Source organism: Heteronotia binoei, chromosome 1 (assembly GCF_032191835.1).
Source record: "Heteronotia binoei isolate CCM8104 ecotype False Entrance Well chromosome 1, APGP_CSIRO_Hbin_v1, whole genome shotgun sequence".
NCBI lineage: Eukaryota > Metazoa > Chordata > Lepidosauria > Squamata > Gekkonidae > Heteronotia > Heteronotia binoei.
This window is the reverse complement of record NC_083223.1, coordinates 197,634,974-197,707,062: the sequence shown is the minus strand read 5'-3', so window position 1 is coordinate 197,707,062 and position 72,089 is coordinate 197,634,974.

The following is a 72,089-nucleotide window of genomic DNA, read 5'->3' as shown; positions in this document are numbered from 1 at the left end:
GTTATATATGATTTTACATATTATGATTTAAAGGATTTTATATAAATTTGAACCAACTTTGGATTTTATAATTGGTAAAATGTATTTTAGTTATCCTGGATCTGTATAGCTGAGGATCTGTATAGCTGTATTTTAGGAGGGTTTTCACATGATGTGTTTTAGCTTTGATATTGGTCTATGACCGTAATAAAGTTTATTCTAAATTCTACATACATATTATAAATCAAACATTTATAAAATTAATCATCATTGTAATTAAAAATTGTCGCGTGGTGTTTCCCACATACCATTTGGGACGGGCAGGACAAACAGTAGACCACTCATTGTGTTCAACAATTACTGAAATGTTTTAGAGTGACCCTTACCCCATTAGGATGCACAAATTCTTTCCCTTGCAAGGATTGGGGACAGACTGAGCAGCCAGAGCATTTAAAAGGACCCACTGTGCTCAAAGATACATTATTTTGTGTTCTCAATCTCACTCTCACCAGATGGTTTTAGTGCGTCTAAAGTCCACTAGAGGTCTAGTTTTGCACCCGGGCACCTCCAACAAGTGCCAATGCCAATAAACGACCCCGCGAATCAACTCAGATAGTGGGGTATAATTGAAAGCACAAGCGATCCTGCTCTGTCTGTTCCCCTTGTTCCTCTTAGATCTCAAAAGGGTAGTCCTGTCTATATCCCTAGTCCTCCTCTTAGCACAGTCTATAACTTCCCTGGGGTATCCTCTCTTCAGCAGATCTTGTGTGACTCTATCACACTCCTTATTTTTAAAAAAATCCATTTCAGTTGTGTTGCATTTTAACCTAAGTAACTGGCCATAAGGGAGATTTTGTCTCAAATGTTTGGGATGAAAGGAATTATATTTGAAATAAGAGTTTTTTATCAGTGGGTTTTCAAAATGGTTTTACTGCCAGACAATCATGGCAGTCCCGGTAAACTGTGACATCCAAAAAATTGATGTCAATTTTGCCCTGTCTGGTGGTCTAAACAGACAGCAGAAAGGAAGGTGTAAAAGAAAACAGCAAGAGAATGCTCATGCAGACTACATGCTCTACAGACTAGAACTATTTCAGTTATTTTTTTTACTATTTGGAGGGTGCTCATTTGAGAGAATGGCTTGCCTGAAGATGTCAAGAAGGCTCCAACTCTCCTGGCTTTCCATAAACTACACAAAACTGAATTATTCAAGAGGGCTTTTCTATGCAGGAGACTGTTATCTGTTAAGTCAGAGGTGTCAAACTCATTTCTTAGGAGAGCCGGATCTGACATAAATGAGACCTTGTTGGGTGGGGCCATGTCGGGTTGGGTGGGGCCATGTCAGGCCAGGCAATGTGTATACCTATTTAAGATTAGGTAGCAGAGATATAAACTTTATAAAGGACATAGAAGAACACACATATATATCCCTTAAAACATGCTTAGAGTTAGCACTTGTTGGTCTTAAAGGGGCTTTATTTGTATTTCTCCCATGGGATCCAGAGAACTGGACAAAGGAAGCACTGGCTCTTTTCTTCCTTCCCTAGGGGACCAGGAGGGTGAGGAGCCTCAGCCAATAGAAGGAAGAGAGGCTTGGCTTAGTAGCTCTGCTGTGCAACTGAGAGAGCCTGGAAAAGCAAGCTTTGCCTTCCCCCCTTCCTCCCCAAGGGAGGAGCCTCAGCCGTTGGAGAAAGACAGGTTGCTTACCTGTAACTATAGATCTTCGAGTGGTCATCTGTGCACTCACACTCATGGGATAGAGCGCCTGCGCCGATCCCCGAATCGTTACCTTAAAAGCCCGGGATTTTTTCACGCTCGGCACCAGCGGGCATGAGCAGGCGTCCCAATATGCATGCTCGCCAGAGCCAGCGCGAGGATCCCACCAGTTCCTTCCTGACTGCTGGAAGCCCCTACTGGAGGGAGACTATCAGCAGTGGGGAAGGAGGGCGGGTAGTGTGAATGCACAGATGACCACTCGAAGATCTACAGTTACAGTTAAGCAACCTGTCTATCTTCTTCGTGGTCTCTGTGCTTCACACTCATGGGAGATTACCAAGCAAGACATACCTGGAGGCGGGAAGACGGTCAACCAGAAGAAACAGCTTGCAGCACCGCAGCTCCCAGACAAGTCCTCTGCTGAGCATGCACATCCAGAGCATAGTGCTTCATGAAAGCATGCGGAGAGGACCAGGTGACAGTCTTGCACATGTCCGTCAGGGAAACGCCTTTCAGGAACGCCACCAACTTCGCCATCGCTCTTGTAGAGTGTCCACAAATGGGCCCAGGCAACAGCTTCTTTGTCAGCAAGTAGAACAGTTAAATAGTCTCAGTGAGCCACTTTGAAAGCCGCTGAGACGAAATTCTGGAACCCTATTTAGGAGCAGCATAAGAAACAAAAAGATGCTGGTCCTTATGAAAACTCTTGGAGCGACTCAAATAAAACAATAAGGCACACTTAACGTCCAAAGCATGCCACCTACGTTCCTCGTCCGAGGAAGGTGTAGGATAAAAAGTGGGCAACCAAACTTCTAACTTAAGGTGAAACTGAGAAACCACCTTGGGAAGAAAAGAAATATCAGGAGCTAGTGACACTCCAGACTCCTGAAAAACTAGATATGGGTAGTCACAACTGTAGTGGTTAAGTGTGCAGACTCTTATCTGGGAGAACCAGGTTTGATTCCCCACTCCTCCACTTGCAGCTGCTGGAATGGCCTTGGGTCAGCCATAGCTCTGGCAGGAGTTGTCCTTGAAAGGGCAGCTGCTGTGAGAGCCCTCTCAGCCCCACCCACCTCACAGGGTGTCTGTTATGGGGGTGGAAGGTAAAGGAGATTGTGAGCCACTCTGAGACTCTTTGGAGTGGAGGGCGAGATATAAATCCAATATCATCATAGCTGTAAGCTCCCCTGCACAGCGTACCGATGTGATTGCTACCAAAAAAGCAGTCTTCCAAGATAGAATCTGTAAAGAACATGTGGCCATTGGCTCAGAGGGACGCCGAGTCAACCTGTCCAAAACTAAAGTCAAATCCCAAAGCTGTGGGGGTGACCTCGATGGAGGATGCAGCCTGAGCAGACCCTTCAAAAACCTCTTAGAATGAGGGTGTGCAAAAACTGAATGCCTCTCAACTGACTCATGGAACGCAGATATTGCTGCCAAATAAACTTTAACCAATGAAAAGGCAAGGCCAACATCCATCAGAGATAATAAAAATTCAAAAATCACCAATAGTCCCACCCGTTGGGGTGAGACTGTAGGATCAACTAAAAACTGAAGAAACTTCCGCCACTTCCTGTCATAGGAAGCATGGGTAGACAACTTCCTGCTGTTTAGGAAGACGTGTTGGACTCTGCTGGAGAACTCACAGGGTCAATAAACCACACTGTCAGCTTCAGGTGAGGCATGTTATGATGGACTGTCCTGAGCCGACAGAAGGTCCGGTTCCACTGGAAACTGGTAGAAGACCCCCCCTTCGCCAATTTAAGCAAGATCGGGAACCAGTTCTGCCGAGGCTGCCACGGTGTCACTAGGATGCAGCATGGCCTTTCTCTTGAAATTTTATTGACAACTCTTGTCAGCAGTGACAGAGGTGGGAACAGATACAGGAACCGACCTTCCCACTGGAACAACAGATCGTCTCCCAACGACTCTGGATCTGTGCCCTCTTTGGAACAAAACAGAGGACACTTCCGGTTTCTGGCTGTGGCAAACACATCCACCTGAGGGTACCCCCAGAGCTGAAACACAGGTTGAAGGAAGCGCCACTGTATCTCCCACTCGTGCGGGGATGCTGCACCCCTGCTCAACAAGTCCGCCTGCAGATTGAGCACCCCTGGGAGGTGCACAGCCTTCACATAGATGTCGTGCTCCAGGCACTCCGACCACTGTTCCAGTGCTAGCGCGCAGAGCCGTCGAGAAACTGTCCCGCCCTGCCTATTGATATAACACAGGGCAGTAGTATTGTCTGTTAACAGGGCAACAACCTTCCCCGCCACCATGGGGCGGAAAAACCGAAGGGCAAAATGAACTGCCAGCAGCTCCAGGTAATTTATATGACAGTGAGTCAATTGAGAAGGCCAAGGGCCCCCCACACACAGAGAGTCCATGTGAGCCCCCTATCCCCACAAAGACGCATCTGTGGTGATCGTCACTGTTGTCGCAGGTAGGTGGAAGGGAGTTCCCTGACAAATGTTGTCCCTGGATTTCTACCACTTCAGGGTCCTGAAAGTCAAAGGTGGGATTATGAACCTCTTGCGAGGTGAGTCCCGTAAAGGACAAAATTGCCTTAGAAAACACAATTGAAGGCCTCTCATCCTCAATTTTGCAAACAAAAGCACGCTTGTAATTGCCATCAGCCCCAGCATCTGCTGCAGCTGATGCACCGTGCCCCATTTCCGATTCTGTAAAAGATTGACAAGATTGATGATGTCCATCGCTCTCTGCTGAGGCAGAAAGGCGCGGTGAAGATTTGTGTTCAACAAAGCCCCTAGGAACTGAACTGTCCGTGATGGAGTAAGATGAGATTTCTCCATGTTGACCTGCAGACCTAAGGTATGAAGAAGACAAAGAGTGATGGTAATATGGCTGGACAGACTTTCTTTCAACTCTGCCACAAGGAGCCAATCGTCGATGTATGGAAAGACGACTATGCCTTGAAGTTGGAGGTGTGCGGCCACAACACTCATCATCTTGGTAAACACCCGAGGTGCAGTGGACAGACCGAACGAAAGGGCTTTGAACTGGAAGTGGTGGGAACCTACTGCAAACCAAAGGAAATGCCTGTACACAGGACGGATGCTGACGTGGAAGTAGGAAACCTTGAGATCCAACGTTGCCATCCAATCCCCTTGATTGATGAGGGAAAGAATTGTCTGCAGTGTGGACATTCTAAATTGTTGGTACACAATAAACTTGTTCAGATTCCGAAGATCCATGATTGGTCTCAATCCCCCATCCCGTTTGGGAACCAGGAAATCAGGAGTAGAAACCTCCCGTTCTGGCCTCTACTGGGACCCGTTCTATGACTTGTTTCTGTCGGAGGTTGCTCACCTCCACCAGAAGAGGTGGGAAAGGAGGTGTGGAGATTATCACAGATTGGTTCGGAACCTGAGCAAAGTCTATTTTGTAGCCTTCTGCAATGATGGAAAGAGCCCACCTGTCTGTAGAGATGGACTCCCATGCCGGAAGGAATGGACGAAGGCGGATAGTTGAAGAAATGGGGGCGGTGATGCGTGCTACCAGAAAGTCAAAGGCCCTGCTTTTGTGGGTGAGCACCCTTAGACTTGCCACTGTACTCACACAAACCACCCCTGGAAAATACAGCTCACAACTTGGAAGTGTTTGGTCAGCTATTACTTCCTCCACACTGCTGCATCAGATCTGTATGGGAAGCTAGGAAGCTTCTTGGCTAACCAAAAATCTCTTAAGTCAAAGTTCCCTTCTTTCATTTTGAATGGCATGATATATAGACCTCCTTCTTGACTAATTAGGCATTTCATACATTGTACTATCTATCTTTAAAGGCAGTCATTAGCACTTCTGTAGCAAAATGCCATAAGTGTTTTGTCTCAGCTTTCTGTGCACAAGGCTGTGGATTTTATGAAAACTGTAAGAGAGACATTTTCATGCCAATGAAATAGTATTGAATGTAGCATCTTCAAGTGTGGACTGGTTTGATAAAGCACTAGTATTACATTGTTGAAATTATAACAATTCAACCAGTGGTAAATTAAAATGAACAATAACCCTCTTCTCTCCTCTGTATTTCCATGAAGAATATTAGGGTCAGAGTATTAAGGATGTGTAGTTAGGTCATATCTCTACCACTCATGTACCACTATGCATATATCTGCCCTGTTCCAAATCAAGCCATGGATATCTCGCCTGGTATTTTCTACTCTGACTGGCAGCAACTCTCCAGGCCAAGAAAGGCATTTCCTAACACTTGTGGTCTTTTAAAAAAAGATGCTAGGGGGTGAACTTGATACTTTTAATTTGCCAAGGTATGTGATCTGCTACTCAGCTTCAGTCTCTCTCCTAGCCCATGAAATTGCCATTGGTCTATCAAGCACACTATTGTCTACAGGGACAGGCAGTGGCACTCTAAGAGGTCATTCCCATTACCTGCTGAAATGCTTTTAACTGGAGCAGTCAGGGATTGAACCTGGAACCTTTAATAATAATAATAACAACATTTAATTTATACCCCCGTCCTCCCCGCCGAAGCAGGCTCAGGGCAGCTCACAACATAATATAAAATACAAAGGTTACATAATAAAACAATAATCTAAACATTATACAGTTTCCTTAAAATTCCCTTAAAACCATCTAATTAAAACCAACAATTTCATATGATCGTACTCGGTGCTACATTTTCAAAATTTCCGATCTTACTCAGATACAGATTTTATCATAACGATGATACAGCTGGATCTGCATTAAGAAAAGGCCAGCTGAAAGAGGGTAGTCTTGCAGGCCCTGCGGAACTGGGCAAGACTCCACAAGGCCCGCACCTCCTCTGAACTACAGTTCAGAGAGTTGCTTGGAAAGAGTCAATATGTACTAAACCCGTCTGTAACACTGAATAAGTCTTCAATATACCTCTACTGATTCTGAAAGTGACATGACCATGTTATTTCTTGTAGTTTGTTACTCAACCCACATTCACCAAACTTCAAACATGATCTTGGATTCTCCAGGTGTTCTTCCATATCACATCTGAGGATCAGGAGACAGCATTGATACTTGAGTAACAAAGAACCAGACAGAGTTCACAGCTTTATTAGGTTATGTGGAATTCTATTGGCTCCTTGTGTCTCCCGACCTTTGCTGACATAGTTCCTGAAATATTATCTTCTAGCTATTCATTCAGTGGCGTGAAGAACAGCAGTGCACAAACCAGCAGCTCCTTCTTCTTACAATCTACTTTAGGGCCACAATAAGAATGACCCTTGGGTCTTGCACAGACCTGTAGCCAAAAATTTTGTACTAAGTGGGCCTAAGTATATACCAGAAAAGAGGAGGGGAGACACAAAGCATAATAACTGGATTTTAGTTTTAAAACATTTAATTGTATTAAATATCACATGAAATTTAACTCCCTAAAATTTAAAATTTTCTAAGCACTTTTCAGTAATTGAAGTGCTTTTGCACACTTTGATCAGAACATGGGAAGGAACAATCTGTTTCTGATTGAACAATTGGGCACAATCCTATCTACACTTTGCTTTACATTTCTGTAAATAAAAAGTCTAGAAATGTAAGACAAAGCACAGATAGGATTCTGCCCAATTGCTGAGTCAGAAACAGGTTCTGCCTTCCTTCCCATGTTCTGATTAAAGAAGAAGGATAAGCCATCTTAAGCCTTCTTATCACTATAGCTGTTACCTTGTGGCCCTTGATATTAGCTACCTGATATATGCTAATTATGGAGTTGTTTCCAAAAGTTATTTTCTGCTGATGGGAGACACTTAGTTTAGTTGGCTTATGCCAATTTCCCCTTTCTATTACATAATCCCACTTTGTTCCCAATTATGTTTGTGGGGGTTCCCTATCTCCTGCATTAAAAGCATCTCAGAGATCTTAAAGGCTGCAGAAGGGGGCAAAAAATTTCTGTCTTGTCAATGGAGCTAGCACTTTGGATCCAACCCTGGACTTCTTTTCAGAACTAAGTTTCTTGGATATTTCATCATTTGTTAAACTGGAGAATAATGGCCACTCACAACTGGCTGCTTTCCACACATACAGATAGGACATAGAATCAAGGGAGCTGATTGGTGTGCTGCCTGGATATATGTCACCGCTACTATTGCCTCTGCATTGGCAGCTTCTTTCTACTATGGTGGAACATTTGGGAAGTCTCCCATGGACCAAAAGAGTTCTCCAAACTTAGAAGATTACATCTTATACTTCCTATAAAGTACTTCTTTCACTGATGAAGAGATTTGGGAAGAATGGGAGGAGCAAGGGTACAAATAAGCTGGGACAGGCTGATATAGAGTACTGGTAAGAAAATGGCCAAATAAGTGACTCCCATTTTCTGCTTCAAGTCCCTGAGACAGAGAGAACGTACAAGTAGGAAATTTAAGTTGCTTTTACTCTTAAGGAGAGATAAAGTGGACAGGCAGAGTCATGCACAATCAGACATCTGGGACATTTTCTTTTTAAAAAATTATTTATATACTTGTTTCAGTGTATCTAGTGCTTGACAGGATAATAAGTATATCTCTCCAACCAAAGGTTTTTATGATCTAAAATTAGACAACAGGGAGAGAGAAGAGAGAAAGTAGACACACAAAAATACAACATATTTCCCACTCAACCTCCTATTGTGCCTAACAGCAAAGGAAATTACAGAGAGTTATCTTTTGCCTCCTTCTATATTAATGGAACAATCTCCAGTTTAAGCCTTTGAAAGCTTGTTCACACTCTTTGTCATTCTTGAAATAAATTCAGCGACAGTGCTGCAAAAACATTCAGCAGCAAATGGCCATAATATGTTCTTCAGGCATCAAGAAAATGCCCTGAGGTGGAAGTTAATGGGAATGAACATAATAAGGTTTTTGTAGAAGAGTGAAATACTGCCTGTATTTTATTTGAAAAGCTATATGGATTTTTCATTTTAGGGTAGATCTTAGTTGATTCAAAAGGTTATTTTTACACTATAATTTTTTCTTCACCTTAATGAAAATTCTAAGTTGTTTCCTTCGTTATTTATGATGGTCGCACTTCCAAACTGGGTATCTTGCTTGTTAATATCATGTTTCTGGGAGAGTCAGAACAGAAATAAAGATACAAAATCTGCAGGGGTTAGGGTTGACAGATCACACCCAAAAGGTGCTTGTGAATGGTTCCTCATCCTCTTGGAGAGGAATGACAAGTGGAGTGCTTCAAGAATCTGTCCTGGGACCTGTTTTGTTCAACATCTTTATAAATGATTTGAATAAAGGAATAGAGAGAATGCTGATTAAATTTGCAGATGATACTAAATCGGGAGGGGTCACAAATACAGTAGAAGACAAAGGCAGGATACAGGATGACAGGCTGGAAAACTGGGCTAAAACAAATAAAATGAATTTTAACAGGGATAAATGTAAAGTTCTGCATTTAAGTAGGAAAAATCCAATGCATAATTATAGGATAGGGGAGACTTGTGTTGGCAGTACACTGAATGAGTCAGAAGTGTAGTGCAGTGGCTAAAAAGGTAAATTCAGTTTTGATCTGTATCAGCAGAAGCATGGTATCCAGATCACATTAAGTGATATCACTTTCCTTTGCTCTGGTTAGACCTCACCTAGACTATTGTGTTCAGTTTTGGGCACAACAATTTAGGAAGGATATAGACAAGCTGGAACATGCCCAGAGGAGGGCAACAAAGATGGTGAGGGGTCTGGAAACCAAATCCTATGAGAAAAGGTTGAAGGAGCTGGGTATGTAAGCCTGGAAAGGAGAAAAATGAGAGATTATATGATCACCATCTTCAAGCACTTGAAGGGCTGTCATATAGAGGATGCTGCTGAGTTGTTTTCTGTTACCCTAGAAGGTTGAACCAAAATCAATGGGGTGAAATTAAATCAAAAGTGTTTTTGGCTAAACATTAGGAAGAACTTCCTGACAGTTTCTCAGTGGAACAGGCTTCCTTGGGAGGTGGTGGGCTCTCCTTCCAGAGGCTAGATGGCCATCTGACAGCAATGCAGAATTAGGCAGATCATGAGGAGGGCAGGAAAGGTTGCATCAGTGCTTGGTCCTTGTAGCCCTTTCTTACATGCCCAGGGAAATGCTGATTGACACTTTGGGGCAGTCAGCAATTTTTCTCCAGGCCAGTTTGACAAGGGATTCTGGAAGTTTTTGCCATCTTCTGGGTATGGAGCAGGGCTCACTGGGAATGTATGGGCGGGGGGGGGGGGAGGTATGTCCTGCATGGTGCAGGGGGTTGGACTAGATGACCCTGGAGGTCCCATCCAGCACTATGATTCTATGAAATTGTATCCATAGGGTTTATTATTGCTGCTGCTCTTAGCAGCTATCTCAGAATATTCTCCTCCTACACACAATACTTTCTCCCCTAATTAGATGGCTGTTTATCAGTAGAAATTAGATTGATGTTCCAGTTAAGTCATTATTTCCATTATAAATGCAACATTTCAACTGTGCTGTATATACATACATGCCTTTAAGTGTGCCCTCACAAATTAGTTTCTGTCCCACCTATCAAGGCCTTACTTAGTACTAGTTCTGTAGGCTGTAGTTCCAAGTGTGTGTGAAGCAATAAAGAAATCTATTGCTGAAGCTGCTGGAGACTCCTGTGTGCTATCTAGATAGATAAATGTAATCCTTCATACCAGATCCCAGAAGAGTAACATGCAAGACATAACAGGAAAATGGAATTAGATGCCCAAAATATGGGCCTGTTTGTCCTTTGGCAGTATGGTATGACTACTGATTTTGGTTTTGGTTTCTTTTGGTCATAGAATCATGGTGGTTTAGCAGAGGCTACAGGTACCAGGGAGTGGTGCTAGCTAGATGTGGGAATAGTAGAGTCTGAGTTAAGAGGGCAAGCATCTTAGCTCCATTTAATCACATCTGGGGAAAACGTATTTGCTGCAGATGGAAATATATGGTGGGAATTATGCTGTCTCTCTCTCTCTCATTTTATTTACTGAATCCGCTTTGCTTTGCTGCATTTATATTGAAAGGGAAGTAATATAGCAAATGGAGCATCCAAGCCACATCTTGACAACACAAAGTTACCAGATTCTCTAAGACAAATCAAGGCTAGGGCTCAAATACATGGAACAGAAGGAAGAGCTTCTCCTATGGAATTTTGTGGAAGGAGAAGGTGCTCTGCTCACCTTAATTCCACACAGTGAGACCTGACCACGCAATAGATATTTCTTGGCTAGGTCTTCTTTTGCCAGCCACACTAACATGATCATGTGGTCCCTGCAAAACTCCATACCACTAGCCAGCACCCCAAGTGCTGCTACGGTGCCATTCGCTTCATGTTCAGCATCTGCTAGAAAACAAGCACCCTCCACACATGCCTCCCCCACAGAAAAACAAGACCCTATCAAACACACAAGGCAAATGCACAGCGATTCTGCTGGCAAGTCCTAGTATCTCGCCCACCACCACCCACCAGTGACTACCACTGCCACAGAAAAACAAACCCCTGCAAATAAAGTGAAAGAAAAAGGAAGCAGAAAAGAGGGATCTCCAGGGAGCGGGAACAAATGAGGGAAATTCCAAAAAAAATTCTGCACCAAATTGTTAGGGAAATTCTGGATCTGAGCATTCTTTGGAGCTCTCCTACCTTTCAGGGATGGCCTGCAGCAGGTGGATCCACCCACTAACACTGCTACAGAAGGGGAATTCACTTAGAGGTCAAATTACATAGCACCTCTGTCAGAGATGGGAGATCAGATAGAGCTAGCAGAATCATGCACTGTTAGGACATTCCCACTCTCCCAGTTCACCCAGAGACTCACAGAGGCAAATTAAAAGTTAAGTGCAGTTTATTATGCAAGAAAAAGACAAGAGTACTGTTCTCAAGTCCCGTTCCACTTCCGAAAGGGAAGAGAACAATGTGACAGACTCACACACACACACAGAAGATATACCTGACTGCCTGCTAAAAAGCCCCATGGTCTTCAATGACAGACTGCCAGAAGCTCCTCCAGACAAGGAGGGTTGACCCCTCCCCTTTCCTGCTGTAAAGGCTCTAGAGTTACCAAGTCCCCCACGGCCTCTGGCGGGGGACTTTTTTTCGCAACGTGGGTTGCGATGACATCACCCAAAAGTGACACCACATGCCGGCTGCTCTAGGCGTCTCTGGGAAAACTCTATGGTTTTCCCAGGCGCTCCCAAATTGCTAGAATGTCTGGGGAAACGCTCCCAGACGCTCCCAAATTGCTAGAATGTCTGGGAAAACCATAGAGTTTTCCCAGAAACAACTAAAGCAGCCAGCACACGGCATCGCTGGCACGATGAAGTCACTTCTGGGTGACATCATTGCACTGGCGATGTCAGAGGAGGTTCCCCTGCTGGCCCAATGTGGGCCGGTGGGTTGTGAACATCCAGGGCAGGAGAACCCCCGCCCGGCCTGTGAGCTTGGCAGCCCGAAAAGGCTCCCCTTGTATACAGTGTTCAAATGAATGGTCCATTATAGCTGCATTACATCACCCTGAACATATGTAACCACATACAAAACTGCTTATGCTACATATTCTGTACATATTGTCGGTATTTTGCCAGCTAGAACAGGGCAGACCTAGACAGAATCTTGTCTGGACCTTAGTACTGTGTGTTCCCCTAGGGCAGACCTCCTGAGGGTCTTGATCTTCTGTAACAAAAAACTCACCTTTGAAGGCAATAAGTCAGCCTCCTAACTATCTCTTGCTGACACAATAAAATACTGTTGTTTCCAGAAAGATAGGCTATCTTTGTTCTTCTAGGAAAGGCAGAAAGGCTTGAATTATTCTATGATAGCTACACTCTGGGCAATAGTAAGGCCTAGCTAAAGATTTAGAAAATGATGCAAAGACTGCAGGGAAATGGCCCAACACTCCAGGGTTGGTTTTCCTATCTGCCATATAATACCTGCTGCTGTTGGGCCAGTCTAGAACTAGACTGGAACCTATGGATCGGTGTAGAAGACAGTCCCCACACAACCTCACACTTCTTCCATAACATGGGTTCAGAAGCTCCATGACCATCCCAAGTCAGAAACACTCTTCACTCCCTGGCTCCCCTGTAACCCCTACTCACTTAGTATTTAGGCCACCACCACTACCCCTCAGTCATTATTATGCCATGAACTGGAAGATGGGACCCCATTCCTCAGCTTGTACAGTGCTGTTTAAAGCTGTTCCTCCACCCCTTTGCCACCACTTAACTCTCTCTGGTTACTTCATTTTCTTATCTCAGGTACTAAGACAGAGGTGAAAGGGTCCTTTTGCTATAGAAGGGAAAACAATATTCTTGTCCCCAGATATATCCTAAAACGTTTATGTAATCCTAGCTTTTATGTAATGCCCTTGATCATCCAAGCAGCAGATAAAAGAGCCTGCAGCAAATGTGGTTCATCCATTTCCAATATAAAATGTCCACTGAACTTACAATGATAAAATCTCTCACCAGGTTCGAAGACATGTCCAGAGACTTAATGATGACTTCTTGGGGGTCTCAGAAAACAACTCCAACATTCTGTACTTGGAAACTGAATTTAGGGATGTAAATGAAATTCCAAGATTCATTTATTCACTTTGAGACAACATGTTTCAAATGGATTCTTTTAAGCATGGAATAGGTCCTCAGCCAATGAAAATGTTGACTTTCAACAAAATTTGAGAGAGAAAAAATATCCTTAATAGCATTTCAAACTTTTTATTCTATTATCTTTTTAAATACTCACTGGTGGGTATTTTTAGTAATGGTCCATTTTCTTCGCTATCCTGCTGAATGCTGTTGTTTATTCTGTCATGATGGACTTCTCATAATATAAACAACAACAGAGCCAAGTGGGCAGCCATGTTGGTCTGAAGCAGTAAAACAAAGTAATGAGATTTAAAGTATGGACAGATAAATATGTAATTAGAAATGAGATTATGCAGTCTCTTTTCCATTATACTTTAGCGGCAATTATCAGTGACATTTACTTACACAACCTCAGGATTGCATTCCCCATCTCTTTTGAATAACGTTTGTAGAGTGGTTATTTTACAATGCAAATTAATTGGTGGAAGAGAAATATCCTAGCCTGCTAATCACCCACAGACTGTAATTGCTGATTAAAACATAGTTTAAATTTGCTTAACTTAAAAGCCCTTTATGCTTGCCTTGGAAATCCCCAATACCAAAATCATATGTGAATTTCTATATTTGTCAAAAGAAATAGGTTGATATCTTTAAAAGAAAAAGGGGGAAGTGGCAAACAGCATTCAGACACGCAAGGTGAGACACACACCCCAAAGGGGCTGATGTCATTGTGCCGCATGCACAAAGCACATGTGGCTGAATATCCCAGAGAGGACCAAGGATCCCCTTGCCGGCTGTCAGGTAGGAACCTGGCAACCCTATAATCAGCTCATGTCCTAGCTTCACATTCAAACATGCTAAGTTCAACAGTTTAATATGCTGAATGAAAAATTCATGGTATCCTTACTAGTAAGGGAGAATGAATCATGATGACCTACAGCTGCTCTCATCCTGACTAGGTCTAGCTTGCTGTTGAATAGAGAAATCCGGTAGGCACAATCCACCCCTCTTTCTACAAATGGTTTTTAAAAATAGTCAAGTAACAGTGAACCAGACCCAGAAACAATGAGTCTCACTGGAGAAGAAAAGTCCTTCTTAGGTATCTTGGAGAGGCTGTAAAATATAGGTGGACATAAAATATAGGATGTTCATTAATTAAATACTCAGATGTTCCTTCATCTATAATACCCAACATCACTGTTTCATTCACCATAATCTTTATTAGACATGATATTTGTGATGTTGGATCATTCTGAATTGGTCTATAAGAGGACACATAATTTAATTGGCAAAACACTTCATATTCATAATCCTTAGTAGAATGTATTAAGTATAACAATTCCACTACCCTTTATTAGCTTCCTTTATGATTATCCTTCTGTCATTGGCCAAATCTCCAATTACCCTTTGTTCCTGTCTAGATTATATCTAATACATGCTGATGAATTTTACAAAGCAAGTACATCCCTAAGCACCAGTTTCTCAAACGTTTGTATGAAGGGATCTGATGTCTGGGATACAAAGGGAGACCCATTGTTTCTAGGTCCAGTTCACTTTTACAAGCACTTTCATTCTATCTTGACTATTTTTAAAACCATTTGTTAGTAAGGCCACATGTCTTATGTGAGGGACATCAAGGACGTCATTAGTAAAGTGGAAAAAAATTAAATCCCTGAAAATGCAGTATTAATGATGAATATTGTTGCCCTTTATATTGATTTTCCTCACAAGGAAGTCATCCTGGTGGTAGAATAAACACTGAAATCTTGCCTTAATAAGCAGCCTCTGACCAATTTTTTTTGTTAAAACATTGGGGCTTGGTTTTAGGAAAAAACTATTTCAGATTTAAGAGTGACATGGGGTATTGGAAGCCCCTTTAGTGTCTCATTCTTTAGATGATTTTAGATTCTGTTTTATATATGTTCAGACCCCATCCTTATAACAAGATGGATGTAGCTAAGGTACCTTTAAGATAAGAAGCATTTGGATTCACACCTTAAGAATGTTTGTATCTTTAGGACTTAACCAGAACATCTATCAGTTTATTTGTAATGTCAATAATGTTGTAAGATATCTCTATGGGGCAACCTGCTGTACAATAATGTACCATCATATATTTTCAATTATGAACCATCACTTTAAATTTACTAAATTTAAATTTACTGGTTACGGCTGTGGGCAATTTTTTGTAAGCTGAATGTATTTATACTACAGAACTGTTAATGCATGCATGAGAACTTTGTTACACTGGAGAAGGCAGCAGCCAACTTGGAAAAGAGCTAGAAGTGTTTGCCACAGTATATAATAGAATAAGCAGGCACTGTGTAAGTTTTTTTAAATTGAACCAGAAGTTCAAGCTGGTTTTCGAAGAGGTAGAGGAACTAGAGATCAAATTACCAACATTCGATGGATTATGGAGAAAGCACGGGAGTATCAGAAAAACGTCTATTTCTGCTTCATTGACTATGCTAAAGCATTTGATGGTGTGGATCACAAAAAACTGTGGCAAGTCCTTAAAGAGATGGGAGTATCAGACCACCTCACATGTCTCCTGAGAAACCTGTATAAGGGTCAAGAAGCAACTGTCAGAACGGGATATGGAACAACTGATTGGTTTAGAATAGGACAAGGAGTTCGACAAGGATGTATATTGTCACCCTGCTTATTTAATTTATATACAGAATACATCATGAGGAATGCTGGCCTGGATGAAGCACAAACCGGAATTAAGATTGCCGGGAAAAATATCAACAACCTCTGATATGCAGATGATACCACTCTAATGGCAGAAAGTGACGAGGACCTAAAGAACCTCTTGTTGAGGGTGAAAGAGGAGAGCACAAAAGCATCAAAAAGAAACTCAACATCAAAAAAACTAAGATCATGGCATCTGGCCCCATCACACCTTGGCAAATAGAAGGGGAAGACATGGAAGCAGTGATAGACTTCACATTTCTGGGATCCAAGATCACTGCAGATGGTGACTGTAGTCATGAAATTAAAAGACGTTTGCTCCTTGGGAGGACAGCTATGATGAACCTGGGCAGTATAATAAAAAGCAGAGACATCACCTCGCCAACAAAAGTCCGAATAGTCAAAGCAATGGTATTCCCAGCAGTAATGTATGGCTGTGAGAGCTGGACCATAAGGAAGGCTGAGCGCAGAAGAATAGATGCTTTTGAGATGTGGTGCTGGAGAAGAATCTTGAGAGTCACTTGGACTGCAAGAAGATCCAATCAGTCAGTCCTAAGGGAAATCAGCCCTGACTGTTCCCTGGAAGGTCAGATGCTGAAGCTGAAGCTCAAATACTTTGGCCACCAAATGAGAAGGGAGCACTCACTGGAGAAGATCCTGATGCTGGAAAAGATAAAAGGCAAAAGAAGAAGGGGACGGCAAAAGATGAGACGGCTGGACAGTGTTACTGATGTAACAAACACGAATTTGAGCAGACTTCAGAGGCTGGTGGAAGACAGGAGGGCCTGGCGTGACTTTGTCCATGGGGTCGTAAAGAGTCAGACTTGACTGTGCAACTGAACAACAACAACAACAATATTAATTTAAGGTTTGTACATACCGTAGTGGGTGATGACAGCTACATATAATGTTCCAGATCCATAGCATATGAGGATTTTCCTTGAGCCTCAGGGAGTTTTGCAATGGACATTCTATTTTCAGGCACAAGTAACTTGAGAATCAACAAGAATTTTTTTAGTGATCTTTGGATCCTGTTATATAAACATTCTTTTTTATTATTTTTAGTTGTCAATAAGTCCTCGAGGAGCTTTTTGCTCAGTGTATGTTAAGACAGTGTTCATAAATATTTGGGTCTGTAATTTTACTGCTTTACTTTTTACAGTATGTTTTCCTAGTTTGCTAACCAGTTAAAAGGTAGCATAAAAACTCAAGTAGAAGTTAAAATAGGAATCCCTATAAACTAAGAGTTTGTACAAATTAAATCCTACAATAGTTATCTATTCTGTTCACAAGACAGAACTGTTTATTCTTAAGAATCTAATGATCCACAAAAGAATATTGTGCTGTTGTCCCTGGTCATCCTGAACAATAAACATTCCTCCCACCCTTTCTAGTTGGACTGTTTGCTGTCCACCAAATGTTGCTCTCCAGAGGCTGATGGCCAATGAGGGAGGAGAGACAGACTGCCTGGAAGTGGCCACCTCCCATGAGGAAAGAAGTTGTTGTCAATCTAGGGGGGTGATTTCTTCTAACTAAACATAGTATATCTCTCCCATGAGAAGCCCCCCCTTTTCTGCAGCTTCTGCTCTCAGATGACCAGTAATTCATGGGTTCTGTGGGCATAACTGATGAACACTTCATGTCTGGGTAGTGGTGCAGTTTTCAGGTATGCTATGAATATGGATTACCATCTTCCTATGTTAGCTGACCTCGAGCCAGACACCCTGGAGTGTGAAGTCAAATGGGCCATAGAAAGCATTACTAACAACAAAGCAAGTGGAGATAAAAGGAAGGTTAAAACGGATAAAAGGAAGTACTTCTTCACCCAAAGGGTGATTAACATGTGGAATTCACTGCCACAGGAGGTGGTGGCGTCCACAAGCATAGCCACCTTCAAGAAGGGGTTAGATAAAAATATGGAGCAGAGGTCCATCAGTGGCTATTAGCCACAGTGTGTGTGTGTGTGTGTGTGTGTGTGTGTGTGTATATATATATATATATATATATATATATATATATATATATATATATATATATATATATATATATATTTGGCCGCTGTGTGACACAGAATGTTGGACTGGATGGGCCATTGGCCTGATCTAACATGGCTTCTCTTATGTTCTTATGTTCTTATGAGATGACGGTATCCCAGTTGAGCTATTCAAAGTCCTAAAAGATGATGCTGTTAAAGTGATGCACACATTATGTCAACAAATTTTGAAAACGCAGCAGTGGCCACACTGATCTTGGAAAAGATCAGTTTATATTCCAATTCCAAGTGAGGAGGACCTAAAGAACCTCTTGTTGAGGGTGAAAGAGGAGAGCACAAAAGCATCAAAAAAGAAACTCAACATCAAAAAAGCTAAGATCATGGCATCCGGCCCCATCACACCTTGGCAAATAGAAGGGGAAGACATGGAAGTAGTGACAGACTTCACATTTCTGGGATCGAAGATCACTGCAGATGGTGACTGTAGTCATGAAATTACAAGACATTTGCTTCTTGGGTGGACAGCTATGATGAACCTGGGCAGTATAATAAAAAATAGACATCACCCTGCCAACATAGTGCTGGTGTAAGCCATCCAGTGTACTGGAATCATCATAGCACCATGTCCATTATTTACACTGATGGCCTTCTCTGAAAAATAGAGAAGACAATAAAGGGAAATATTTCTGGCTGAATTTCTTTCTTTCTCTACTGTACTCCATAATTACTACATTATAATCTTCAACTAAAAGTGTTGACTGTTATTTTATTTCATTAGCATCATATTTTATTACTTTTAATTAAAAGTGTTGACTGTTATTTTATTTCATTAGCATCATATTTTATTACTTTTAATTCACAACAGATTAGCATGCTTAATTATGTTAACTTCTTATTTGTGAATCATATAGTCTTCAATTAAATGGCTGTATGAGAGATTTGCAATGTACTTAAGGAAAAAACCAGGTGGGGCAAATTCTGCTAGGGAAGGCATTTAAATCTAATGAAGGATAATTCAGTTAGTGCTTTGACTGCATCAAACTGATGGCTGGTTCTATCCTAGAATTTAGTTGATATGTAACGCAGGTCTTGAATCAGGGGCAAGGCGATCTATGGTAAGGTCCTTATCCCATTACAAAGGTACTAGGTCCTCTGTCTTATGAGGTGCAGTGCAGGCCACAGGCCTGAAAGCAAAAGCACCTCCACATGAATGACCTCAAGGAATGGCAGAAAAGGGAGATGTCAGAATGTCACCTAGCAAACAGCCCCCTAGATCTACCTGAGGGGGAGATGCCTTGGAGGACCCAAGCCCCAGCAGAGGAGATTCCCCAGATGAATACAAATATATCGCCAAGCCAGTGAGCCCAGATATGGGACCTTCTAACTGAGGTCCTGAGAGTTTTTTCTCACAAGGCCAGTAAGAATACTGTAGTGACTCATACCATTCCTGTGCCCCCAGGAGGCAGAGCCCATGCCATGTGGAGACCCCTACCTTGGAAAAAATGGGAAGCATTAACCCAGGAAACCCAGGAGATGCTTCACTCAGGAATCATCAAACCCTCAAATAGTGCCTGACATAGCTCAATAGTGCTAGTGCCCAAGCTGGGTGGAATTCTCAGGTTCTGTGTCAACTACATAGAGGTTAGTAAGATTGCCCAATTTGATGCATACTCCATTCTGCCAGCAGAGGTACTTATAGACCAGCTGGGAACAATTCACTGTCAGCCCCCAATTAGATGAAGGGGTATTAACAAGTCCCTTCAACAAGGAGAAGATGGCCTTTACTACACAACAAGGGTGTTCAAATACAGGGCTGCATGGAGAAGCCATCACCTTTCAGAGGCTGTCAATCAGGTGCTGGCCCAATGCCAGGGGTTTGTGCTTGCATACATTGATGGCATTATTGTATTTAGCCCCAACTGGGAGACCCATCTGTGCCATTTGAAAGAAGTGCTGAAAGCCTTAGCAAAGGCTGGATTGAAGGCTAACCCACAGAAAAGCAAAATGAAATTCAAGGAGTTAAAATATCTAGGCTATATGGGGGGGAGGAGGGGGGATGGTCAATTACGACAGATCCTCGAAGAGATGACAACTATGGAACGAAGTCTAGCTTCCATGAACAAGAAACAAATGAGATTGTTTCAAGGCTTCATTGCCTACTATAGCTGATTTTTCCCTCATTTTGCCACCCTGACAAACACCACGTCTGATAGTCTAAAGAGTGACCAACCTAACAAGATCCAATGGTCCCTCTTCTGCCAGGTGGCTTTCCAAACCTTATGGGGAGTGCTGATGACAACCCCAAGTATTCTGGAGCCCCAACTTCAACTGCTTCTTTATCATTCAGGCCAATGCCTCAGAATTTGATCCAGGGACCATCTTAGCTCAAGAAGTGAATGGCCAAGAGCACCCCATACTTTTCACCATTCAGAAGTTGCGGCTGGCAGAACACAAATATGCCATGGTAGAAAAGGAGGCTCTATACTTAAAGCGGGCCATAGGGGTACAAAAGTACTATCTCTGTAATAATAATAATTATAATAATTGTTGTTAATCACCCTAATTTGTTAATGATGCCAGGCTCTGAGTCATGTACAAGGGGGCATAATGCCATAAAACAAATATGTAAACATTAAAATTCAGTATACAATTTGATAAAAGCTAAAAGAACCAGAATAAAAGAGATCCAAGATGGCATCCTTTAAATTTTTTGCTCCAGTTCTGTAATACCTGGCCATTTCTTGGGAGGGGAAGAGCAGAATATATGGGGGTGGGAGAGGGGAACAGAATATATGGGATGGGAGAGGGAAGAAGGATGCCAGCCAGTGAAAAATCATTGCTGTCCTTCACCAAAAGCCTGGTGAAACATCTCTGCTTCACAGGCCCTGCAGAATCGCATAAGATCCTGCAGAGCCGTGATGGCATTTGGCAAAAAGTTCCAGCAGGTCAGGGCGAGGACCAAAAAGGAACCATTCCATGCCCCATGACAGTAGATGGCCTGCATGCAAGATCATAATGCCAGCATTTTACGGTGGTATTTATCTCTTCTTCCCTTTAGCTTCATCATCCAGCATCAACTGGGGATACTCCATGCCAATGTAGACTACATGAACCATCAGCTCCCAGTCAACCCCGGAGCCCTACACACTGCTGTTCGAAGGGGAGGAAAGATGGGGGAGAGCAGTGACATACTTAGTGAGCAGCAGTGAATGCCAGAAAGAACAAAAAGATAAATGTTTCTGAATTATTGTATGTGCAAAATAAAAGCTTAGAAAGCTAGTGAGAAATTAGATCAGAACTAGTAAATTGGTCAGCTTTTCTTGGAGAACCAGGCACAATTAAGCTGAGCCTTCTCCCCCATCTCTGGAACAGAGTCTTTTAATTATTGTAAAGAAGAAGAATGTGGATGGATGGCTGTAGGTTGTGTACTTCCATTTAAATGATATTTGAGTTCTTGTGTCTTTACATAAATGGCAAACAATGCATTTGAGAATCGGAGGAGGAGGAGGAGGAGAAGAAATTGGATTTATATCCCACCCTATACTCTGAATCTCAGTCTCAGAGCAGTCACAATCTTCTCTACCTTCCCCTAGACACACATCAGATGCCCTGTGAGGTAGGTGGGGCTGAGAGAGCTTTTACAGCAGCTGCCCTTTCAAGAACAACTCCTGTGAAAGCTATGGCTGACCCAAGGCCACTCCTGCAGGTGCAAGTGGAGGAATGGGGAATCAAACCCGGTTCTCCCAGATAAGAGTCCGCGCATTTAACCACTACACCAAACTGGCTCTCAATATTGATATAATCATAGTCAGTGTTTAAATGTACAGTATTGTTCATGTAAATAGTTTCATACACATAAAAGGAGCCAACTGTTGTGGCAAAGCAGAATGCAGGCCAATGCCTGGTAGCATCACAAAAAAGAACTGGGGAAGCCCATCAGTATTAGACTGATCAAATAAATGAAGAAACAAACAAATAAATACATAAAATTAAATGAGAACAAGGAAAATTGACCTAATATCCAAGGGAAAATACAAGGGGGAGGGAATCAAAAAGCAGGTACCTTTAATTCCCAACAAGTTTTAAACACAGAGCCAGTTTGATGTAGTGGTTAAGTGTGCGGACTCTTATCTGGGAGAACCGGGTTTGATTCCTCATTCCTCCACTTGCAGCTGCTGGAATTGCCTTGGGTCAGCCATAGCTATTGCAGGAGTTATCCTTGAAAGGGAAGCTGCCGTGAGAGCCCTCTCAGCCCCGCCCACCTCACAGGGTGTCTATTGTGTGTGTGTGGCGGGGAGAGATAGGAGATTGTAAGCTGCTCTGAGTCTCTAATTCAGAGAAAAGGGTGGGGTATAAATCTGTGGTCTTCTTCAAGATAAAATTGCTTCACATAAGTATGTTATCTATTGGCCCTCTTGATATCATACATTGTTCTATTTATGTTTCTCAAAACTGTAAAATTAATGCAGTATAAGGGATTGAAGAAATTTTTTTAAAAAAAACAAAGACTGTTCCGTGTCATAAACTGTACTCTACTAAACGGATGTCCTATTTATTGACATCCCATCTGTCCTCTGATGGACCTAAGATGCCTTGTGAAGCACTTCTTTCCTTCAGAAAGTCTGGAATTCAAAAGTCTGGACATTTTTAAAAAATTGTCTTCAGCACTAGTACCATTGCTGGGTTTTTTGCTTGGATTTCTGTCCACTCCTAACTTAGAAGAATTAGGTTCTGCTGAAGTCAGTAGGTCTTGCATCTAAGTAAATATATTCAGGACTGTGGTGTAGCATATTAAACACAGCAGGTGCAGTCAAAGAGTGCTGTGTTCTTCATAATCACTCCAGGTGAAGACTTTAGCAAGAAACCACTCAGAAATTAATTCATGACCCATGACCAGTTCCTTGCCAGATTGGGAATTGCATGCATAGATTAAGTTTGGAAGCTCATCTAAATGCACATCTGTATTCTATGGAGAGGTATCTTCCCATCTGTTCTTCCCATCTGTCATCTGGGCCACCTGTCATATGAAATAGGTGGTGGATATCTGTGGCAAAATCAGACTTTGTGTGTTCAACTTCTGACCTCCCTGAGCCAACACATTTCAACAAGGTCCTCAAGACCTATACAGCAGCTAAAAATTAATTAATGTTTCAAGAGAGTTTGGCCCATAGGATATGGTACATGAAGTGAATAGTGAATTAGATAAGGAAAATGTGTTGAACTAATCTTATTTATTATTCCATGCACAAGATCATCAAGAGAAGATTATTTTAGGATGAGAGCCATTGCCATAAGCTATATTTTACTGCAAAGATTGACTTTTTTCTGTTCATTTGAGAAACTCTAGTGAAATGATTTGTCAAGAATTACAAGTCAATTGTACCATCCAGTAATCTGGTCTGTTTAGATAGGGGGAATTCAAACCTTTGTGATTCAAATTCCCTTTAGTGCTCATAGTGCCATTTCAGGCCAATAGGCAACATGATTATAACCATGTCAGTGATCAGGAGACTAAGGTCATATTTGAAACAATTTTATATCTTTCACATCTGCAACAAAATACACTCTAGTAAGTGTCTATTTCCAAAACCCAAATATCCCATGAAAGGCAGACCTGAGGAATGAGTTCATTATCACATTTTCATACATGTATATGAAGAGTGGAAGCCCTGTGAAGCCAGATGTCCTAAGGCAGAGGTGTCAAACTCATTTATTACGTGGGCCGGATCTAACATAAATGCCACTTTGTTGGGCTGAGCCATGTGTGGCATAAAATGTAACACAAGGTACCAGAGATATCTCTATATCTAATTTCCAACGTGGCCCCTCTGTATGGATATCTGCAATCAGGGGCACATGGAGGGAAAAGAGATCTTTTAGCAAACGTGGGGGTCTCCCCAGGTTTGCAGAAAAATCTCAAAACTTTAAATAGAGAAGGGAGTCTGGGCTTTGACTCTCTAGGGGAAGCAGCAATCTGAGGAGCAGAGGTCCATCAGTGGCTATTGGCTATAGCATACTGTTGGAACTCTCTGTCTGGGGCAAGTGATCTCTGTATTCTTGGTGCTTGAAGAAGAGCTTGCCTTCAGACAGCCCTGACTCCTTGGTGCAGCCTCACACCTCTATTTTATCCTCCCACCAACAAGGTATGTTTAGTAGACTGTGAGGTAAGTTATACTAAGAAAGAGTGACTGGCTCAAAGTTGCCCAGCAAGCTTCCAGGACAGAGTGGGGATTTGGACCTGGGCCTAGCCTGATATTAATAATTACACCACACTATTTGACATGTCAATGATCAACACACACACAGTTAGTATATTTTTGGTTACACGGAAATGCTTTCTGTATAGACTCAGCAAGTTCTAAAGGTGGCTTCCAGAATCAGAACAATTAAAACAATGAAGAATAAAAACAATAGTCAAAGAAAACAATTGTCAGCACAGAACACTGCAAGTGCAACAGAGCAGTAGAACAGCAAGCATTTAATAGGGTTGCCAGCCTCCAGGTGGGACTTGAAGATCCCCCACTTTTACAACTCATCTCCAGCTGGTGAAGATCAGTTCCCCTGGAGAAAATGGCTGCTGAGGACCTTCCCCTCCCCATAGCCCTGTAGTATGCTAAGGCCCCTCCCCTCCCCAACCCCTGCCTTCTCCTTGATTCCCTCCCAAAGTCTCCAGGTATTTTCCAACACAGACCTGGCAATCCTATCAAGCAATCCTATATCACTTGTAAAAACAGGAACGAATACATGTTCCTGAAGAAATGTAAGCTTATACAAACCATAGGAGACATCCTGTCAGCATAGCTTCTGAGAGCTGGGAGCTCCCAAAGGTTCTCTGTTAAGTGATTTTGAGTATGCGCTCTAAATGTATTCATCAACATTGATCAGATAACACAGCTGTCCTCCTGAGGGACATTTTCCAATAAACACTTTTAAAATCACACCTTCTAAACATTCTGAAATATATATATATATTTTCCAGGATATCCAATACACCACTGGATACAAATCAATCATCAGGAGATGTCAGTATAAACAGCTGAACATTTTTTCTTGTTATTATCACTGGCTAGGATTGAGAATATCTATTTTTATTTATTTTATTTATTTAATTTGATTTATATCTAGTCTTTGTGATTGCATCCTTGCTGACATTTCCATGTGTAAAGCAATTTGAAAGCTGAATTGATTAGCTTAACCTCTGGCACTAGAGATAAAAATAATTCATTTTGACGTGGCGCATTGGGCTACATCTGGCAAAACCGATATTGTAATGACCTCAGAGCCAAACAACAGAAAGCTGTCATGCTATGTTCAAAACCAAGTTTCTTTGATTAGAGTTAACCTTTGAGTAACATGTAACTGTACACGTGCATTCCCTAATCCTCTGACACTCAGATAAGGTCTGGCAGGAAAATTCTTCATACATCTTTTTAAAACTGTTTGGTAAACTGTCCTACCAGACCCATAAAGGGGCATAAATCTTATGAACTGACAAGTCTCAAATAAACCTATAGTTCTATAGATATATCTGAACCAACCATGCAGCATGTCATTTCTTTGAATGGCAGTTCCAAAACCCTGTCCCAGATAAAGACCATGTTTCTAGGACTGTACACATTAGGGTTACCAGCTCCAAGTTGGGAAATTCCTGGAAATTGGGGCGGGGGGGTGGAGTGAGGAGGGCAGGCTTTGGGGAGGGGAGAGATTTCAACAGGGTATAATACCATAGAATCCACCTTCGGTATCTGGTTTTAATCAATAAATTTAATTTAATTTGCAATTTATATCCCATCCTATCCCTCAAGGCAGGCTCAGGGTGGCTTACAGCATTGAGAACATTGCAATAACAATAATTAAAGCAAATCAACAAAATTAAACTATCTCATAAATATAAAACATAGAGATTAAAACAAAGGATCATAGTTCAGACAATTGGCACAGTCCTAGATCCGTGCCAGTCTGGCTTCCGACCGGGTCACGGGACGGAGACGGTCTTGGTCGCCTTGGCAGATGACCTCCAACGGCAACTGGATCGAGGCAGAGTAGCGGTGCTAATGTTATTAGATCTGTCGGCTGCATTTGATATGGTCGACCATCGGCTACTGATCCACCGCCTCGCCGACATTGGGGTTAGGGGGTCCGCTTTACAATGGCTCTCCTCCTTCCTCATGGGTCGGGGACAAAGGGTGGCGATTGGGGGTGAATGATCCCAGAGGCGCACACTAGATTGCGGGGTGCCTCAGGGAGCAGTCCTCTCCCAGATGTTATTTAACATCTATGTGCGCCCCCTTGCCCAGATTGCCAGGAGGTTTGGGCTGGGTTGCCATCAATATGCAGATGACACCCAGCTCTATCTGCTAATGGACGGCCAGCCCGCCTCCACCCCGGGAAACCTGGATCGGGCGTTACGGGCTATCGCAACGTGGCTTAGACTGAGTGGGCTGAAGTTAAACCCGGCAAAGACAGAGGTTCTCTGTGTGGGTCGTGGTGCTTCAGGAGGGGAAATATCTCTCCCGACCTTCGACGGTGTGCAGCTAAAGGCGGCGCAGCGGGTGAAGAGTCTGGGTGTCTTGCTGGAGCCTTCATTATCAATGGAGGCCCAGATAACAGCCACTGCCAAGTCAGCATTCTTCCATCTGAGGCGGGCGAGGCAGTTGGCCCCTTTCCTGGAGCGTCGGGACCTAGCAACGGTGATCCATGCGACGGTCACCTCACGATTGGACTACTGTAACGCCCTCTACATGGGGCTGCCTCTGTGCCGGACCCGGAAGTTACAACTAGTGCAGAACGCGGCGGCCAGGCTGTTGCTTGGTCTCCCAAGATGGGAACATATACGGCCGGGGCTACGCGAGCTGCACTGGTTACCGATTGTATACCGGGTCCAGTACAAAGTGCTGGTTATTACCTTTAAAGCCCTATATGGCCGAGGACCGGCCTACCTGAAGGACCGTCTCTCCCCGTATGAGCCCCAGAGAGCACTGAGGTCAGTAGGAAAAAACAGACTGACTACCCCTGGGCCAAGAGAAATTAAACTACAGAACACTCGCACACGGGCCTTTTCGGCTGCAGCCCCATATCTTTGGAACCAACTCCCAGAGGAGGGGCGGGCCCTGCGGAACCTTGATCAGTTCCGCAGGGCCTGCAAGACCACCCTCTTTAAATTAGCTTTTATGAACAGCTGAATTATAATTCTACAACGAAGAAATATCCGCCATCAGCATTAACTAGAATATAGCGTCAATGATAATGTTATGGTTTGCTTTAATTAATGCTCTAACTGGTTTTTAAGGTTAAATTAATGCTCAATTTTAATGTTCTTAATGTAATTGTTTTATTAATGTACCATTGGTCATTGTGTTGTTTATTACTGTTCTATTTATTAAGGTACCATTGGTCATTGTGTTGTTAGCCGCCCTGAGCCTGCTTCGGCGGGGGAGGGCGGGATACAAATAAAATTTTACTTACTTACTTACTTTACTGAGACGACAATACAAACAGTTGGTACAGCTTCAGCTAATTGGCATGGCTTTGGCACAACTTAAGATAATTGACACCACTTAGAACTGTAATTCGAATACTTGGCACAACTTAGGCTCATAGATGGTAAAGTGCTGAAGGAAGAGAAGATTTCAGAGGACGTCCGTTAGATCGCTTTAAAGCCTGGTGGAAGAGCTCTGTCTTGCAGACCCTGCAAAGCTTAGATAAGTCCCGCAGGGCCCGGATCTCCAGCAGGATCTCATTTCACCAGATATGAAATAAAATTAATTTTATTTCCCGTCAAACAATAATTATTATTTTTTCTTTTTCCCCTCATTTCAGGCCCATTTTTATGGTCAGTTTTCTGTATTTAATTGTTCAGTTAATGGAGTGCTTAGTTTGATTTATACCACTAAGGAAGGCTTTGTGCCAAAATGTGTATGGCATTGGTTCTTGCATATGTAGACAATATATAGTTTTAAACCTGTATTTTTGTAAACTGGTATTTGTTGTGATACTGGGCTTAGGTGATGTTGTATATGCAGACCAAGAGTATGTATTAATAGGTTCCTGCCTGGCTCATTGGAGCTGTAGGACTGAGCTTGGGGACCACAGAGGGCGGGTCCACCCTTAGGCGGCACATCAACCAGCTGAGGTCCCAGGCAACCGTGGAAGACAACATCAATGAAGATAGCCCCGACGACCAACCTGCAGCTTCACCCCCACCATCCGAGTCGGCCAAACCCAAGGCCCCAGCTGCCGGCCCAGGGGCTGAGCTGGTGGCAGCTGAGAACTCAGCCTTGCTGGCTAAGACCCCAACACTACCGGTCCCTCTGCTCACCGTGCCTGAAGTTGCGACCACCCCTCAGCCCACTCTGGTGCTCAGGCAGTCCACACAGGAGCATCGCAAGCCTGCCTATCTCTGGGACTATGTCTGTTAGGGCTTGTGGACTTGGGGGGGGGGGCGGGAAGGATGTTGTGTATGCAGACCAAGAGTATGTATTAATAGGTTTCTGCCTGGCTCATTGGAGCCTGTAGGACTGAGCTTGGGGACTCTGGAACAATGGGCAGTAGGATCCAAATCCCTGCTGCCCTGCTCCAATCACAGGCCTCCTGCTGGTTTGAATGATCCAATGGCATCTTAGCGCGGGAACCTTAAAGTGTATATAGTTGACCCATTCCTTAATCTTGAGTTCAGCCACTGCCATGCTGTACTTAATAAAAGAGCTTTAATCATGTTTGTGTCCTATAAAAAGTATATATCTCTGCTACCTAATCTTAAATAGAAATACACATGGACTGGCCCAACAAGGTCTCATTTATGTCATATCCAGCCCTCATAACAAATGACTTTGACACCGCTGCTCTAGGGTAAACAATTAAGAAACTCAGATTTCTTGCCAAAACCCACCAGGGTAGCAAGCTCTCATAGGAGACTGTACTTGCAATCATTATCTTATAGCTGCAGTTTGTCTTTATCATTAGCAAAAGAGCCAGGAGTCATCTGCTATCCTACTTCAACTGATAATTTCCAGCAAAACACAGCAAGAGAGGAATATTGGGTGTTTCCCAAGATGCAATTCAGGTGAAATGGGACAATGTTGAACCTGGACAATACTCTTGAATAATGTCTGTGCATCCTAGAACATGTCCCCAGAACATTCTTCAATGCACAGGTATTCCATGGCAAGTGTATAGTGGGCTGGATCCAAACCCATGAATAGAAGCAGCCTGAGGATCATCTCTACCTTTTCCTCTGCACAGAAGCCCCTTTCTCCACTGTAAAGTTACTTCTGAGAGTCTAGGAATCCTTCAGAAAAATATGATATGGTTCATGACAGAAAGGAATTGTGTAAAAGTGTGCCCTCTTGAGCTTGTTCTGGAGAACTAATTTGACTCCAAGCCTACTCCATTTATATGAGTGTGTGGAGGGAGGGATTCTCTCTTCTTGCAGTACCCCCTGCCATATGGCATATTGTTATGGAGACATAAAAGATGTTGCCTCCTGGACTATTTTGAAGAACCTCTTGCCCCAAAGAGAAGGAGGAAAGCCAGGAATGGCTGTTTGCTTAGGAGAAGAGATGCTTTGGTTGAAATGGGCACCAGGGAATGCTGGAGGGTGGCGGGATAGCACCCATGGGCAGCACATTGGAGGATCAATGGATTAGAAGATTACTTAACCGAGAAACTACCAATCATACCCCCAAGTGGGTTCTTTTATCACCAAGATTTAAGAGCAGAGGGAGAGAGAGAGAGATTTACCTGTATATTAAAAACCACACAGGAGCTGCTTCAATCTAGATTGTTACAGAAAGCAAAACAGAATGCTGAGTTTAATACCATCAGAAATACACATGCACAATTATTTATGCTGTATAAAAACATTAAAAAAACTTATGCTTTTAATCTCTAATCTGTCTTGCCTTATTCCAGTAATCAGCCTCATGTTTACGTACAAGTGAATGATGCTAGCCAGTGGTAGCAGCTGCTGCAAAAGGTGTGTTCACAGGCACTATACAAAAATGTACAAAACAATAGCCAATGAGAACCCCCAATTTGGAGAAAGTTTCAGAGCCACTGGACTAGATGTTAATACTTCAAAAAATGATTTGGGTTCCATCTGAAATTACAAGTATATTAAGCTTCTGTGATATGAATGAAATACAACAAATAAAAATATTAAGAGTTAAAATTAATTTATGATAACATAAAAAACTATAGACCTGAGCCCAAAAGTGTTTATAGATGTGTGAGAGAATTCCTTCCTCTCCCCCCAAAAAAATTAGATTTAACTACATTTAAACACTGTTCAAACACTGGACTGTTGTTGTATTGTTGTGGTTGTTATTGTGTTGGTGGGAGATCTAATAGCTCTTTGTAAAGGCTAGTTTGCTATTGAGTAATTAAGCTTCATGTTATATGATGAACCAAGTAATCTTTTTAAATAATGTCAGCAAAATCAATCCCAGTCAGCACCACTACATAACCCAGTTTGTCTTCGCTTTTGTGCTAGATAAATGTACAGAGCTAAACTGAAATAGATTTCTTATTGATGTACTTACTAAAGATTTATTGTGACATGAAGTTTTATGAAGTAGATCCCACTCCATCAGATTTAAGAAATGTATCATATATTGGTAGACATGTAGTAGACATGTATATGTTTGTGTAAATATAACATTACAAAATTAAACACATGGCTACGGAGAGTAATACTGAGGGGCACAGGCTGTGCAAACTGAGTAAATGAGGAGGGCATTTTTGGTAGGCAGAGCTTGTCTGGAAAGAGGGAGGAAAGCTGCTCCTGATTCTTTTGCACAATCATGAAGTCTTATATGGATACAAGGGCCCTGCCTCTAATCACTGTACTTGCAATATTTAACAATCATTTGAGTAATTAATGAGTAGTTCTTCCCCCTGCCAAAAGAATTGCAGCAATACCTGATGAAGCAACAGCAATCATAGGGAGCATATTTGGCATAGTGGTTAAGAGTGGCAGACTGTAATCTGGAGAACAGGGTTCAGTTCCCCACTTCCCCAGTTGTAGCTAGCTGGGTGACCTTAGGCAAGTCACAGCACTCTCAGCCAAAAAAAAAAAGCATAGCTCACCACCTAGTGGTGCCAAAAAAGAGCTACAGCTTCAGCAACCAACAATCCTTCAGGGGATCTCCTGGCTATTCCACACGCAACGCCATACGATGTCAAATTTTTACCAGCAATCATTCTTTTTTGATGAACTCTATGGAAAATCAAATTTATAACAAATGTCATACTCTGTTCTTCTTCCTAATGAAAACCAAAAGCATTCTATTGTTCTCGTGTTTTCCATTTTATCCTCACAACAACTCTGTGAGGTTGGTCTAGCTGCTTATGTGTAGCTGCCTCAAGGTCACTAGCAACCTTCAAGAGCAGATTGGGGAGTTCAGTATTAGAGATACATTGCAGGTTGCTTAAAAGCTGTCTTATTACTTGACACCGCTCATGAAGTTAATCTGTTCCAGGATGTTTCAGTTCCCTTCATTTTGGCACTGCAGCTCCCATAATCACTCTGGGGTTGGTTACTAGTTTTCAAACATGTAGCATTAATTTCTGATGCATTATGCCTGCCACAAAAAGAAACCCTTCACTGTGCATGGAGACAAGAAAAAGGACTTGAATTTGTTAAGAAAAACATGGTGTATATTGCTTATGGGGGAAACTGCAATATACAAAGTTTTGGGAAGAGGATAGACAACCCACATTGCAAAGAGCATAGGGGTCGTGTGTGGAGATAACCAATCACAAGGTGGAACTGCACTTAACAAGAAAAACAGGGCAGCCCCTGAAAATGGCAGCCCTGTATCAGATCCTTTGGCTCAGCTATGTATGGTGAAATTTACCTTATTCCCTGGCATAATTTTGTTATGCATTTCTTCAGCCTAGCTGACACTGGAAGGAGGCAGGAAAAATGCTACATATAATTGCATCAGGACAGAAGGTAAATTCGACAGAAGGTAGGATGGGGAAACTGAGTAGGGAATAAGGAAAAGCCACTTTCAGTAGCAGTCCTGCATGTCCTGTAATATTTAATTCTGCCTTGAGGGCCAAATTACACTTTACAAGAACCAGTGTAGTGTAGTGGTGAAGTGCATGGACTCTTATCTGAGAGAACCGGGTTTGATTCCCTACTCTTCCACTTGCAGCTGCTAGAATGGCCTTGAGTTAGCCATACCTCTGGCAGAAGGTGTGCTTGAAAGGACAGCTGCTGTGAGAGCCCTCTCAGCTCCACCCACCTCACAGGGTGTCTGTTGTGGGGGGAGAAGATATAGGAGATTGTAAATCGCTCTGAGTCTCTGATTCAGAGAGAAGGGCAGGGTGTAAATCTGTAATTCTTCTTATTCTTCTTCATGTGGCAGATATGTGATTGGAACTTCCAAAATCTTATTTAAATCTAAAAAGCAGACATGGAGAAGACCATGTTTTCTCCCCAGTAGAAATGGCCCACCTGACACTGCTATTCAAATGCTACCATGTGGCAAGGATTATTCATTTTTCTTTCATTGCAGCTGCAAGCCATCTTCTACATGTAGGGTTGCCAATCCCCAGACGGGTCAGAATGCCTAGAGTATCACAATGAGAGACTGAAACTAAGCAAAAACTGTGAAATAATTAACGAAAAAACTCACTACACAACTTAATCTTATTACAAAATTTTAAAGACAAAAACTTATTAACTAAATTGCACTTACTTAAAGATACATAACACAAGAAATCATAATATCAAAAATACATCCTAATTACAATCAAGTGACAATAAACAATTCTATCAAAAATTCAATTATTTCATTTATTCAAGTCCTTCTAATGACATCAATTTCCAACTTCTTAAAAACTTATGACGATTCGCCCATTCCAACGGGCTGGATTAAAGTGCTGGTGCTCCAGATATAGTTCCACAGGGAAAGTTTATATATTTTCAAAATGCTCTTTCAATCATGCCAAGTTTCAGACTTCCAGTATTCACGCAAGATCTTTCCAAATGTGAAGTTGAAGTGGGTATACAGCAAGCCTCTGACAGGAACGTGCCTTTTTATTTGCAATAGGCAGAATCCTTTTCTTGATGAGATTATGATTTATTTTAGGTTCATTGATTATTTGTTCCTGATTTTAAAAGTACAGGAGATAGTACCTCTTTTTCTGGATTGGATAAATGGAGTGCACCCCAGTATTAAGTTTACAGGGGAGACAGATAAATCAGCTCTACCCTTTCTGGACATTACTGTCTACAGAACTGAAGAAAACAAACTAGCAGTGAAACTATATAAGAATCCGACGGACAGTTCTTTTTTACATTTTTGATCTTTTCACCCAGGACGTTTGAGAAGGAGTCTTCCTTATAGCCAATTTTTGAGGATGAAGCGAAATTCATCTAGTAGGCAGGATTATGTTAGAGCTTGTGATGTATTGGCTAGAGATTTTATGAGAAGAGGGTTCCCTAAATCAGTGCTATGGATAAAGCAGATGAAAAGCAGAGATCTAGTTTGTTTGAAGCAAAGTCGCAGAGAGAGAACAGAAACAAATAGTTTGTGCCCTTTCTATTAGTAAAATCTATAGCCAATTCTATTAGTAAAATCATAAACAAACATTGGCATATTTTGAATGAAACACCAGGTTGTGAGGTGAAACCAATGATTAGCTGCCGCAAAACCCATAGCATTAGGGATATGATAGTACACTCTGATATTAAGAATAAAGTTCCTATAACATCAGGTGGCGCTATTGGGAATTTCCCTTGTGGGAGGTGTAAAGTGTGCCCTCTAGCGATGAGAACGAAAGAGTTTATACATCCAACTAATGGTCAGAGGACTGTTCTTAAATATTTCAGTTTATGTTCAACATGTCAAGTCGTGTACATAATCATGTGTGGATGTGGAAAAATCTATATTGGAAACACCATGAGACAGATAAGGGTACGGATTTTGGAACACCAATCTAGACTTTGGGTGTTTTCGCACTCACGTTTTACTGGCGCCACGACCCTCCTCACGCCGGCGAATCTGCATGGATTTCGCACCAGAAGCGCCGGCGCACCCAGAAGCGCCGGCTACTTCCGTCGCTAAGCCAGCGCAAACGGTTTGCGCTGGCTTAGCGACGGAAGTAGCCGGCGCTTCTGGGTGCGCCGGCGCTTCTGGTGCGAAATCCATGCAGATTCGCCGGCGTGAGGAGGGTCGTGGCGCCAGTAAAACGTGAGTGCGAAAACGGCCAGAGTGTAAAAAATGTAGAGGCTCCTCTCACGAACCACTTCATTTCAGCACAGTATAGTGAGACTGATATGAAGTTTTGTGTTCTTTATGTACATCAGGGACAACACCAGAGTCAAAGTGAGATTCAAAAAACTTCATTAAGGGAAGAGGCATTCTGGATTTTTAAAATGAAATCAATGGAGCCAGAAGGTTTAAATTCCGTTATGGATCTTTCTTGTTATTTGTAGTACTTGACCAACAGTAGCGTGATGAATGTCTTTAAAAGAATGAATGTCTTTAAAAGTTACAATAGCTGTCTAGAACCCACCTATGTATTTTCCAGAAGGATTTGTTGCTCACAAAGGAAACATGCAAAATCTGGCTTCTTGGCTCCAAACCCCACTCCATAAGTTGCTGGATCTTCAGGGACACACTAAGATCTCTATCCCACTCCATCCCTTGTGGGTGCAACTCTACATAACAGGAGGAAATTTCTATGGGAGTCTTTTCTCCCTAGCTCTCAGCTGCATTTGCGGAGCCATGCATACCACTGCCAGGAGGCCATTATTTTAAACCTTCTGGCTCCATTGAATTTAAACCTTCTGGCTCCATTGAATTTAAACCTTCTGGCTCCATTGATTTCATTTTAAAAATCCAGAATGCCTCTTCCCTTAATGAAATTTTTTGAATCTCACTTTGACTCTGGTGTTGTCCCTGATGTACATAAAGAACACAAAACTTCATATCAGTCTCACTATACTGTGCTGAAATGAAGTGGTTCGTGAGAGGAGCCTCTACATTTTTTACACAAAGTCTAGATTGGTGTTCCAAAATCCGTACCCTTATCTGTCTCATGGTGTTTCCAATATAGATTTTTCCACATCCAGACATGATTATGTACACGACTTGACATGTTGAACATAAACTGAAATATTTAAGAACAGTCCTCTGACCATTAGTTGGATGTATAAACTCTTTCGTTCTCATCGCTAGAGGGAACACTTTACACCTCCCACAAGGGAAATTCCCAATAGCGCCACCTGATGAAATTCGATGAAATTGCTGAGCAGACAGGTTAAAACGGATAAAAGGAAGTACTTCTTCACCCAAAGGGTGATTAACATGTGGAATTCACTGCCACAGGAGGTGGTGGCGGCCACAAGTATAGTCACCTTCAAGAAGGGTTTAGATAAAAATATGGAGCCCTGGTCCATCAGTGGCTATTAGCCACAGTGTATGTGTGTATATAAAATTTTTTGCCACTGTGTGACACAGAGTGTTGGACTTGATGGGCCGTTGGCCTGATCCAACATGGCTTCTCTTATGTTCTTATTTGCACTGGATATAACTTTTCCTCCCCAGAGTCCTGACCCCCACCCAAAATTGTTTCTGCTCAGAGCCTCCTTGGAGAAGATAGCAAAGCAAATGGAAAAAGACAGGGGAAGCATGTTTTACACATGAAGGTGATTCTATGTTCAAGTCCCTGGTGCTACCAGTTAAAGTGTTGGGTCAGACTTTTTTTTAAAAAAAAAAATAGTGTTGGGTCAGACTTAACTGCCTGAAAGCTGCTGCCAGTAAGACAAGACAGGGCTAGGCAAGATCTCAGAACTATATTCTCAGAAGTTCACATATGGTGATGCACCACCCAGAGGAAGAAAGAGACTCCATCACACTTTATGTCAGGGGCATCAAACATGCAGCCCAGGGGCTGAATTAGGCCCCCGGAGAGTTCCTATCAGGCCCCCGAGCAACTGGCTGTCATCTGCTTCCTTCTTCTCTCTTGCTTCCTTCTGCATCGCAGCTTGCATTGCAAGGTTTGCTCAATCGCACAGGAGCTACAGAAAGAACAGTCTCTATTTTTTCTATTGGCTGAGGCTTCTCCCTTGGGGAGGAAGGAGGGGAGGGAGAGCTTGCTTTGCCAGGCTCTCTCAATCACACAGCAGAGCTACTGAGCCAAGCCTCTCTTCCTTCTATTGACTGAGTCCAAACATCTCTTCCTTCTATTGACCCCCTTCTGGTCCCCTGGGGAAGGAAGGAAAGAGCCAGAGCTTCCTTTGCCCAGTTCTCTGGATCCCACTGGTTTCACTCATTGTCTTTCATCTTTATTAATTTCACATCAAATCAAACATATATGCAGAAACACCTATCTAAAAATACTGACATTTCTAACAATACAAAAAAGCTATCTTTATTAATGTGATGTTCTCTCTTATTCACTAAGCAGGTAATAAAAAAGGCAGTCCCCTGTGCAAGCACTGAGTTGTTACCGACCCATGAGGTGACATCAAATCATGACGTTTTCTTGGTAGCCTTTTTTTTTTACAGGGTGGTTTGCCATTGCCTTCTCCAGTAATCTACACTTTACCCCTAACAAGCTGCATACTCATTTTACCAACCTCAGAAGGATGGAAGGCTGAGTCAACCTTGAGCCAGCTACCTGAACCCTGGCAAAATTCAAAACTGCACCAGTTGAATTATTATTCTTACACATAAAGTGTGTAAATAAGCATTTAGTGCAATATAAAACAATACATGCAGCAAAACATTAGAACGCACACCCTCTCATCGCTCCCCCAGTCCGTTTTCCTTGTCAAGGTCTTAGAGGTGTTGCCTTCTGCTGCTTTTTGCAGTCTGGACCTCGGGTGGAGTTGGGGCATCATTCTGTGTAACTTCTCTTAGAGAGAACAAAGACCATATTTCCTGGATTATTTACAGTTTCGTAGGAGTAACCCTTCATCATTCTTCTCTCAATGCTGCTTTTACTGGAGCCACAGTACACTGAATTCATTCATGGATCAATGCATGCGTTTACCTGAACCCAGCTTCCGCCAGGATTGAACTCAGGCCGTGAGCAGAGTTTGGGCTGCAGTACTGCAGTTTACCACTCTGCACCACGGGGCTCCTTAAGCAGGTTTCACCTTTGTGTAAATCCAGGATTTTTTTATTGGGGGTCACTTTTGCACCTTTTGAGCTGAATCATTCATTGCAAAGGTAGAGGGGAAAGTAATTTAAAAAGGCAAATAAGATCAAGGCAGCTGCAGTTGAAGCAAGAACAGTGGAATGCAATAGAATGATTATTCCAGTAAATAATCCTCACCCACCAGATGCAATAAGATCTCTCAGATGCAGAAAAGACAATTTTGTCTTCATCAGCTTTGTGTTCCAACTCACTGAATCTCAGTTTAGCTTACATTAGCTGCAAGGAGGTATAATTGCCTGAAGGGATTTATTAGTCCAGTGTAGATAAGCAAAACAACTTGCAGGAAGGGAAAGCAGAAAAGAGCTATATCCAGACCTTGAACCAAATTCATATTGTATGTCTGGAGAGTGCACATACTTGCTTTGTAAAGCATGTTGCTGGACCCACAGGGATTCTGGTAAAAAAAAAAAATACTATAATCAGCAGAGAGCATTTTTATTCTTGTATATTTATACAAAATAAAAGAAAAAAGAGGGCAGATCATTTTGCATTTCTTTGATTTCTAATACTGAAACCTCTGAACTGGAAACCACTAGAGCCAGTGAAGGAGGGCCATGGTCAGCTATCTGCTGAAACAGTCCAGCAAAGGGCCTCTCACTAACTAAAGATGCTTGGTCCATCTGCTCACATCAGGAATGAGAGACCTTCCAGAGCTCTTGCAGTTTCACAGTGTCTCCTGCTTTCTGCTGGGAGTGAGGCTTCGAAGAGAAGGAAATGGATCTTTTGCGGATTCCACTTCCTTCTTCAGAATTTGATGTGTGTGCCTGTGTGCATGCATGTACACATGCTTGTGTGCATATTATTAGGGAGCAGCATGCTGGGGAGCCCCACTGGACAGTTTCTTGCTTGGGGTTTTTTAGCATGATGTAGGCAAGATGACCACAAGAGGCAGGTTTTATTCTTTTGATCTTATACTTTTTCTGTGGTACATCCAGTCCTTTAGAATGACTTAACAGTGCGGCTGCAGATAGGATTGCCAACTGGGCTTTTTTTTTGTAGCAGGAACTCTTTTGCATATTAGGCCACACATCCCTGATGTAGCCAATCCTCCAAGAGCTTACAGTAGGTCCTATAATAAGAGCCCTTTAAGCTCTTGGAGTTTAAAAAAGCCCTGGTTACCACCCTCCAGGTGGTGACTGGAGATCTTCCAGAATTACAACTGATCTCCAAGCAACAGAGATCAGTTCGCCTGGAGAAAATGGCCACTTTGGAAGGTGGATTCTGTGGAATTATACTCCACTGAAGTCCCTCCCCTGGTCAAATCCCTCCCTCCTTAGACTCAACCCACAAAATCTCCAGGTATTTTCCAACATGGGAGTAGCAAACCTCACCCAGAGGGTGCCTTCACTTACTGCTTTTAGGAATGCATGTAAAATGGTTTAATTTCAGAGAGCACCAAGAAAAGGATAAACTTTGGGGCAGATTAGGCCGCATTTTTAACATGCATGATTTTTTTTAAAAAAAACTTGTTAACAGATAAGTGCTTTGGGCCCTAATTATGTAACCTGTTAATTCTCTGCTCTGCAGAAGGTATGCAATAGTGCTGGTAAAGGGGTTAAAATATTATTAAACCAGAAGGCTAAGTTTGATCTCTACTCCCAATACTCCTGGTAAATTAGGCACAGTTTACAAAAACTTGCTCCATGATGTTGCATCATTAGCTGCCTTGAGACTAAAGAGATAAACCAGGATGCAAAGTAAACATAGTCTTGCCAAGCCGTGGGGCCCCTCCACCAGCAATATGCAGAATAAACTAGGGTTGGGTGCTGGTCCGTGTCATCCTTTCTTACAAATTTGCTGGGACTCCCAAGTGCAACCTTTGAACCTTTTATTCAGAGCTTGTGGTCCATATACAAAGAGACTGCCCTCAGGCACCCCCGAGGGAGGGAATTCTTTTCACTGCTGTTTTCATGTTTCTCTCTACATGCAGACAGGGATTTCCTTCACTCCCATCCCTCACTTTCCGTCATTCATCACAGACGTTGCCTTGCTGCCTCCTTTAAGGCCCTCTCTATCATTCAGACCTGCCCCTGTGATGAATGACAGGTGTCCAGGGGATGGAAACATGGAGAGAGAGGGGTGGTACATCATTATTTAATTTATTTACTTACTTACTTACTTTATATCCTGACTTTCTCCCCAATGAAAACCCTATTCTCCTCTCCTCTGTTTTATCTTCACAACAACCCTATGAAATAGGACTGGCTGGGAGTATGTGACTGGCCCAAGGGCACCCAGAAAGCTTACATGGGAGAGTTTGGATTCGAACCTGGGTTTCCCAGATCCTAGTCCAACTCTTCATCCACTACAAGATGCTTTCTAGCATTTAAATAGCAATAAAGCTCACAGACGGAATTATTATACAAAAGTGAATATAATCAAGAAAACTTTGACAATGTACAAAATTATTCAAAAGCTTTCCCATGAAAAAGTATGAGCTTTTAAACTGTATAATAAATATTCACTAGTCAAATCAAAGTCACTCTATTCTTGACTCAAGAAAATCCTGCAAAAACCTGCAATCCCCGGAGTGAGAATAATACTGCATGAGATGCCATACTTTTGCACTTTGAAAATTTCAAATTTCAATTGGAGACCTGCCCCTTTCTTCAGTGCTGATATGAATATGTAGATGTGTCCTGCAGACCTCGGCAACGGGGCCACTAGCTGGGACAGCCATTTCAAGATTGTGTCCTGGAGGAGCCAGCATTGCCTTGTGCTTAAGTCAACAGTTCTAAGGATGATATCCTGTGCATGCCCCCATTCTGAATCCTGACAAAGCGATCTGTCAGAGATCTTGTCAAAGAGTTTTCTTGATTATCGCTTTTGTATAACAATTCCAGCCATGAACTTTATTGCTATTGACAGACTTCACCGCAGCTTCCTCTGATTGACCTTGTTTGCTCATTTCAAGGTGGGGACCCAGAAGTGATATCACATTACTCTAGGAGTCCCCAAGAACTCTATGGTAAAACCAGACTTTCCCCTTCTCTTACTAGTCACCAAAGTGTCAGCAGGCAACAGGCTGGGGGTGAGAGATCTCCCTCCTCCAGTGGTCAAATGGCAAACATATTGCACACTTGAAAAACACCTCCTCTCCACTGATCCACACGTGGCCTTCCATCTCCCCGTTACAGAAAATGCTTTGAGTCTCCTTTTAAAATTGGGAAATTAGCAAATATGGAGGCTAGGTAGAGCAAATGAGGATCTTTTCTTCAATAATACGGAGGTCGGATTTTCAAGCAAGAATACTCCAGGCAAATATATTTTGCAAGGTTTACTTAAAGTATGTAAGAAGAACACATTCACACACACAAATACACAATACAGGCAATCAAGAAGCTAGGAAGGATAGAGGTTATCAATAGAGGAATTGAGGGGTCGTTGAAGAGGGTGATATTCACCTGTTCCAGATGTGGTGAGGTCCAGCTACAGCTTGAAGATGCAGACATGCATTACCATGTGCCATGTCTGAGGGCCCCCCTAACAATCTGGTTACATGTTGCTCAGGCAGAGCGAGCGAGCTGAAGCCTTCTCTCCTGTTATAGTATTTTGGAAAGGAAAAAGTCCTCCCAAAAAGGAGCTGGCTTGTTGGTGGGCAGTGTCTAGTCTTTTCTGGGTACCTGATTGGGTGCCCACCTCAGGCCAATGAGCAGAACTGACTCTGGTCACCTGAATGGATCTCCAGGTAACAATAGATAGTGCTGGTTTAGTGATATCTGCCCTTAGATTACAATGGGTCAGAATGTCGTTGATAGTTTGGGCGGTTTAACAAAGATACCCCTGAGGAGGGGCAAGCATAGAGAACAAAGAATTTGCCCAGGTGTCAGATATTACCACAGCATTAGACAAAAGAAGCTGAGTTGCTGCAAGGAGCAAGGGAGGTGGCTGATTAATCAGTAGCACAGGATTAGGGCGTGAGTGATATTTACCAGCAGTCCCCATTGTTATTATGCATCCTGTTTGGGCAGAGGTGGAAGAGATATGTGGGGCCACACTGAGAGGGAACCTTTGGGTGGTAACCAGAACAAACTCTCTGCTGGGTCTACTCCATTTTGAATAGAGTATTTTCTTGGCCTGTTTCTGGTCAGACTCCATTTTGTTTCCAGAAGTAGGAGCCCCACTCTCTCTCTCTAGGTATTGGGGTGCTCCGTATTAACAGGCAGCGCCTCTCAGTTACACCCCAACAGCAGCTGCCACAGGCAAACAGCCCCACTCTATGGCACAGGTCCCTGGCCACACTTTTGCTACTGGTCAACTCAGGGCTGGCAGCTCAAGCACAGGTGTGACTGTTCCCACTTGCTCTCTGACCTGGCCTCCAGTCCCCTTGAGTGCTACAGCCCAACAATTTCCATTCTGTGAGCCCCAGGGGAACATAAATACTTCAGATAAATATATAAACAGCCCTTTCTCTGCTTTCTCCTACATTTTTCTTATTTCTGTCCCATCTTGCTTTCTCAGCAGGCAACAAGAAACTAGCCATTGAGTTTCAATGTTTTCATGATCTACTGTTCAGAGTGCAGGTAGAAATAGTTTTCAGAACTTAACAAAAATGTGCAGCCTGGCCTTAGCTGTACAGCAGCTGCCATTGCTGAATAATTAATTGTATCCAATTGCTTGCTTGCGCAGCCTACATCTGTGATTGTTAAGGAGAATTATCTTCAACAAACCTATGGCTGCCATATCAGTTTCTCTCTGCAAGCAGATCAGGAAGCAACTTCACTGCTTAGGCAAATGTATTATTCATTCTTTCTTTGAAAACAATATTTAATAAGCAACACATTATTACCACTGAATTATTCATTTTATTGCACATTCAGCACATCCATTTCTGGTTTGGAATTGATTGCCAGAGCAGAAGTAAGAGCAAAGATGTGAAATTGTTTATCTGCATTACTCAGAAATGAGAAGGCAGTTTGTTTGAAAGGGTTGCAAAATAAAATGAAAACATTCCTTCGCATTGTATTAACCTTATATTCATGCATTACCTAGCAGGCCAAGATGGGGGATGCAGTTGCACAATAACATCTGCATTCATTCTTCTGCACTGTGTAGTAGCAACAAGAGCCACATGACTTGCCTCATGCCTGGATATACATCACAATGTAGCGATGCCTCTGGATATGTCCTGGATTTGTCAACTCTGGCTTGAGAATTTCTGGAGATTTGGGGATAGAGCCTGGGAAGGACAGAAGGGAGAGAGCTGACCAGGTTTTTATGCAACTCACTTTCTTAACTACATTAGTTTGCCCGCCTCCTACAGATAATATAATCTGTCCATGTTTTCTCCACATTTTTTCAAACCACCTTTGAAGAAACTTTGAAAAAATAGGGGAGCAGAAAGCAGCAAACAATACTGCCTTAAAAGGAGGGGAAACCCACTGCAATTAAGAAGCTGAGCTACATCAAAAGCCCAGCATCAAAAAGCACTGTTTTCTGGGGGCTGAACCTGGGACTTTCTATATGCAAAGCAGATGATATACCATTATGCCAAAGCCCCTTCCTCTTTTGAGTTAGCAAAGCATGTAGGGTGGATGAGTTAAGCTCTCTCTCAGGAAGGCCTTGATCTGAATTTAAGCCCTATGAAATTCAAATTGCTTTTTCAAAATTACTAAGAAGTTCCAAGCACAGATCTTCCAGCATCTTGGCTGTTTTGAACCTCAATCACACATCTGAGTTTGCTTTGGAGTAATTTATAAAAGACCAAGAAAAGAGTATTGCTGGTTGGCCCGCCATTATGTGACTGTTTAGTATTCCAGGTGCTTTTGAGTAGGAATGGGTATGAACCAGCTCATGAACTAAAGTTTGTGATGAATTCTGGTCACTTCATGGTTCACAAAGTGAAGTTGGTAGCAGCTCAATCAGCACGAACTTTCCACAAACTTCCAAGCTGTTTGTGGAAGTTTAAGCTGGTTTGTGAATTAATACATTTTCAAATAAACTGTCTCTGCTCAACCAAAATGTTTCTCTCTGCTCAAACAAAATGTTTCTCTCTGCTCAAACAAAATGTTTTCCAAACTTCAAAGCAAGGAGGGCAGATTCTCCAGCCTAGAAAACACATTTACCAGTCTCAAACCAGTCTTGTCAGTCTCAAGAGGGTCTCCCCTCTTCCATGCTGGGAGTTCCTTTGTGTTCCCTTCCCAATTTCTTGCACAGAGCTTGTACCCTTGCTGTCTCTGTAGTTTGAGATCAGTACTTTTAAGCTTACAGTGCCAGTGGCACTAGGTTCTGCTGGGCATTCAGTTTCTGCTGCACAGATTCTCTGGCTTGACCTTAGTTCTGTTGGGTTTGCAGCATCACAGTGACACCGGTTCTGCTGGACTTTCAAAAATGCGCCCCTTCGGGTTCTACTTCAGAGATTCTGAGAGACTTTGATTCTGTTCTGTTGAACTTCTATTGCCCTTGGATTTTTACTGTTTTTCCACTCCATTGGAAACAATGGACAATGGGAGCACCTTCTTGGCGAAGGCTTTAACTTGGACCCCATAAATCCAATCCTCACCAAACTTGGACAGCAGGTAGAGGATATCTCCTATTAATTTGGTGTCTCTAGCATATCGGGGGGCATCCTACCACATCACAAACTGAAGCAGTTTGTTGAGCCCCAATGACTGGGTACAGACAGGCAGCTCCATGCATGTGGGAGGCATCTCAAATTGCACTGCCCCAAAACAGAGTGAACAAATCCCATTCACACACTCCCACATGAGGCATCCATATATCGCACAAGGGGTGCTTTGATGCGTTCACACGGTTGTTGAGTGCCATCCCATTAGCGCTGTTTGGGTTTATTTTTTCCCTTAAATTTTTAGTTGCCATGCACTTATGTGCTCCATGGAAGTGATAAAAAAAATAATACTGGTGAGTTCCTAGAGTGGATTGGCAGATTCACACAACCAATTAATCTTTCTTGCTAGCACTTCCCTTTCTCCTAGTAGTTATTTGATCCATTTCAGAGACATCAAAGGACAGGCTGAGTATGAGAGTGGAATGGAGGCAGCTATGCCTGTCTGTCTGACCTTGACTTTTTAATCCCCCTATGTTGGCTGAAACTGGCTGACTGAATCCAACCTATAAGTTTGTGAAAGTTCATGGTTCATGAATTGGGCATGCCACAAACCACAAACTACAGTTGCATGGACTACATATAATGAACTACATTTTCCCAGTTTGTACCCATCCCTTCTTTTGAACACAGCTGATTGAAATCCTGTTCATTCTTGCTGCTGAATGTGGCTGCCTTTTTTTGCTTGGGGCGGGGATTGGACAAAGTTCTTGGAATCAATAACAAAACTTCCTAAAATATAGGTTAATAATATGGCCATATTTCATATGAATTAACCTGACCATTTGACGTATTTCCCTCTCCTAAGAGACTTATATAAATTTGGCCACAGCAGCCATTTTTGCTAAGTACCGTAATTGCCTTCCAAGCATATTCCTGATTACATTCTAAATTCTTAGAAACCTATCAGGCATCTCTTCTGACTCACACTTGCCTTTCAGATCTATTGGAACCATCCGTTACCTTTCCACTAATGATGACTTATTCTAAACTTGGCAGTAACCAGAAAGATCTGCAGGGGATCTGCTATGCTCTTTAATTTAATTTTTTCTCCATCTTGTAAAGGAGTTGAAACTTAAGAGGCTGGTTATTGGATTTAGAATGAAACAGTTGTGTGTCCCTTGGTAATATTAGAAAAACATAATTATTCTGTGTAATATCATAATATGCCTCAATGACTGTAGTATGTGAAAAAGCAGACTGTGCAGGACAGGGTGGCTTGGTGATAGTCCCAGGAGAGTAACTGGAGATGAAATCCCAGAAATGGTAGGACATGTCCGCACATATGTCTGCTAACAATATTTTTAAAAGAGACAAGTAGTAGCCTGTGTGGTGGTTTGTTAGAAGTAAAAAATATGGACAAGGTTGATGGTGCAAAATTAAGGGGAAATATGTGTTATTAAAAATATAGGTAGTCCCCTATGCAAGCACCAGTCATTTCTGACTCTGGGGTGACAGGACATCATGACATTTTCTTGGCAGACTTTTTTACAGGGTGGTTTGCCATTGCCTTCCCCAGTCATCTACACTCTACCCACAGCAAGCTGGATATTCATTCTACCAACTTCAGAAGGATGGAAGGCTAAGTCAACCTTGAGCAGGCTACCTGAACCCAGCTTCTGCCAGGATCAAACTCAGGTTGTGAGCAGAGCTTGGACTGCAATACTGCAGCTTACCACTCTGTGCCACAGGGCTCTCATATGTGTTAATACTTAGTCAAAAGTCCCCAAATTCCCTACACATTACATCAACAGGTTTCTTCAGGAAAATCTGTTAGTCTTGCAGTGATTCTTCAAAAAGTGTACAGGATTAGTAGCTACCAGATACTCATTTAAACAATCACTGCAAAACTATAGGGAATTTGGGGGATTTTCACTGAGTATTTTGCACTGTGGTGGAATGGTCCTGCTCTGACCGGCAGGCCCTTTTCCACCCTGCCAGTTTATTTATTTCGGTGGATTTCTATTCCACCCTTTCTCATAGGGCTCCGGGCGGATTCCAACATATCACACAATTAAAACCAACAACACATTCATAGATAAATAAAACAATTAAACAGTTAAGACATTTTAAAAGTTAAAATTTAAGACAGTTGAGCCAATAGCTCAATTTAAGTGCAAATCAAGGCAGTGTGGAAAAGGTAGACACCTAACCTAGGTGTCCAAAAATGCCAGATACGTCGGCCCAATCTCCTCCAGTCCAGATGGTAGTCCCTGTTCAGATGGTAGTCAGTATCAGTGTGGGGAGGCCAGTTAGATGGTGTGACTAATTAAGGACGCCTGCCTGCCTCAGCCAAAGGCCTGATGGAACAGCTCCATCTTACAGGCCCTTTGGAATGGTAACAAATCCGGGAGGGCCCAAATCTCCAGGGGGAACCGATTGGGGCCAGGGCTGGAAAAGCCCTGGCTCTGGTCGAAGCAAAGCGGATGTCCTTTGGGCCAGGGGTGGTCAGAAGATGTTGGGAGGCCAAACGCAACGACCTCCGGGGCTCATATGGGGAGAGGCGGTCCCTCAGGTATGCTGGTCCCAGGCCGCGCAAGGCTTTAAACATCAGTACTAACACCTTGAAGCAGATCCATAGTCAATTGGTAGCCAGTGCAGACTGCGCAGCATCGGCCAACTGCTCGCTTGTACAGGCGATTTAGTCAGCAATCATGCTGCCGCATACTGCACCAGCTGAAGTTTCCAGGTCAGCCTCAAGAGCAAGCCTGCATAGAGCAAGTTACAGTAATCCACCCTGGAAGTGACCATTGCATGGATCACTGTAGCGAAGTCCCGAGGAACCAGGTTTAGTGGTTAAGTGTGCGGACTCTTATCTGGGAGAACCAGATTTGATTCCCCACTCCTCCACTTGCAGTCGCTGGAATGGCCCTGGGTCAGCCATAGCTCTTGAAGTTGTCCTTGAAAGGGCAATTTCTGTGAGAGCTCTCTCAGCCCCACCCACCTCACAGGGTGTCTGTTGCAAGGGAGGAAGGTAAAGGAGATTGTGAGCCACTCTGAAATTTGGCCTCACCTCTGTGTCTCTCACTATCCAGCTCCTTGCTACCATGGCTTTTATGGTAGAAAAAGTCTAGCATGAACTCATTTGCATATTAGGCCACACCCCCTGATGTCACCATTATTTCACACAGGGCTTTTTTTGTAGAAAAGGCCGAGCAGGAACTTATTTGCATATTATGCCACACCCCCTGACACAAAGCCAGCTGGAACTGCATTCCTCTGTGTTCCTGCTCAAAAAAACCCCTGCTTGTCACGATGAGAACAGCTTACTGCCTTGTGCACCACTGAGGGAATAGCCATTTACTAACTGACTGCCCTCCCCCTCCTCCTAGTTCTCCTTTTAAAATAGTGTGTCTAAGATAGTGTACGTCTATGTGGCACAGAGACCACTACCAGCATCAAATGTTATAAAGCATTTATTAAAAAGAAAATGTTCACAAGTATATTCTTAGCACAACACCAGTCTGAGCAAGGGATTCAAAATAAAAGGGTAAAACACAATTCCTCTGTCCCTCCCCCTATACATGTCCTGTCAGATGTTATATATAAGGCAGACTCCTTAACTTAGAAAGTTACATTACTTCAAGCCTCCTTCAGGTGTGCAGGCCAGCACATGGCAATGGCCACCTCTTCCATACCTCAGTTAAGAGTTCTGTTTCAATGGAATCAGCACAAAAGAGACCTTCCTCTTTGTTTCTTGGAGTTTTATTATGTTTCTCCACCCACTGACCTGGTCAGACTGGGTCAAAGAAGCTTTTCCTAAAGTCTCCAGGAGTTTTTTCCTGAAGTCCTTCAATACTTAATACCTCCAAATCTCTGTTCTTGCTTGGGTGGAGGACTGGACAATATCATTGTCTCTAGTTAGCTCTATTAATATGCCCCAAAAGGTGGCTGAGGTGAGGCTGGAAAGCAATTGAATTTATTTCTTCTCTCCTGCCTGTTTTCTGCCCAGAGAGAAAACTTTTTTAAATGCAAAGTGAAGGTTTTGTACAGTTAAAACCTTTGAAGAAACAAGGTATTTCTTCACATGTGCCATTGGCCTTGGCCTTATTTTTTATTTCTTAGTGTCTGGTGTAGCCCATTTATTTCCTCCCAATTTGTTTACACAATTTAGTTATGTTTTTTAGTTATTTATTTTTACTTTTATCCCACCCTCCCTGCAAGCAGGCTTAGAGCAAGTTACACAATTGAGCACCAGTGACTGGAGAGGTGGATCCAGAGGGCATGAAAAGGTGGTAGGGTTGCCAGACCCCCAGTCCAGGTGGGGGTCCCTCCAATTTTGAACAGCAACGCTCTAGCATTTTGGGTAAAAACTCTATGGTTACCATTATGGTTACCACCTAAAAGACTGGTGAAGGTGGAAAGTCCAGTCAAGTCACAGACAATTTATGGAAACCCCATAAGGTTTTCAGTGTAAGAGACATTCAAAGGCAGTTGTCATTGCCTGCCTCTGCATAGCAATCCAATACTTCCTTGGTGGTCTCTCATCCAAGTACTAACCAGGGCTGACCCAGGCTTAGCTTCTAAGATCTGATCACATTAGGCTATCCGCTAGCTGAGCCATTCAGGTCAAGATACCTTCAAGACTAACAGCATTTATTTCAGTGAGAGTTTTCATTAGTCATAGCTCATCTCTTTGTGAGCTGTGACTTACCAAAGTGTTGGCAACAGGCCTTGGATTCAGCAGGAGTTCACAGGAGCACAGCTCATGAAACTTTTTGGAGTTCCCCCTCCTCCTCCCCACCTACCTTGTCCATTGAATAGTAGGTGCAGCTGCATAACAATCCCTGCATTAGGAGAGCAGGCAGCCAGCCAGCCACCAGAAGCTTTGCCACACCCCCAGCAGCCCTCATTAACACCTGTAGAAGCCCATGCCACCCTTTCTCCACTTCTTATATGATTTTGGGTGGCAGGTGGCTTGCTGGCCATTTGACTGGGGGGCGGGGGCAGCCCAGGAGAGCCCCAGGCGAGGCCTGCTTGGGCTGGTTGGATCTCTAGCCAGCCCAAGCAGGCCTCGCTCGCCCGGAGCTCTCCTTTCTTGCATTGGGTTGCTTTTGGCTGGGGGGGGGGCAGCATATGCTAATGAGTTATGCTTATGAGCTCAGCCACCTATTTTTCTACAAAACAACTCCTGGTTGGCAGAGTGCCTTTGCAATAGTCAGGACTTTGGAACTGATTCATGGTAAAGAAGGCTCTGTTGAGGAACTGACAAACTGGATAGAAAAAACAAAGAGATAAACCTACTTGCCTTCTAGTTGAGAAAGAGTTATAGACTGTTCTAGAAGTAAAGCCTTAGAATAACTTTCTGTAGGCCAACAAGGGGTGTTTTCGCACTTACGTTTTACTGGCGCGACGACCCTCCTCACGCCGGCGGATCTGCAGTGATTTCGCACTAGAAGCGCCGGCGCAGCCCAAAGAGCCGGCTACTTCCATCGCTAAGCCAGCGCAAACGTTTTCCTGCTTCTTGGCGGTTTCCGTTTGCGCTGGCTTAGCGACGGAAGTAGCCGGCGCAATGGGCTGCGCCGGCGCTTCTAGTGCGAAATCACTGCAGATCCGCCGGCGTGAGGAGGGTCGTCGCGCCAGTAAAAGGTAAGTGCGAAAACACCCAAGGAGAAGCTACTTTTAGAAAGAAAGTAGTCCCCCAACTATGGAACTAGAGTTTGCTACCCCCTGCAGGATCTTCTTTCTTCTTTGTACAGAGGAACAAAGGAGTAGACAAGCGCACCTTTAAGACCAACTAAGTTTTATTCAGAATGTAAGCTTTCGTATGCTCTAAGGAGACTTCATCAGACAAAAGCAAAATGATGAAGTCTGCTTAGAGCATACAAAAGCTTACATTCTGAATAAAACTTAGTTGGTCTTAAAGGTGAAACTTTTCTACTGCTTTGTTCTATTGCTTCAGACCAACACAGCTGCCCACTTGGATCTTTGTGCAGAAGGGCATTGCTGTATTTCAGCACTTCTTCTCAAAGACTAATGTACAAATGCACGTTTCATCTTCTTGCACAGACTTCCAAATTTTTCTTGGAGTGAGTCTGAAAACACTTCTTCTGTAACCCTTTTCTTGCATGTTTCTTTCTGTGTGATGCTTCTTAAATGTTTCACATCTTCTTGATTCAAGTTTTGAACCTATTTCATCATAGTCCTTGTGTCTTCATAGCATAGGATCAGATCGTATTCCACATAAGTGAGATTATCCACACAAGTGAGAATATAAATCCTTCTCTTATCTGTTTCCTGAGTAAAGACAGTGTTCTGCCTTGCCTTGTCTGAATCCTTTCTTGATGAGTATTTGATTTACTTTTTCATTCCACATTCTTGACAACAGATGTTCTTTGAAATTGACGCACAAGTTGCTTGTCCTTGGATCAGCCCCGTAGCCAGGATTTTGAAGTGGGGGGGGCTTCTCATTTTGGGCGGAGGCACTCAGCACCATAGTCACACTTATGCTGGCTGGTGCCTCACATGGCCTTCCCTTCCCTCCCTGCTGCTCTTGAAGCCGCAGCCCTCCCTTACCCACCACTCACATAGAGCTTTGCTGGTGGCAGAAGCAGTCCTGGCCTCCCACAGGAGTTAAAGGTCCTGTGATCACCTTCTAACTAGCAAGCAGGGTCTGCCCTCCTCCACAGTCCTGCCCCCTGCTGCCCACAGGGCAAGGGAGGAGAAATGGAGGCAGGGAAGGCAGCACAAGAGCAAGAAGGGTGGCAGGAGCATGAGAAAGGTGATGGGAGAGCAAGATGGGCAGTGGGAGAGCAAGAAGGGTGGCAGGAGTGCAAGAAAGGCAGCGGGGGTGTGAGAAAGGCAGCAGAAGCATGACAAAAGTGGTGGGAGAGCAAGAAGGGCAGCAGGAGGCTGGTTAGGGGCCCTGAATCAGGAGGACCTGCCCAGAAGTTGGGGGCTGTGCCCCCATAGGCCCCCACATAGCTATGGACCTGCCTTGGATTGTTCAGATCCTGGTGGCTGTTCCATGTAGTCCTCCATGTAGAGCCAGTTTGGTGTAGGGTTGCCAATCCTCAGTTGGAGGCCCTCCCTCTGCTTCAAGTTATCAGAAAGCAGGGGGGATTGAATGTCTGCTGAGTTCTCCATTATACCCTATGGAGACTGTCTGGTACCCTAGGCAAGGCTAACTTCTGGTGCCCCCCCCCCACTGATAATGTTACCAAGTCACATGGGGGGCACCCAATTTGGCACTCCCAGAAGGCCAGTGCCCTAGGCAATTGCCTAGTTTGCTTAGTGTCAGGGCCGGCCCTGGAGACTGGTCCTCTTTCCTCATTATACCTTCATAGGGTGTAATGGAGAATTGATCCATGGGTATCTGGGGCTCAGTGGGGCTGTTTTTTCATGAAGAGGCACCAGATTTTCAGCATAGCATCTGGTGTCTCTCCTCAAAAAACAAAAAAACCCCAAGTTTTAAAAAGATTGGACCAGGGGGTCCAAGTCTATGAGTCCCAAAAGAAGGTGCCCCTATCCTCCATTATTTCCAATGAAGGAAATTTAAAAGGAGTGTGGCTCTTTACATGTGATGGCCAGAACTCCCTTCAGAGTTCAGTCATGCTTGTCACAATCTTGCTTTTGGCTCTGTCCCCAAAGTCCCCAGATACTTCCTGAGTCAGACATGGCAACCCTAGTTTGGTGTAGTGGTTAATTAAGTGTGCAGACTCTAATCTAGGAGAACCAGGTTTGATTTCCCCATTCTTCCACGTGCAGCTGCTGGGTGATTTTGGATCAACCACAGTTCTTACAGAGCTGTTCTCTCAAGAGCAGTTCTCTCAGAGCTCTTTCAGTCCCACGTACCACACAGGATGTATGTTGTGGGGAGAGGAAGGGAAGGAGATTGAGTGAAGGCTGGGGTAGAAATCCAATCTCCTCCTCTTCTTTTTCTTCTTCTGTTTTTCCATGCAGGAACGCAGTCATGTCTAGCTGCTCCAAAAAAAGTTCTTCCTACTGCTATGCTCAAGAAGAGTGTTCTTACTGAAGTAGGTCTCTCAACTGGTGAAGTTTCATTGTATTCCTCTCCATACTGAGAGTATCCTTAGATCTGTCCTTGTGTCTTTGTATTTCTCTTTTAGTATCAAGCTTGGTTTTGAAGATTCGCTTGCATCCTACTGCCTTCTTCCTGGTGGTACTTCTGTAAGTGTCCATCTCTGGTTTTCACACAGAAATTCAGTTTCTTCTTCAGCAGTTTTTCTCCATTTTTTGCATCTTTTGCAGGCATCTCTGCTGTGTCTTCCTACATTGCACTGATGTGTAACATTTCTTACAAAGTAAAAAGTCTTCATAGTTACAACAAAAAAAAACTGTTTAATGCACACAGATTGTAGTTTAATTGTAGTTCATTAGGGCAAGAAAATCAGAAGTCTACAAATGTGGGTTTCAAATTTGTTAGTGCCTTTGAATAACATCAAGAAAATATATCTGAATTTAATTCCCCATTTTGTGTTTCTGAAAATGAAACCCTTTAAAAACAGGACTGTGTGTGACAGTTCCAATAGCATGCTAAAGTTAGGATCTAGAGCACAAGTATTGCTTCACTAGTGATCTAATTCTAGCTTTTTATCTTCCTTCATCTCCTCTTGGAGGTTTACAGTCTATTTCAGGAGTAGCCAAATTTGCTTAATATAAGAGCCACATAGAATAAACATCAGATGTTTGAGAACCGCAAAGCATGAATATTAGATGTTTGAGAGCTGCAAGAGAAGGAAGGAAAATAGATGAGGAGAGAGAGAGGTGGAAAGAAAGCAACTTTAAAATTCATTCTTCAAGTTGCCAGCTGGCATGGCTTGGAGAAATGATTTAAAGAGAGAAATGCCTCTCTAAGCTGGCCAACGGAGCGGTGGGGGCTTTGAGAACTACACAATATGAGTGAAAGAGCCACATGTGGCTCCCAAGTCATAGTTTGGCCACATCTGGTCTATTTCTCTCAGTCAGGAAATAGGTTAAATGGGAACTAATTCTTAATATATGACCATTAGAAGCTCATCTTAAACTGGAGCCCACTAAATGAGCAGTATTGTTTAGCTCCTCCAACTAGCCAGAAAGAATAAATTGTGAACTGTCAGTGATGGTTGCTTTTACATCTGAAAGTGATGCTTGCCAGGATTCTTAGAGATTATCCATGTGAGGTTGTTTTGTACTGCTCTTCCAAAATCATCTATGATAGCTATACTTCTGCATCACACAATAGTATATCTGCTCTATCTACATACCAATTCCACTATAACCCATCTATAGACAGTAAAATTCTATTTGTTTAGGGGACTAGTGCTGACCTGCTTCCTTCCAGCCCCTGCAATTAATCTTTTTATGACATTAATTATATCCTTTCCCCCAAGAGGCACACACATGCTGCATGCTGCTAACTGCCTCCTTTCCATCCTCCATGCAAGGTGAACTAATGAAAAAGAGGGTGCTTTTGAAGATGTTGAATAATGCACTTTTCATCCACTTTCAATGCACTTTATGACTTTGTAAGTGGATTTTGCCATTTCACGCAGTAAAATCCAGTAAAGAAGTACCTTGGAAGTGGATTGAAAGTGCATTATTCAGGCATGTGTGAAAGTGAAATAGTCACTTCCTTTTCTTATTTCCCTTCTACCTGTGTTCCCAGAGAAGCATGCACACCTATCTCCCAGTTCATGCCAGCTACTTCGGTCAGAGAAGGCCTTGCCACTAAATTCTGCTGATCACATAAACTGGTGGTGCTTTTCTCCCTCTCTTTTCAGTTTGGCAAAAGAAAATGTGCAGAGTAACAGCTAGTCCTACAAAAGGAATGGTTAATGGGCAAGCTGGTCACAGAGTTTGTCCTTGTTTAAGTGACCTCCAGAAAAATAGAGTGCAAACACTAGAAAAGAAAATTTCTATGCTCTAATGAAAGACAGGAGATTAAAGTACAAGACTTCATTTAAGATCTTGATAGATTTCATTTGTCAAGCCTATTGGCACACTCCAGAATAATTTTTCATTCTGTACTGTCAGACTTTCTATACTAAAGAAACCGTATCAGTCTTATCGCTCTCTGTTTAATTGAACAGAATGCAAGGATAGCCCAATACATTCTGGGGAAAACTCAAGATTGTGTCTCTGGAATTGTTTAATCAACCTCTGCAGAATTCACTTTACTATAACAAGGACCCTAGTTGATACGTTTACTCTTTGATATTCACCCAATAAACATATTCCATCCCAGAGGGAAAACATTACCAATCCACTGGCTGTTTCATTATAAGACTTCTCTCTCTCTCTCTCTCTCTCTCTCACACACACACACAAACTTTTTAATTCAATTATACTTGAATGAATTGTGATGCAGCAAAATTGCTTCTGTAATTCAAACTGGATTTGGAATGAGTCCCAAATGAGATTGCTTTCAGATTTCAAACATGGCTTCCTACAAAAATGGCAACCTTACAATGTGATCCTTTGATAAATAATTTTAATGCCTATCCCCATGTGGCAAAATGGGAACTTTGGTCCAGCCATACAAACAGCTGTTTGTGCACCTCTGATGGAAGGGAAGAAGACAATGGATAAAGAAACTATGGCATCTCATTGTGCCATAAACAGAAGACAATGGAGGCCATCTCAGTAATTTCCAGCAACCCACAGCTTTTTTTCTCCTTTGCTCTTATAATCCTAGGGTCTATGGTGGTTTTAATGATAAATGGAACACAACTCTGCATCAAACATGGAATACAATCTATTGAGCCATCCCAGTTCCATCCCATACTATTCTCCTAGTACTGGTTTAAATTGCACATAAGAAACCAAAGCGGAGAACAAGGATGAGTAACTGGAGAAATCCTAGCTTTCGAGTTTGTTTGATGTGATGTGGTGAGGTAAGGTATGGATTTTAGTCATTCTTGTGTGGTGAACATGATTTACAAATAATTTCTACATTTTGTCATATAATACTGTGTTCTAGACTACCAAAGAAAGATAAGGATGTAGTAAACCTCAAATATTATTCACTACATGAGAACATAGTGATGGAAATTTCACTGATAACAGGGATTCTAACTAGGAAATTCATTTTCTGTCCCTGGGACCTAAGTTTCTGGTGCTCTGAACACTAAGGCCTTTACAAGTGCAGAAAGGAATACAGTTGCAACATTAAGGTAAGGGTAGCCCTCTGTGCAAGCACCAGTCGTCTCCGACTCTGGGGTGACATCGGATCACAATGTTTTCATGGCAGACTTTTTACAGGGTGGTTTGTCATTGCCTTCCCCAGTCATCTACACTCCCCCCCCCCTCAACCCAGCAAGCTGGGTACTCATTTTCACTAACCTCAGGAGGATGGAAGACTGAGTCAACCTTGAACCAGCTACCTGAACCCAGCTTCCTCCGGTTGTAGGCAGAGAGCCTGGTCTGCAGTACTGCAACTTTACCACTCTGCATCACGGGGCAACATTAGACCTGTATGAATCCTCTAGATAGACCATGTACAAATGATGTCTTTAGATGTTTTATGTAGTAATTAATTTTATATTAGTATTTTTATCTGTTTTACCCTGCTTCTGAATGCTGTGTGTGTCGTAATAAAGAAGGACTGACTGACTGGCTAGGCCAGGGGTGTCAAACTCATTTGTCTCAGGGCCAGATCTGACATAAATGAGACCTTGTCAGGCCCAGCCATGTGTGCCATAAAATGTAATGCCGGGTAGCAGAGATATAAACTTTAAAAAGGACATCAACAAACATAATTAAAGCTTTTTTTAAAAAAAACCCTTACAATAAAATATGCTTAAAAGATTTACATTCTTGCAATATTTTGTTTAACAATTTCTGCTAACTGATACCTCTTGCTTTGAATTATTGCATCAAAATCTGAAGACTTATCAACTCTCCATATTCCACAACTGTGTAGAGCATTTACTCTTGCCAGATGTAATACTATCCCATCAAAGGTTACCTATGGTAGATATTAAAAAATCCCACTCTCATTAAGACTTTGTACATACAACTTAAAACAAGTTGATTCATTGTCCCATATTCTTCTTTACTGTTCCCAATGTGATACTATACACCTTAGGTTTCTAGACCCAGTTCTGCTCAATATGACAAGTTGCTCAGATGCTGCAAAGATATGCTATCTTCTGTCATCTGAAATAACTGAAAAGGTTTCTTTATTCTTGAGTCTGGTAATCAAGGAACGATTGTCCAATGTATAGCTGTATATGATTGGTTTATTTTATTATTTCTGTATCTCTTTTTTGCCTTATTTATTATCTGATATATACACACATATATGTGTGTGTGTTTTGTTTTGTTTTATTGAGTATGTTGTTCAGGTGTGTATTTGTAAGTTGCAAGTCTACTTTTGATTTATTGGCATTCATTACAGAAATCTCATGGTAAATACTTTGAGCTTAAGACCCAGGTGAAAACATGAAATGGCTGGGCATTGCAAGCTTTTGTACATAAGTTGCTTCATGTGCTGGTCAGCCAATGGAGAAACAGAGACTCTGCTATGTAGCTCCTGTGCGATTGAGCAAGCCTGGCAAAGCAAGTTGTGATGCAAAAGGAAGCAAGAGAGAAAGAAGGAAGCAGATGAAAGTGAGTTGCTTGAGGGCCTGATAGGAATCCTCTGGGGGCCTGATCCAGCCCTCAGGCTGCATGTCTGACACCCCTGGACTAGGTAATGCCTGGTGTAAACACAAAGATAATTCCAGAAGAGTAGTTGGTTTAGTCTATTGTCGCAAAATAAAACTGAACTTCAGTGGCACATGAAAGGTAACAATATTTATGCCAGCATGAATTTTTATTAATCAGAGTTCACTTCTTCAGATGCTATGGGAAGGAATTATTTCCCACATTTTTATAAGAAAAATAGTCACAGACAGAGGTGGCAGAGGAGACAGAGAGAAGCTTGATGTGAATCCTTTCATAAACCTTTCTGGTGTGATTCCCTGTGTAAGGGACTGGAACAAATTTTGCTGTTACACCTAATGGATGTTTCAGGCTGCTTCTTCCCTGATTAATTCTTGTTTATCCTACTTCATTACACTCTATTTATTTGTAACCCCATGAGAAGCTGGAACATCTGACTTCTCTCATCATCCATTAGGTGCAACAACTAAATCTGTTCTAGTCCTTTATACAACAAAACACAATGGCAGGATTTACATCAAGACTTTTTCTGCCCCAACCCCTCTTCTTTCCTGTCCCCCTGTGATATTTACTTATAAAAATCTCCAAAGTGACTGCCTTCCCATATAATCTCAAGAAGTCAGCTCTCACTCACAAAAATTCATGCTAGAATAAACATTCTTAGTTTTTAACTTTCCACTGAATATTTTATTTATCTAAATATTAAAGGCCAAACTAGATGTTCAGGCTTCCATGGGTCCAACCAATGAATGTTGTCTCCATTTTAGAACCGAACTTGGGCCATTTAAAAATGTTGTGAGAGCATGATCCCTGCAGCACTGTAGGACCAATTCCTCTTGCCCCCCCCCCTTCACATGCCTTCTCAGGTGCTGAAACAGCTGTGGGGGGATTTGGTACTTGAAAAAGTGCAGGATGAAAACAAGAGTGCCTGGTGATGCCATTCTGTGGGCCCAGTCCCAGTTCTAAAATGGCTGTAAATGTCCACAAGTCAAACCATAATGTCTAGTTGAGTTCTAAGAGACAGCTTGCGCTCCAGAATTCAACTCCTAGTCCAGACCACTGACTAAATTCAGGTATACCTAATCTAGGGCTGCCAAGGTCTGGGTTCCCAACCCACCAACCCACATTGGGCCAGCAGGAGGAACCTCCCCCTATGTCATTGGCATGATGACATCACCCGGAAATGATATCATCACTCCGGCAATGTCGTGCAGCAGCCACTCTGGGCATTTTTGGGAAACTTCTATGGTTTCCCCGGACGCTCTAGCCATTTGGGAGGGAAAACTCTATGGTACAATACATAGAGTTTTCTCCCTCCCAAATGCCTAGAGCATCTGGGAAAATCTTAGTGTTTTCCTGGAAACGCCTAGAGTGGCCACACACAACATCGTGGGCATGATGACATCACTTCCACGTGACATCATTGCGTCACGTGCTCGCTTCACGCACACGTGAAAGTCCCCCACTGCAGAACGCAGGGGACTTGGCAACCCTAATCTAATCTCAGCCTTTGCCTGAAAACAACAAAAAACAATGGGTACAATTAAGCAGTGCCCACTGTACTAGTTCAGAAATTAATGTGAGGGTCACTTATTTATTATAGCGTATGAAGGCACATATTTGCTTAGTGATTAAATATGAAAGCTTTATAGGCTCATAAAAGCAGCAACACTAATCACATAAAATGCTTAACTTCTTTTACCACCGTAGAGCAGTTACAGCCAGAGGAACTAAGGAGTAGTGAAGGTCACATCTGCAGTCAAACAGCAGAACAGTGATTAGTTTCGATTCTCTTACCACTTAGCCCATTCCTACAACTTAGGCAACTATCCACAGATCTTCCACCACAAACAAACATGGTCACTGTGTATCATAATGAACTGTTAACAGAATCTTAAATTTATGTTGTACATGCATCAAATAATGGCAGTGAGATGTGCAGACACTTAAGCAGAGAAAGTGGGATGTATCTATCCCTATCCTACCATTTCACTGACTAGAAGTTGAAGAGGGACAGGCCATGACTCAATGCTAGAGCATTTATTTTGTATGCAGAAAGTCCTAAGTTCAGTCCTCAGCATCTCCAGTTAAAAGGATCAGGTAGCAGGTGATGTGAAAGACCTCTACCTGAAATCCTGGAGAGTCACCAACAGTACTGACCTTGATAGAATCAGTCTGAATCAGTAGAAGGCAGCTTCATGTGTTTATGTGAAATTTTCCTAAGGAGCTTTCCTCAAAATTGTGACTCTTCCTTCAATGGAAAGAAGAAGAAGAAGAAGAAGAAGAAGAAGAAGAAGAAGAAGAAGAAGAAGAAGAAGAAGAAGAAGAAGAAGAAGAAGAAGAAGAAGAAGAAGAAGAAGAAGAAGAAGAAGAAGAAGAAGAAGAAGAAGAAATTGGATTTATATTCCACCCTCCACTTTGAATCTCAGAGTGGCTCACAATCTCCTTTACCTTCCTCCCCCACAACAGACACTTTGTGAGGTAGGTGGGGCTGAGAGAGCTCTTACAGCAGCTACCCTTTCAAGGACAATTCCTACGGAGCTGTGGCTGACCCAAGGCAGCTGCAAGTGGAGGAGTGGGGAATCAAACCTGGTTCTCCCAGATAAGAGTCCACACACTACACCAACCTGGCTCTTGGAAGTATGGAGAAGCAGGTTTATCCAATGGCCTTTGGCATGTGTTTTAGTCTGCCTACCTTCCTGCTTATCTTGGAAGATTTTCAAAATTCATTTTCGAAGTGGCAATTTTTTGGCAATTTTTCATTTGTGTCTTTTTTACAGGTAAGTAATAGCTCTGGTGCACTATTTGCATTGATGATATCAGGCCTCAGATTCAGCGGAAGCTCACAGGAGCTCAGCTCAGGGCCGTAGCCAGGATTTGGAAGGTCAGGGGGCATTTACATTTTCGGGGGGGGGGGGCACTGATGCCCCACATGATCTTCCCTCTAGTTGCTCCCCCTGCCCTCCCTCCCTGCTGCTGCCCTCCCCCACAAACACTAAATGGCTTTCAGGCCGGGGGCAAAAGCAGCAGGGCCTGATCTACATATTTTTGAGGGGGGTGGAGTAAAAACTGGCACTTCTTTTTCCCTTTCACAGCAGGAGAGGCTCTGTGCAGGAAGCAGATACATTAAGGAATGAGCAGAAACACGGCCAAGCATCCTCAGTTGCTCACAACCTACACACACACACACCACACCCTGCCCCAAGTACAAACAATTTTGCACAGTGCACAGGAAGGTAACATACCAGGGCAATTGCCTCCCTCCACCAAAGCGCACAATAGTCAGATAAACATTTCCCCTCCTCATCTTCTCTCCCCCCCCCCCACTTGCAAAAGAAGTTGATGCACAGGAAGTTGATGCATCAAGGGCAGAGTAGATGCAAGAATAATCATCCCAATGCACAGGAAGTTGAATACACCAAAGCAACAGCCACACAACCATCCTTTGCCTAACATATGGGATTTTGCACAGGAAGCTGACATAGTGGAGGAGAGAAAGGTGTATGTTAAATAGTGTGTTCAATGCACGGAGAGGCGAGTTGCAGTGATCAAAGCTCTTTTATACGCAACAGGGTGTGAGAAAGAAAAATATCACCATCCCAAAGTGAAGAGCTTTGCACAGTAAGTTCTAGTTTCGTCTCCTGGTTAGGGACTCCTTTACTCACTCTGGGGTTTTCCTTTCCTCTCCTGTCCCTCGTGCAGGACTTGTGCCTTGCAAAGGCATGATGGGAGAGAGAGAGAGGCAACAGGAAGCAAGCGGGTGAGGGAACCAAAATAACTATACATACCAGCCTCACAATAAGAAGAGCTTCTCTTACGTGGCAGGAGGACTTTAGAGCAAAAGGACTGTTTGCCATTCCATCCTACAGTCTGATGAAGTGTGCTTCTAGCACATGAAAGCTTACCTTCTGAAAAAAATCTTAAGACTTGTTGGTCTTTAAGGTGCTACTGGACTGTTTTGTTCTACTGTTTCAGACCAACACGGCTGCCCACCTGGATCTATCTTAGTGGAATTATAAACACCACTACAATTAATTGAACTTACTATGTTGCAAAGGTGCTTGGTAGAAATTAAACCATGGGGCAAGATCTGAAGCGTCATATCAAACCAATGCGAAGTAGGAAGGAAGGAAAGGAGAGAAAGGAAGGAAAGGAAACATACAGAGAGAAAGAGAAGAGGGGGGGAGGGGGAGAGAGAAGTGAAGTGAAGGAAGGGAGAGCCAGGAAGCAAATTAGAGAAAGAGAAGGGAGGGGAGAGAAGTGAAATGAATGAAAGGAGAGACGGAAGGAAAGGAAACAGAAAGAGGAGAGGTGGAGAGTGGACCCTCCTTACCGGTCGGTCGGGGCGTCAGGAGGAGGAAGTGAAGAAGAAAGGAAGGGAATAGCTGCCTCTCTCTCTCTCCCATCATGCCTTTGCAAGGCACAAGTCCTGCACGAGGGACAGGAGAGGAAAGGAAAGCCCCAGAGTGAGTAAAGGAGTCCCTAACCAGGAGATGAAACCAGAACAGAACAGGACAGTTCTAAAGAGCAACAGAAGAGGGAGAAAGGAAGGGGTTTGATGCAGCTCTGGAGGAGAAGGGACGGGGGTGGGAGATGAACTAGGGACGAGGTGGGAAAAGAGGAGAGGCAGAGAGAGGGGTCGTGGAGGTGCTTCAGCAGCCTCGTCCAGGAGAGAAGGCAGAGCGGCTGCCAAGGCAGTTGGTGGGTGGGAAATTTAACTCCTTGTATGGTGGAGTCGCTCCAGCCACAAGAGGAGAGGGAGGGAAAGGGTCCGGCAAGACTTTGCAGGCTGGGTGGCTGGGCTGCCGATGCACCTCTCCCTGCAACAGGAGAAGTTTGTTAGGTGTGTGGTGGGGGGGAGGCTTACTTGAAGTAAAAAAAATAAATCCTGATGCGCTACACGTCAGGTACCTCGCTGCGCCCCCCCCCCCCTTTGTGCACACAACTAAACTAGCCTGCCCGGCTTGTGGTAGAAGCAGCCCCCAGCTCCCCCTGGGAGTTAAAAGGCCCGCAAAACAGCTGATTAGCAGGTCCTTTAACTCTGGCAAGAGGCCCGAACTGCTTCTGCCCCTGACCTGCAAAAAACCTCTCCACCGAATCACTCTCAACCGAATCACTTGTGGGGCTCACGGCAGACCCGGGAACCATGACAGAAGCCTCGGGGACTGGTTGGGGGCCCTGAGTCAGGGGGCCTCACTCAGAAGTCAGGGGGCTGTGCCTCCACAGCCCCTCTCATAGCTATGGGCCTGGCGCAGCTCCTGAACCTTTCTGACAGTTCTACCTCCTGCTTCCCACCTTGTCAATTGAATAGTAGGTGCAGCTGCATAACAATCTCTAGATGAGCTCCACCACCTTTTTTTTGCAAAATGATTCCTGGATGACATTATGGCATGACTAGGAATCTACAGTGCTTTGGGATTTCTTTCTGCCCTAGCACTCCTCAGGGAGTGAAGAGATAGAAATGTCACAAGTAGAGTGTGTAGAGCTGTCTGACTAAAGTCTAGAAATGCAAAATGGAAGAATGAGAGATTGCTAACATATAATCAAATACCCCAATCCCACAAAGAAACTCAAACTGAGAAATATCATAAACCATTCCTGCCTACTAGAGATATCGGATCATATAGCCATCCATAAGGCAGTCCCTATATGTCAGTAAAACTCAAAATGGAGCTCTAGAAAGGCATTTTCCCCAGGATGACAATAGCAAAGCAGTTTGAATACTACACCTAAACACTTCCTAACATAACAAAAGGGATACAACACAAAGAGAGTTTAAGTGAATTAGTCCCTTCTGCACCCAAAAATGCAGGTGATGGCTGCAGTCAGATGGGAGGTTTGGTGCAGTCCAGATGCACATCTAAATGCACCAGGTTAAAGTGTTGTGGGAAGGACCAACCAGACAGCACACCCTGCAGTGGTTTCCTCATGCACTCATCCAGTGGTGAGGCATCCATGTTTACTTCAGTGCCTCAACCACAGACTGCTCTGCCCTGTCAGCTTCTTAGAAAAACTGGTGGGTGCATGTGCATGTGTACTTAGGCACTTATGCGTGCATCAGCAATAACTAAAAAAACTAAACAGTTACTAAAATAACTAAACAGTTCTGTGGGTTCAGACTTCCCATGTGGTTTCAGTTTGCGACAGGAGAGTTCAGATACCCAGAAATGTGGAATGGAAGCCCTACCATCCATAAATACTGGACTTTCCCTGGCGCCTAATTACTCCACTTCCAAAGCGCAGCAAGGCAGGGTGCCAACAACCAGGCCACAGAAGACAGATGTTGTTGTCTGATCAAGCCCTTTAAATCCACACAGGTAGTGCTAGTATGTTACATCAAACTATTCATCTGACTGCATCCAATGTCTCAATGATTAGCCATGATGAAATACCCTTAATGCACAAGCTGAAAATCACCCCAACTTTGTGGCCGGTTTGTGGTTTGCAAAGCAATGTTTGCAAACTGAAGAACCACCACAAACTTGCACAAATTTTGGTGCACTTTGTGGTAGTTCATGCTTCCTGCTTTTCACAAAAAACAGCTGTTTGGCTGGGAACCATTTAAACCACTTTCTGCTTCCCATGAAAAGCTATGGGGAGCAGAAAGCAGGGGGCCGTTTAAACTAAACAGCTGAGCAGCAGCCTTGTGGCTCACCTGTTTGGTTTAGATGGCTGGAAGATATTTAAACCCCTGCTTTCTGCTCCCTGGGAAAACCTCAGGGAGCAGAAATGGCTCACAAACCAATACAAACTGGGTTGGTTCATGAGCCAACCTCCCAGTTGTATGCATTCATGGTTCAGTCAAGAACCAAAATACAAAAATGTGATTTGCGCCCCTCCCTAGTCCCTAACATGCAAGGGAAATCCCAAATGTTAGGGCTCACACACAGATAGGCCATTTGGGCAACAGAAAGGCAGAAAGCCACACATCGAAAGTTTAAAGTGACTTGAAAGGCCTATATGAAATTTTCTAGGGTTTCATAAATGAAATATAGGACTCTAAAAATCACGTTTGTAATCTGTACATACCCTTCAGATTTCCTCAGCTGATGAAAGGGAAAAAAACCCCTTCGTTTATGCCCTAGGACTTATTCTCTGGAGGTTGGCAACTTTCCTTTTGACTATGCAGATTTAAAGGAAAGAAGAAATTGACTATTCCCCCACCCACTCACCCAAGACCAGCTCCTTCCTTTAGATCTGGGCACAAAGAGCCCATAGGCATGCTTTTTAAAAATGAGAAAAGGACTTGTTTAAATGTAGTGCTGTAATGTGTTACCCCTTAATGTCTATGCAAAATATCTACAACTCACACATTCAGCTAAAGGCTTTTAAATAATAAGGAAAAATAGCACAAAATGTGTCCCATATGTGCAGATTTATCCTATGTGTTCTTATGTATCATACTGGAAAGCTAACTATTGCTAATGCAGATAGATCCAGGTGGGCAGCCGTGTTGGTCTGAAGCAGTAGAACAAAGTAGAGTCAAGTAGCACCTTTAAGACCAAACAAGTTTTATTCAGAATGTAAGCTTTCATGTGCAGAAAAACTTATAAACCAATTTTTAACTGACATTTACAATATATTTTCCTGTCCAGACCAATTGCACCTAATCTTTTTCATTCACCTTTTTACATAAAGTGTCTAGATCAGGAGTGTTGAACATGCGGCCCGGGGGCTGAATCAGGCCCCCGGAGGGGTCCTATCAGGCCCTCGAACAAGTCTGCTTCCTTCTGCATCACAGCTTGCTTTGCAAGGCTTGCTCAATTTCACAGGAGCTACAGAGCAAAGCCTCTATTTTCTCCATTGACTGAGGCTCTTCCCTTGGGGAAGAAGGCGGAGAAGGAGAGCTTGTTTTGCCAGGCTCTCTCATGCTCACAATAGAGTTGCAGAGTCAAGGCTTCCTTCCTTCTATTGGCTGAGGCTCATCCCCCTCCTTGTCCCTGGGGAGGAAGGGAAAGAGCTAGACCTTCCTTTGCCTAGTTCCCTTGATCCCACGAGAGAGAGAGAGAAGGAAGGAAGGAAGGAAGGAAGGAAGGAAGGAAGGAAGGAAGGAAGGAAGGAAGGAAGGAAGGAAGGAAGGAAAGAAAGAAAGAAAGAAAGAAAGAAAGAAAGAAAGAAAGAAAGAAAGAAAGAAAGAAAGAAAGAAAGAAAGAAAGAAAGAGAGAGAGAGAGAAAGAGAGAGAGAAAGAGAGAAAGAGAGAAAGAGAGAGAGAAAGAAAGAAAGAAAGAAAGAAAGAAAGAAAGAAAGAAAGAAAGAAAGAAAGAAAGAAAGAAAGAAAGAAAGAAAGAAAGAAAGAAAGAAAGAAAGAAAGAAAGAAAGAAAGAACCTCTGTGTCCTTTATAAAGTTTGTATCTCTGCTTCCTGGCATAACATTTTATGACACGCACAGCCCGGCCCAACAAGGTCTCATTTATGTTAGATCTGGCCTTCATAACAAATGAGTTCAACACTTCTGGCCTATATAGTTTTGAATTAGCCAAGAGTTGCCTCAAACCCCAATCTAGGGTAAGCTATGCATGCTTATCCTCTGCCACTCACACATGTTGGGTTTATTAACCACTTGGATCTTCCCCACCAGTGTTAACTCTCGGGCCTGGTTGCTAGCTGTTTTGTATCTCTTGGGTTCTCATCTTCCTTCTTGAACCCCATTCCCTTCCATTTGAATAGGATAGCCAGCTCATCTTCTCAGTGTTTAGTAGCCTTCTCCAAGTTTCTTAATATATATCACTCCTGGAAATAGGTGGCCAGGGCCGGCGCGTGGGAGTAGGCAATTTAGGTGGGCACCTAAGGCACCACCTTGCTGCAGGGGCGGGCACCCCCTCCCACCCCTGCTCACACACCCCTGCTCGCACCCACCCTGGTCCCCAGCATCATCCTTTCTTCACTCTGATTGCTTGGAGTGAAGAAATAAGGACGCGGTCCCTTCCCAGCTCTCTCTGAAGCGAGAGAGGGCTGGGCAAGGGGTGGGCCAAGCGTTCTTTCTCGTCTCTGAGCGGTCAGAGCCAAGAAAGAACACCTGCACAAAGGTTGCGGTTGTGATGACTTCACTTCCAGTGACGTCATTGTGCCACACATGCAAAGCGTGCATAATTACAGTCCTTGGGGGCGGAGGGGCAGGGTTCTGCCTGGGGTGGCAGAACCCCTAGCGCTGGGGCTGTAGGTGATGTATTTGCTTCAATCCAAGCCAACAGAAAGTAAAGGGCTCTATAGGAAAAGAACTTTCTCCACATTGGGGTCATAATTTGAGGAAGTGGGATTCATATTTTCAAAAGGACTATACTGAGAAAGAAATATGTCCACAGAAATCATCTGCTCAACCCAGGGCTTTTTTTGTAGTGGGAACTCTTTTGCATATTTGACCACACACTCCTGATGTAGCCAATCATCCTGGATCTTACAGGGCTCTTAGTACAGGGCCTACTGTAAACTCCAGTAGGATATGCAAAGGAATTCCTGCTACAAAAAAGCCCTGGCTCAACCACATATGGTAACTATGGAATTTTTAGTACTGGAGATAATTATGAACCACCAACCTAGAATAGTCACTGACAAGCAAAGCTCCTTTTCTTCAGTTTGCTAAAGACTTTTCTGAGTCTGATCTCAGTAATTAAAAACATGATTTTAATTAATATTTCATTCTTATTAATATTTTTTATTTTATATTGTAATCCCTCCAACCATAACCTTCATTATCCATAACTTTCTCCTTCTGAATGGCTTTTGTTTTCTCACATTCTCTTTTTTTCTTCTACAGCCAGTATACATTTTAATTTGTTTTTCTCCCTAATTGAAAAAATGTTTATATTAAAAAATGAAGATTTTTTAAAAGACACTGTAATGCCCCCTATGTATCCCTGCAAAAGGCACCCTGGGAAAAAGACATCCCTTATAATCCAGCCTTCTTTGGCTCACGAGTGGGCCAGAATGAGGTCTGGAAGTGTACACTACAATCAAGATGAAGTACGGTAATGGTTCTGGCAGCATTACCTTTTGGGAGGTGGTTCTAGGGCGTCTGCAGGCAACAGGTTCCCTCACTCATCCAGAACAAAGGGGCATGTCTATCTATTGTGGAGCCCACAGGAAAGGAGAAATCATTCCTTATTACAAACCTCAACACTTTGGTTCCTCCCTTCCTAATTCTGTCACATTAATTAATGGGTCATCCCCACAACTTGACCAATTTCTCTTCAACAATCAAGGATCATTAGTGGATTGTTAAACTCTCATATTCCTAGGCACATTCCTACAAAAACATTAGCAGCTCATGCTTACACTCAAAAAACATTGCCCAGGCTTACTGAGACCCCTTGTCTGTCTCAGCAAAACCCATCAACTCACCTTTACACACATTGTCTCACAACTTCATAATTCATTCTCATATTGTTCCGAGGAACATCCTGACCATTTATGCCCTGAGGATACATTTTTGCCTAGTTAAGGAAGCACTCTGGGCCTGCTCCATGTGTCTCATCTTGCTAAAGACTTGCACCCCCAAACTCTTTTTGGGCTACTTTCCATATTCACATCCTCTGCTTTATGAACTCCTGGTCCTCATCTGGAAAAGTTGTATAACCATGTAAGACTTCGGCATATGAAGGTGTATGATCTCTGTACCCTTGTCACCTCCCCACTCTCATAGCTAATTTCCCCAATGTCGAGACTGGGCTATTTCGGGTAACACTTCATGCAAGATGGAAGAGTAACTGCTCAGTTAATTTACCATGGTCCATGCAGAAGACTTTGTGTCTCTTTTGAATGCCTTGATTGTTATTACAGAATGCCCAAACATTGTGAGTATTGAAGTGCAATTCATTGATAAAGCCTATGGCAAAACATGGCATTTTTCTTAAGCTAGACTGCCCTTTAGAAGAAATGTTGTAGACAGATAAATTCTGAATCAGCAAATATTCCTTAAGCCTGCCTACAACCAAGAAGTACGAAGTGTGCAGGGTTGAGAATTTGTGGATGCTCTACATGCCTGCTTGCACCCTAGGAGCACAGAGTGTGCACTGCACGAGTTCTTGAATACGACTTGTTCATTACGTTCTGTTTATCTATGTGTGAGATTCATTGAATTTGTGAATTTGTTATATTAAAATTTCTTGTGCACAATTTTGTGTTTATCATCAGGCCTCTGATTCAGTGGGAGCTCACAGGAGCACAGCTCCTGCACCTTTCTGAGAATTCCACCTCCTCCTTCTGAGAGTTCCACCTCCTTGTCCATTGAATAGTATGTGCAGCTGCATAACAATCCTTGGATGAGCTCCACCACCTATTTTTCTACAAAATGACCACTGTTTATCATCATATAAATTTTCTATTTATGAACATTATATCTTTATAATTCTACTAGATCATATCCATTGGTCTTCATTGGTTTATTTCATGTTCATACAGTTTTTTTTGGAATTTGCCCTACAGACATAAATTCTACTTAGCCAAATCCTCAGTCAGTTATGGGTTGCAGAACTGATCCAACATATGGAGGCAATATCTTGGTGATGGTATGGACACTAGCCACTCATGATCATCCACATATAGCTTTTGCTACAAACTCATAGAACTGTTTCCCCTCCACCCCAAGCTTGACTTTGACAAAGTAGAGATAGTATGGACACAGTAAAATTGCTTCAAAAGCCACCACGTAGCTCAACAAATCTTACATGTCTCTTCACCCTGTGTTCCAGGCCCGTAACTATGGCGAGGCCTATGTGGTCCTGGCCCCTCCACCCTTTGGAAAGCCCCCGGTCCCTCCACCCCCCCACTTTGTGCCACTGCCTGAATTCTGCTGCAGCTGAGAGGCCCTCTTCTCCCTGCCCTGGGCTTGCCCCTGGAGAGAAACCTGTGGGGGAGGTGGCCATGAAGCTTGGATGGGGAGCAGTAGCCTGCCTTTTGCAACTCAGCTGCCCATGAGGATGAGCAACCAGTCTGGGTGATCTGCAGAGCGAGGTTTGTGGGTGGGCAGCAAGGGGGTGCCAAGCTGACCTCACTGGGCAGGTGTCTCACCTTGCATGCCCATGAGAGATAACCCAGCTGTTGCCTTCTTTGTGTGTGCCTGGGTTACGCCAGTGTGCAGCAGCCCCCTGGCTCAGTGGAGTCCCTCCTCAAGCCTCAGCCATGCAGCCACAACACCCAGCAAAGAGCCGGGGGGAGGTCTGGGGAAGGGAGAGGATGAGCCTACAGCTGGAGACTCTCCCCAGTTGGTCAGCGCTGTGCTGGCCAGACAGTGCCTCAACTGTCCTGGCAGGCGTCAGAAGGCAGAGAAGAAAGGAGAAGGGCAGATAAGAAAGGGACAGTAGGGTATCTCCTCTGTGCCCAAAAGTGGAGCTGCTGTGACTGCCCAGGTGAAGGGGGTTTAGCTTGTGGAACTCAAGGCACTTTACAGTGCCAAGAGTCCTGCCAGGGCCACTAGATTTGGTCCCCTGGGTCCCCCAACAAAAAATCCTGCTATGGGTCCCATAGGGCTGCCAAGCTCCTGGGCAAGGTAGGGGTTCTCCTATGCTGGAGGTCCACAGCCCACTGGCCCACTGTGCGGCAGTGGGGGGAGGGACTGTGGCTCAATGTGGTAGAGCATCTGCTTGGTAAGCAGAAGGTCCCACGTTCAATCCCCGGCATCTCCAACTAAAAAGGGTCCAGGCAAATAGGCATGAAAACCCTCAGCTTGAGACCCTGGAGAGCCACTGCCAGTCTGAGAAGACAATACTGACTTTGATGGACCCAGGGTTTGATCAGCGCTTAAAGAGGCGGTGGTCCGTCCCCTCTTGAAAAAAACGTTAGACCCGGCCGAATTGGCACATTACCGGCCGGTCTCGAATTTGCTCTTTTTGGGCAAACTTATTGAGAGGGCAGTGGCGTTGCAGCTACAGAGTTTCCTGGAGGACGCTTCTGTCCTTGACCCCTGCCAGTCTGGCTTTCGCCTGGGCCATGGGACGGAGACGGTGCTGGTCGCCCTGGTGGATGACCTTCAGCGGCATCTGGATCAAGGCGGCTCGGCGGTGCTGATGCTGTTAGACCTATCGGCAGCGTTCGATACGGTCGACCATCGGCTGCTGGCCTGCCGTCTTGCCGATGCGGGGATTCAGGGGCTGGCCTTGCAATGGCTTTCCTCTTTCCTCGACGGTCGGGGACAAAGGGTGGCGATTGGGAACAAACTGTCCCAGAGACACACGCTTGATTGCGGAGTGCCTCAAGGGGCAGTACTCTCCCCGATGTTATTTAACATCTATATGTGCCCCCTTGCCCAGATTGCCCGAAGGTATGGGTTGTCATCAGTATGCTGATGACACCCAGCTCTATCTGCTTATGGACGGCCGGCCTGCCTGCGCCCCAGAAAATCTGGACCGGGTGTTACAGGCAGTGGCTAGGTGGCTTAGGCTGAGCGGGCTGAAGCTGAATCCGGCGAAGACAGAGGTCCTTTGCTTGGGTCGTTGTGGCCCGGGAAGGGAAATCTCCCTGCCAGTTTTTGATGGGGCGCCGTTGACAGCGGCGCACAGGGTCAAAAATCTGGGGGTACTATTGGAGCCTTCATTGACAATGGAGGCTCAGATAGCAGCCACTGCCAAGTCTGCATTTTTTCATCTTAGGCGGGCGAGGCAGTTGGCCCCTTTCCTGGAGCACGATGACCTAGCAACGGTGATTCATGCCACGGTCACCTCGAGGTTGGACTACTGTAATGCCCTCTACATGGGGCTACCCCTGTGCCGAACCCGGAAACTGCAGTTAGTGCAGAATGCCGCTGCCCGGCTGCTACTAGGGCTCCCAAGATGGGAGCACATTCGGTCGGGGCTTCGGGATCTGCACTGGCTGCCAATAACATTCCAAGTCCGGTACAAGGTGTTGGTCATTACCTTTAAAGCCCTATATGGCCTAGGACCTGCCTACCTTAGGGACCGTCTCTCCCCACACGTTCCCCAGAGAGTGCTACGATTGGGCTCACAAAATCTGCTAGTAATCCCGGACCAAAGGAGGGCCCGTCTGAAATCCACCAGGGATCGGGCCTTCTCGGTAACGGCGCCTTACTGTGGAACCAGCTGCCGGAAGAGGTGAGGGCCCTGCGGACCTAGGGCAGTTCCGCAGGGCCTGTAAGACAGTCCTCTTCCGGCTGGCCTACAACAACTAACTGACACTGAGAATTTCTGGATGGAATTAGAATGCATTTAACAGACCGCTGGTTTTTATGTCTTTTATGTTTTATTAATTACTGTTTTAATCCTTATTATGTAATGTTTTTAAGATAAAGTTATGTAAGTTTGTGTGTTGTGAGCCGCCTGAGCCGCTTCGGTGGGAAGGCGGGATATAAGTCGAAATATAAATAAATAAAATAAATAAATAAATAGATTCAGTATAAGGTGGCTTCATATGTTCAACATCTCTGGCATGATGACATCACTTACAAGTGATGTCATCACACCAGTGACGTCGCATGCCAGCCGCTTGAGGAGCTTCCAGGAAAACTCTATGGTTTCCCTGGACGCTCACAAATTGCTAGTGTCTGGGAAAACCATAGAGTTTTCCTGGAAACTCCTAGAGTGGCTGGTGTGTGACGTTGCTCACACGATGATGTCACTTGCGAGTGATGTCATTGTGCCATGCGCATAGCAAACATGAATAAAGTCCCCCACCGGAGGCTGCAGGGGACTTGGCAACCCTAGGGCCTCACCAAACTTGAAGCCCTGCTGTGTTCATCTGGCAGCTTTACAGATCCCTGTGGGAATTCACCCAAACCTAGAGTGAGACTTGGCAGCCCCTTGATCAGCAGGAGCCCTTTCTCCAAAGTCCCTTTCGTTATGATGAGGGGGTTTTTTTACAGCTCTACTAATTTAGAAACACTTCTTGAGACATTCATTGTTCTGTCCTCTCTTTCTCCCTTTCCATAGAACTGAGTATTTAAATTAATACATCCCAGTGATATTCTAATTCTATAGTGAACAAAGTCAGAGAGAAAATTAGAACATTTCCCTCCTCCCAATCCTCCCCTGCCTCCACACACACACAAAAACCCAGCATGCACAATGCAAGATTGAATCAATACAGGCTGAAGAGCAGGAAAGCACTTCAGGACTTAAGCCCTCATTTTCTTTTTTTAACTTATCCTATTGGTAATGTCAGTCTGATACTAATTAAAGCCCAATTAGCATATTACCTTGCACATTGGAATGTGCAAGCGGAGCAGCTGATGTGTCTCTGCTGTCATGTTAGCGAAGAGATTTTAAAATCATAAAATCCTCTGATCCTTATGCAGCACAAACTAACCAGTTTGACAGAATATGCAAAATGATACAATTCTCCAATGAGATCAAGACAAAAGTTAGTTCCAGTTTCTGAATGACATTGATTCAGCTCTAATCCCAGAATTTATTATAATATTCCAAATGCATATGTCCATCATTCAGAGAGGGACAGTGGCTCAGTGGTAGAGCATCTGCTTGGTAAGCAAAAGGTCCCAGGTTCAATCCCTGGCATCTCCAACTAAAAAGGGTCCAGGCAAATAGGCATGAAAAACCTCAGCCTGAGACCTGGAGAGCTGCTGCCAATCTGAGTAGACAATACTGACTTTGATGTACCGAGAGTCTGATTCAGTATAAGGCAGCTTCATATGTCTGTAAGCCTGTCTTCCACCTACTTCTCTTGAATCTCTTCACCACTAAGGACCAGAAAAAGAAAATAAGAAAGTTCTGAATAATAAGCTATTATGCCAAGTTCAGATAACCTGTGATAACAACCTCCAGCTATTTCAGCAAGCTAAGAACAGCAGCAAGGAAACATAATTCTCAATGCATAGTTAAGTAGACCAGTCCACTCCCTTTGTACATATTTTTGTG